Source organism: Papaver somniferum, unplaced genomic scaffold (assembly GCF_003573695.1).
Source record: "Papaver somniferum cultivar HN1 unplaced genomic scaffold, ASM357369v1 unplaced-scaffold_135, whole genome shotgun sequence".
NCBI classification, from domain to species: domain Eukaryota; kingdom Viridiplantae; phylum Streptophyta; class Magnoliopsida; order Ranunculales; family Papaveraceae; genus Papaver; species Papaver somniferum.
The window spans coordinates 7,197,569-7,269,657 of record NW_020622713.1 but is presented as its reverse complement, the minus strand read 5'-3'; the positions used below and the strand labels follow the sequence as shown (position 1 = coordinate 7,269,657).

General features: G+C 36.5%; 1 protein-coding gene and 1 long non-coding RNA gene across 3 annotated transcripts; one reads left to right on the top strand and one right to left on the bottom strand.

The window, feature by feature from the left end:
* The first annotated feature begins 36,081 nt into the window (after window positions 1–36,081).
* LOC113334107 (polypyrimidine tract-binding protein homolog 1-like) lies at window positions 36,082–40,803 on the top strand. 2 transcript variants are annotated; one of them, XM_026580449.1, is made up of 10 exons: window positions 36,082–36,514; window positions 36,630–36,839; window positions 37,231–37,293; window positions 37,383–37,456; window positions 37,562–37,657; window positions 39,205–39,262; window positions 39,338–39,442; window positions 39,535–39,616; window positions 39,866–39,931; window positions 40,160–40,303. In XM_026580449.1, exons 1-10 carry the CDS (start codon window positions 36,329–36,331, stop codon window positions 40,168–40,170), a joined length of 951 nt encoding a protein of 316 aa, XP_026436234.1. In that variant the 5' UTR covers window positions 36,082–36,328; the 3' UTR covers window positions 40,171–40,303. The 2 variants fall into 2 exon arrangements, with proteins under 2 accessions (XP_026436234.1, XP_026436233.1); XM_026580448.1 differs by having other exon boundaries at window positions 36,085–36,514; window positions 39,866–39,978; window positions 40,160–40,803.
* A 64-nt stretch (window positions 40,804–40,867) lies between these two features.
* On the bottom strand, window positions 40,868–43,849 carry LOC113334109. Its single transcript, XR_003352512.1, has 5 exons — window positions 42,864–43,849; window positions 41,884–42,053; window positions 41,735–41,761; window positions 41,346–41,633; window positions 40,868–41,212 (listed from the first exon to the last, which is right to left on the bottom strand). It is a non-coding gene; the product is annotated as an uncharacterized LOC113334109 (long non-coding RNA).
* Window positions 43,850–72,089: the final 28,240 nt, after the last annotated feature.

Below are 72,089 nucleotides of genomic sequence, written 5' to 3'. Positions count from 1 at the left end.
CGGGTGTTAGGCGGTTGTAGCAAATTGGATGAACAGCGAGGATGAGCCGTGGGATGTGGAGATGATGGATCGATCTAAAGACGAGATGGAAGGAAGCGAGGAGCGACCGTTGGATGCGAAAGTACAACGAAACTGACGGCTCAAGATGGAGTTAGGTGCTATAGTGTTTTTCAGGATCTTCAGATTTTGATGCACTATGATGAAGCGACCGTACGATGCTGAGATGATCCAATCTGACGGCTGAATATGAAGGCGGGTATGGATATTGGAAATGGGTTTGGGTGAGGGTTTTGGGCCTTCGGTATGCCAGGCCCATATCTTCTTTAAGAACAATTCTTCCTCTTCAAGCCCAGTTCTAGCCATTTGGTCTTGCGCACAACATTCTTCGCGGCTTCCTTGTGTGATTCCTCTTGGCTTCCACCACTTTTCTGCTCTTTTTGCTCCGTAATTCATCCAAACTTTATTTACAACCTAAAAATGCAAAATTAATTAATAAAAATATTAATTCTTGAAAACAGTGAAAATACAGAATATGGGATAAAATGTAGAATTAATGCACAAAAGATGAGTTAAATGCCAAGAAAAATATATAGAAATATGCACTTTTTAGCACTCATCAATAGCCATCACAATGAATATGATTATCCAACTGAACAATATGGACATTACTCTTACCATAGTGTGAATAGTGGTTGGGAACGCCAACCTTTGGAAGGATATGGGTCATACCCTGGTGAGCCCAATTACTATCCACACGTGCATCAGTCTTACGAGCAAGAAGATTATAGTACTAGTTCTTCGTTTCTAGAGGATACAATCAAACTATTGAAAAGTGTTCCTTTTTATGATCCCTCTGTTCCTATTCCTCCTTTAGAAGAGTCCCTCAGGAAGTTAGCTGAGTCGACGCGTAAGTTAGCTGAGATGAATAATAGTATAATTATAGACGAAAGAACTACAATAATAAGTGAACCTTCTTTAGAAGACCACCTCAAGCGGATAGCTGAGACGAACGAAAGAATTGCTCGAAATTACTTGAATTGCCAATATAGTGTATCCAATAATACCCTTGAGAATGAAGATAGTTATATACATAATCAAGATAACGAGGTTAGAATTGGTAGCACTACTTGTTTTGATGAGGTTCGATCTTTTTCATGTTATTATAATGAGGACAGTGTTGATGGAGAATCATACTTATGTAGGAATAGTGATCAGGAAATGGTTACTCCAATTGAGCTTTACAATGATAATATTATTTCTAGTTCAAATCCAAATAATTTTAATAATTATTCACCTATTCAAAAGGACGAGGATTTGACTAGAGATACCCTCGTTTTAGACGATGTAGTATTTCCTGTTTACAAAGCCGATAATGATTTAGAGGAACGAGTTTATTCTGAGAATAATGTTTTAGAGTCTAGCGATTTAGAAACAATAATCTTAGAAGAAGAAGATGAACTCGTAGAGCTGTTAAATATGAGTGAGGATGCATCACCTGAGTATAACCTAAAAGAAGCAATTGACCATTTTCAGGATTCCGATGATCTAGAAATTGTAGTTAGTCTATCTAGAGACACCCAAAACTCTAAGTTTGGGGGTGATTATCATTCTCCCTGTGCTTTACCTTTAACTCTTAGAAATTCCCCTCGTGTAGGACTTGACATTTACGCCTCAACCATCTTACAAGATTATCTCCATACACGTTTTCCCGAACCTAGTAATGTCCAAAAAGAAGATCAGTTGTTAGAAACCCATCCTCTAGTTGATGTGGTTAACCCAGGCTATGATACCAAGATTGACTTTGTTTTCCCACCAAAAACGTTTCTTCTAATTGTGGGAACATATGCTTTTCAGATGTGTCGGTTATTAAGTTTTGGGACTAAACCTAATTACTTTAGGATATTAGGGTCGACACATTTTCTTAAGAATGACCATTATTATGGTCAACTTTGTGAGTCAAATCTAATTGACTTAGAGGATCCCCAATTATTCAGGTTGTTGTTATGTGCTTCTAAGTTCTTAGTTGAGTTTTTCCAGACTATGATACCTGGACCGGATCTTAGCTTTGAGGAAATCCAACCGATGAAAACCTGTTATCTAGACCCATTTATAGAACCTGAACCTGAGCCACAACTAGATGTAGTTGTCTTAAACAAGGGTATGTTCGGTATCTTTTTGGTCTGTTGCATTTTCCTCTTCTTGTGGGTAATACTTTTTGATCCAGATGACCCACAGTTATTCCGGCTACTTCTATATGATTCTATGAGGTGACTAATTCTTCCAATGTCTGGCTGAAGACTTTAAACTGAGCACTTCTTGGGAGGTAACCCAATATTCTTGCGACACGGTAATATGTTTCCTTATCTCTTTTGCTTCAAGTGGTAACAGTTTCTCCTTTTTCATGCTTTTAATTTTATCTTTAGACTATTGAGGACACTGTTAGATTTAAGTTTGGGGGTATTTTAGTCGCATTTTTGAAACTTCTAGCGTCACATGGTATCCGATTATCTAAGTTTACATATTGTTTCTCACCGAAAAGATAGAAATTGGAATGCTAGAGATAACAATCTATTGAGACATTAGAGAAAAAGACATTGAGATACTTGAAATTCAGGAGAGGACTTGTTCCTTTTATAGGGTAACCGTGATGGACCTAACCATCCATGATGGAAAGGAAAGTAGGTCAGGAAATGCCAGAAAGACAAAGCAACCTCACAATGTAGTCTTAATTACTGGATTACGACTCTCTCTCAGTAGAAACTTATCATCATCAACAAGCGGAGCGAAATCAAAATCTATGAAGAAAGTTAAAGACGTTTAAGGTTTAGAAGCAACAATAGAAAAGAATAGTTCAAAAATCAAAGTTGAAGAACTTAGTTACAAGAAGTTATAAGAGCAAATGATATAAGTTGTTGAAGTTCATGATACCAAGTTGCGAAGATCCAAGTTCTAAAGTCCTTATCTCATGGACATTTAAATTTTTGTCTTATTATTTTTGTGTTGAAAAAAAAATGAAAGAAAAAAGAAATGAAAAAATCATCGTTACGTTTTGTTTAATAAGGCCATGGGGAAAGCAGAAATCTATAAGGAAGTTTCAAGCATGAAATTAAGGAGAAAAGTTAAATTGTCAAGGTTCTACGAGGTTCGAGAGTTTATCATCAACAGTTGAAGTCGAAGAAGACGTTGTTTCTACTGGGCACTATGAGAGAGTCGAAAAAAGATGCATTTTGGTTGCTTTGTTAGTCCACTTTCAATCTGGCACAAGATCTTTCTAGCACTAGTTTAACTCATCACACGTAATTAGTCCAGCTGTGTAGCAGATGTACCTCTCATCTTTATCTCTCTCCTAATCTTATCCAGCTGTAAAGCAGCGGACGCATCTTACAATGTTTATCTAGCTGTGTAGCGGATATCTCTTTATCTAGCATTGTTGCGGATGTGTCTCCCCTTTTCTTCAGTCAGCTTTAGAGCTGACACCTTTAATTTCTTTGGCATTCTAGTTACTTGGAGATAGGTTGAGATGTATGTCCTCACAGCTCTTTGGATACTTGTGGCCAATTAGAAGTAATGGTTTTGTGGGTACACCTCTGGTAAACCTTCCCGAGATTAACTCGGTTTTATTTTTTATTAGTTTTGCTCGAGGACTAGCAAATAATAAGTTTGGGGGTATTTGATAGACACATTTTTGTGTCTAATTTGTCCTCAATGTTCTGTATTGTTAGTACTCGATTTCGTACTTATTATGGTGTTTTATGTTTTTGTAGATGTTTTTGGAAAAATAAGCTCTTGCTGCAAAAATTGGCTCGAAAAGTGGTGTTTTACACCCCATGGTGAAGTACTAAAGGCACCCCCGAAATGTGTTAAAGGCACCCCAGAAATGCGCTGAAGGAATCCCAGAAAATTACTATTGACGCCCAAAAATACTAATTGCACCCCAGGGCAAGTGCTAAAGGGACACTCGTACAAGAATAGGGGGAGGACATTTTCTTCCCAAAATTCAAAAATGAAAAAAGGCGGGAAAAATGGCATCAACAATGGCAGAGTTTTCGATCGAATTTTGGAGGAGTTTTTGGGTGATTCAATCGCTGAAACTTCATGGGTAGTTGTGATATGTCCTAACAAAGATATTATGGGTGTTTGTTTCGATCGAATTTGGCTGAAAATCCGTGAGAAGAAAACAGGGAAACACGTACACGGAAGAAAATATTCACGGGATTACAACGAGTTAGACGTGTGCTGCTCGTGATTGGAAGACTTAATCAATATTCTGGAGCGTGAAGAAGTTATAAAAGGAAAGAAACACAGATGAGAACGCGTGAAAATCAATATCAGTGATAAAAATGAAAAGAAAATAACCCGAGTAAATGAAGATTATTTGGAGTTATTGGAGGAGATTCAATGTCGCAATCACGTATAAATATGTTCACAAGGTATCATGGAAGGATGGAGAGTTGGGAATGGAATAGGGAGCTCCGGATAAGAGATTGGACGGGTTGCAGAGAATATTTTTCTATTGCTGTAGAACACGAAGAACAGACTGCCAAAGACAGTCGTTTTCCAACAGTGACAACGACGCTTAACGTGGGTCTTAGAGCAACAGTATCAGTGACACATACTGTGGGTCGTAGTTCTCTGGTTTGTAACAAATATAATTGTTACAAACCAGGTTTTGAATTATTTCTCCATTTTCTCCTTGTAAGCACCTTTTTGAGCAATGAAAAATGCCTTTGAGTGTGTTTTCACCATGTGGAGCTAGACCCCATCACTGGGACAACGGAGGAAGCAACTTTTCATGATTGTGGTAAATGAATTAATTCTTTTATTGACATTTTGCATAGATTTAATTGCTTTATGATTTATATTAATTATTTGTTATTTTGTTAGATGTCGCATGCTTAGTTCTAAATACTTTAGATGCGTCATGCTTTTAACTTACAAATAATATTTTACGAAATCTATTTTTTGCAAAAAACTAGAGTCACAACTTCTTTTGTTTGAACTATATTGTCTAGAGTTAATGACTGAACCATAACAATATGAAAAGTAGTGGAATACCGCGTCTCAGCGTCTCTTCATCCTATGACATAATTTGTATATTTTTAGTGTTTTTTACTTTATTAATTCTAAAACAATTTCAACAAGTCTGAGTGAACGAATCATCTTACTACAACTCAATTGAAAAACCCATTATTTTGATGGAGCAGTAGAACAATGTTTGAATTGATTTGAAAAATTGGAATGTGAATTAGGGTTTTGTATATTTGGGTTCATTTAGGTTTAGCATAAATTGATTGACTGATTCATTCATTCATGGTTGTAGTTGAATGATTTAATTGTGTTTTTACAGGGTATAATATATTTGTAATTTGATAAGCATGTTAACAAATTTGTTTTGAGCATTTTGCAATGAGTTTGAGGATTAAATCATGTATTGTTTTAAGTTGATGTTGAGATGATTATATGGGTGAGATTGATGTTTTTAATATGATTTTGTTGGAGGTTTTCATATGAGCATTGTGCATAATTTAATGTGATGTGAATTTGATTGTGGGAATTCAGATGTTTATTGTGCATAGATTCATATATGTGGATGTTTGTTTGTAATTCACATGTTGATTGTGGTTCCCTTGATGTTTGCTTTATTAGATAATGGAGCACATCGATTTGTTTAGGTATGAGAAGTTATCAGAACTATCTCAAGGTGACGGACGGAAATAACATAAATGTGAGGACTTAGTTAATAAGAGAAGGTTTAAATTTAGGAATAGTTGGACTATGGTAAATAAATTTTACAAGATAGCGGTTCATAACAACCCTCGTGCACTGCTCTTTCTTCATATGTGTGGTTTTGAGTCCATATTCCAATTTAATGTTAAGTATGCGGATAATGGATTAGTTGAAGCTTTATGTGAGAGGTGGTGGAAGAAGACTAAAACCTTTCACCTTAGTGTGTTTGAGATAGGTTTGACCCCTCTAGATTTCTTCCGGTTGACTGGTATTCCAATCGGAGGAGGTAAGACAATCCCAGAATTACCTAAGGAAACACTAACGCCACAAGAAATTGAAGCTCTGGATGATAAGTATTTCCGGGGTGTGTTAGATAATTTGGGAAATAGAAAAGATTAGGATATGAAAAGTGGAGATTATGATTCAAAGGCATGTATGATATGTCTTTCTCACTTGGCTAATTACATTTTAAGTAGGAAACCTACGGCTAACAACACCGACATTGCCGATGAATTGACTAGAATGTTCTTGCTTTGGTGTATTGGTTCTTTTTTGTTTGCTGACTGTAGTCTCAGAGTAGATAAACGATGGTGTGTAATGTTGGATAATTTGGAGGATGTTGGGTATTATGATTGGGGTACTCCCGCATAGGGTAATTTGTATAAACATCTGGATGATTGGAGTTCCTGCAAACAGATTGATATGGGTGGGATGTGGATGATCTTAGAATTATGATATTATTTTTTTCCCCTTAATTGTCAGCCAGTTTTGAAGGATAACCTAAGGGATGACGAACTTGATCCACACCCTGCTATTTGTCTATTTCATGAGTCGAACCTTAAGGGTAGGGGACAAGTAGATATTCACAAACACTTTGTAACTAATTCGCGCGCTCAGATAGACATGAGGATGGGAGATGCAGTTATTTGGGACCCTTAGTTCAAGGATAGTTCACACCAACAGACTGAAGAATTTCAAACAACACTTGAGATGTCTAAGAAGATATTTCCTTTCAGGGATGTTAGTAAGGGAACAAGGATTTCTGCTTATCTGGCCGAGAGATGTATGAGGCAGATGGTTTGGGAGATAGTTATCCCATGCAACCCCCTAGTTTGGAGGACGTATATGATAGGACAATGCTTGAGATTAATGACCACTTTCTTCCTGTCCCGGAAGAAATGTATACCCGTTTTTGGATAACATAGCGTGGGAGCTCTTAGGACAACAACAACTCACATTATACACACGATGATATCAGAGTGGGTAACATAGGTGTACCCCGGAGTTTGATGCCCCAGTACCCACCTCCTACCATGTCATGCCAAACATACACATACGACCGAGCCGGACAGTCCATGACACAACTCCCAACCATACAACGGGACATGCCTTTCTATAGAGATTCGTTTGAAGATCTAGTTTCAGTCCCCAGGCAACCACCAAACCCATATAATTTTTCTGATATCAACACCTCGCCGGTTAGTCCTTTTATATTTCATTTTTCTTTTCATTTGGATATTATTTATTGTTAAATAATTTTGTTAAAAAATTTATTTTAATTCTTTAGGAAGAGGTACTCCAGTTTGCGGGGGAGGCTTACTGGTACATCCAATCTCCAGACAGGGAGTGTATGATGAGTCTCGTCGTTGAGCGCTATATAACACCCCCCACCACACATCGTAGTTCAGAAACATCAGATGGCTTGTTCGCTTCAAGTCAGGAAGAACAAACACTTTCTAGCACTTATAACGCTGGTGTATCGTTGCAGGAAACCCAACACCGTCATAAGTGTCAGGCCGGAGACCCAAGTACATCGAATGCATATTATGTCCCTGTTGGTGTTGATAGTAACGTTCCTGTAGAGCCCGACATGTCAATAGCGCATGCCTCGCCAATTTATAGTGATTTACCAAACTCTAGTGAATTTTTAGGCCTGATCTTAGGTGGGATTTGGCAGGGTAGTGTTCATGGTAGTGGTCAGAGAGGTGATGATGGTTCTGATATGGAAGTTGTGCCAGAGAGTCAGTTGTTCCATTAGTCTAGTAAAACTGGTTAATTAAAATGGTGTTGATTAGCGAGGTGTAGTACATGTTTGTTATTTTGTTCTTGTTTGATATATATTTTGTTTCTCCTAATATAAGTTGGACATCGTATTATCCATATTATGTTTTCTTCATTATTCATGTTTATGTGTCTTTTATAGTATACTTCAATGGAATTTATGAAAAGATGCACGGTTTAATCGTTATGGCGTCACTGATATAAATAAAAATGGCAATTTTTATCATAGCTGTAAAATGGAGTCAGCTATCGTTAGATATATGCGACGACTGAGAGAGGCGGTAGACCCTCTACGGTACCAAAATGATATTCATGGATATTACGCAATCATGTATCAAGAAGTGTTGCAGGAGGCGCATGATTTGCACCAACCCGAACCAATCCAGGTTTTGAGTCGAAGAAACATTAACAGATGCCGTGTTGATGCAGATGCGAGGATGATGCAGGACTACTTTAACCCTGGTTGCACATAAGGACCTCAACACTTTAAGGGACGTCACGGTTTTCCCCGAGAACTTTTTCTTAGAATATTGCCAGAAATTTATGCCTGAGATCCTGATTTTCTACGGCGAAGAGATGCTTGTAACATCCCGGGTCACTCTCCTCATATGAAATTCTCGCCGACATGAAACACCTAGCAAAGGGGGTAGCTCCAGATAGCCTAGATGATTACACTTCGATAGCTGCGGCAAAAATATACATGTACGTTAAAAAATTTATGGATGCACTACTTTGGGTTTTTGATGACCGTTACATGAGGCAACCAACAACCAAAGATACTAAGAGGATATTAACTGAGAACGCAGCTCGTAATTTTCCTAGAATGCTTGGAAGCCTCGATTGTACCCATTGGGAGTGGAGGTGTTGTCCTACTGATGAAGTCGGCCGACACGTGTGACAAATTAAGAAACCAAATCTTGTTTTACAGGTTGTGGCCTCATACGACAGATGGTTTTGGCACTGTTATTTTGGTGAGACCGGGTAACAACGACCTAAATGTTTTGGCGCAGTCGGGATTATTTGATAGAGAGATGAACACAGTAGCCCCTACTTGAAATTTTCGCATCAAAGGTCACGAGTACAAACATGGATACTATTTGGTGGAGGAAATCTATAATGAAATGTCGGGTGTGGTCTATGAATATAAGAGACGCCATACTATACCGGCGATCGATAAGAAATTTAATGAATACCATTCCGCAAAGAGGAAGGATGTGGAGCGTGATTTTGGTGGTCTAAATTCCAAATGGGGTATAATTAGGAATCCTTGTCGTTACTGGTTTCCTCGTGACGTACATATAATTATGAGAGCTTGTTTAATAATGCATAACATGTGTGTGGAGTATGAATATCGTGATATATAATGGTCGGGGTTTGATGAACGAGAAGCAACACCGATAGTAGAAGGTAACGTGGAAGAAGCGTGTGCGTATTATAAAAGCCATGCCCGGTGGAGACACTTACAAGCAGCTATAACCGAGCACATTTGCAGCGCCACGTGCAAGGATTGCGAGACGGTGATGTCGGAACCGCTGAGGTGCAGGATGCCCTACCCACTTCCGATGAGGGTACTACCGATGTGAATGAAAACGAAGATGTTTATGCAAATGATGGTGATAACTTTTATGAGAACGGACAGTAGAATGCACTTATGTTTAATCTACTAAGGATTTTTTTGCACTTATGTTCCAAAGACTTTTCCCGCACTTATGTTTTATTTCCTATGACTTGTTGTGCAATTTTATTTCTTATTTCATATAACATTTTTAATTTTTTATTTTAGAATTAAATTACACTTTAAAGACCAAGTACAATTCTTTTTTGGATTACATTTGCACTTCTATTATAAATTAAGCTTAGTCGTTCACATGTTTATGATTTTACCGGAAACGCCCCTGGGTCTTTCACCCTTTTCAATTGTGATGGTACATCCTATGTATAGATAGTAATTAACATACACGGTAACAGTAAACGACCTAACCTTTATGGAAAGAGTATTTTCACTATTAACAAATGACCCGTTATTGTCACCAATGTTATAAACTTTTTATGAACGGCCTTTGCTGTTCATAAGCGTCCCTTTTGCATTTGGATAACACTATAAAAACGTCAGTAAGATTACCCTTGAATATCACATCCACAAAGTATCTTACATACCTATAAAAATAACCTGGCTAGAAACACAATCCTCGGCAATGAGGTATAATCGCAAGTGAAAACAAATTGTTTGTGAGACAAACCAGTCCATAATTTAGGGTCAACCAAATAACCCAGTCCACTTATATAACCTGTGAGACAAACTAGTACATAATTAGAATTATATAAACCATGCGCTTCAATAGTGTAGAAGATTTAGCAGTAACAAATGAAGGTTCATCGGGTGGGGTAGAAGAAGACCAGAAAGTTTTCTGGAACCGTGTTTTTCAAAACTTTGAAGATCTTACCGGAAACGATAACTCCCGAACTAAGGCCTTAGTTAATTTGCTTTGATAACCACGGATGTTGATGCTTTTGTTATATGTCTGCTTCATGTAAACATAAGCCATCCCACAATATCATACGAAGCTCGGGTTAGTAAACATATCCTTCCATATATACTCAGTTCTAGCATTCTAATTATAAACATGTACCTCGTGTAACTTTATATATTTTTTTATTAACATTTACAGAAAACGAGAGCCAGGATCGATTTTCGTGATGATTCAAAGAGGCCTTTCATGTATGATGATCTGTACGAGCTCCTAAAGGATGTTGTGCCGGCATATAATATCGAATGATTAAATACTTGTAATGGAATCCTCATAAAAAAATCGTGTGTTTTCTAATTCAACCAGGTTCAAAGTGGTTTCATTCAAATTGAATGTTTAAAGAACATCAGGGGTACAACGACTCAAGTTACTGTAACATTGGAAATTTATTAAAAACGGGAAATTAAGTACTACAACGAGAAAAAGAAAACCAAATTACATAGTGTCACATGAATAATTAAATACTTAAATTAATAAGAATAGATAAATGCAACTAACTATTCGACATTAGATATAATGCCGACTAGACCCCTGACGAATCATAATCTCATTTTTCAGTCCCACGAAATATTCCCTTTCAATTTCGTCGGATATTTTTTCCACATCAATATTCATTATCTTCATGTATGTTTCACGCTGGTTGTTCATTGCTAACAACTCATTGCTGGCCGCTAAATTTCTAATAGATGGACCACCATCATTTGTTCGAAGAAAATTCATCCTTTCTTCAGCTTCATGTTGCTCCCATTGTAACATTCATTCATCCCTATGTTTAAAATATTCTAATGTCTGGTTCACTCCTTCAGTTGTTCTTCTCTCTTCCAGTCTATTTCGATTTTCCTTTCCCCTCTCAGGGCCACGTCTGGGACCCTCTTCCCGATAAAATGAATTTCTTCGAGCGTAGTCTGAGGATTCACCGATGGTGTTTTGTGAATCGTTAAACGTTCCATCACTATTTCCATCCCTCTCATCGGTTGGCTTGGTTGGGTGGCTTGGTTTGAAGTTTTAGGAACTAAGATCGACGGATCATATTCCCTGGTAAAATGCATCTTAAAAATTTCAAAAACTTGTTGATGTCTCCAACGTTTTGGGTTTTCCGGATCTTCCTCGTACGTTACCTCCCCATCCCGGTACTGCATTAAAATTTACAAAATGGTATTAGAGGTAAGTCGTTCTAAATTATTATACATAAAAAATAAATAATGTTATCAAACTAACCATAGTTTCCGGGTTGCCTCCACTTGAGTTATTCCTGAAAGCTTGTCTAACATGACCAACAAACCTTTTGACCTCTTTTCTCAAAGTGCCTACTCTTGTCTGGAGGGACTTGGTAGTTCTAGTGGAGTCGCCCCTCCATCGTGCGTTGTATTCAATTACAATATGGGACCAGAACTCTCTCGCTTCTTGATCCTTACCAATAACAGGGTCACTCGTTATCGCACACCAAGCACCTATTACCGCGACATCTTCGCTTCTAGTAAATTTAGCCATGTCTGATAATGAAGAAGGTATTTTTGAATGAGAGATATGAATTCAGAAGATTGAACGGGGTTTATAGATGTTTATTGTGTGTTTGGTTCTGCTGAAACCAATCTATATTTATAGGGTGTACAAAATACGAATGTTAAGGTTAATTAACGGTGTTTTGAAACACACCATCAGATTGATTGTTCCGTTGGTGATCTAAGGGTTTATAACAGATACGCCGTTAGGAATGGCGCGGCACGCCGTTAGAAATGGCGTATATGTTGTTGACCGTTAGATCACCAACGGTTAGCACAATCCGATGGTGCGTATCATAGACAATTTCAAATTTTTTTAGTGCGCCTTAAACGGTTAATTAGACAGACCAAGCCCTTTCACAGACTCTATAAATAGAGTATGATAGCTTACTAACTGAGACACAACAAAACAACATTAGTGTCTTAGTTTTATAATGACCTTTCCAGGTTCAAAATTTTTTGATAAAGCTCAAGATTTCTCTCTTATCAGTGTTTTTTGTTCGGTTATGATTGATCTTCTCATGGAAAGCTCTGAGGAGTCGGGGATATTTTGGGAGAGAATACATGCGGAACATACTGCGGCAATGAGAGGGTGTCCATTAAGAATTACGAGGTTGTTACGGACCAGGGTTACTTTTTTGAAAAAGGAGGTTCAAAATTACGTTTCACATGTTAGGGCTTACTGTAGGGGTATGGTCGAGGGAGGATACAGCTTGGAAACATCGGTTAGTATATTTAATAAAAAATTTTTGCCACTTTATTAACAAGAACCCACCGCTAACATTATTTTTGAATTTGAATGCAGTATCGAGAAGGTCAGGCTAAATATGAAAAGGACGGAGTTCGTAGGAAGGTATGGAGACATGACGAGGTATTCCAGGTTTTGAAGATGCATTTTCCATAGGAATTTGATCCGGAGTTCATGGAACCGGAATATGTTAATCCCCCTGGAAACGAGGCCGAAGATTAGCACAAGTTCAGCAGAATTTCTAATGGTTTTGTGGGTAAACCTCTATGTAAACCCTCACGAGACTAAACTCGTCCAGTAGGTCGCCTAATGGTTGAAAGGCTTGTTACACGGGCTAAGTGTAATCGCGGGTCAGGCGAGAATGACATAGATTTATAATGTTTCCGTCATCTTTTTGGTTTTTTTTTTAAATTTATGATTGTATGTGTTTTTTTGGTTCAATAAACATTGATGTGGTATTACTGTTAGACGTGATTAGGTTTAAATTAGACGCAAACACCTTCCAATTATTACCTTCGGACATAGTTTTAAATATTCAGATCAGAAAACCTCTATGAACCTAACTTCACAAAAGAGCACACGATATTATTTGTTACACTTTTATTTCAACCGAAGACTGTGGGCTAGGACAACGTCATGGAACCACTATACTTGTCAGTTACTTGTAAAATCTATCAGAATTGGGTATTCACTATTCCTCTCTCCTTTATTGATGTTTGGTGGCACCAACTAGTCTAATATTACATAAAAGGAAAATGGATGTGGTTGTCTACACCCTACGGGAAAAAAAAACCCATCTCTCTGCTTTATTGGAAAGCTCAACCATATTCAATGGATGTGGACTCACTGGCATCACATGTGATAGTGATAATACCAAGAATTTTAAATAAACATAAATAGATTTTTCTTATTTATAGGTAACCCCATACAGAAATACTCAATATATCTTCAACCATTGTTTACCTGAAAATTCGAGTTCTTAGTAGTGCTAGTGTCTCTGCATTATAAGTTTTTTTTTTTTGTAATATTGACTATGGAGGGTGACGATCCTTGGGGAGATTTTAACGAAGACGAGTTAGTTGTGGTGTTAGATAGTTCCTCGAATGTGATTATACGAAGTACCGTATCATCCACTTATCACACAACCTTCGTTGGCGACCAGCAAAACGCAAATGAGGAACGAAACAAATCATTTATTGTCGATCTCACACCATGTCCGATCGTCAAACAATCGAAGAGTGTTATGAGTAACACCTGTGGTGCATCAAGTAGCCGACGTATAATTCCAGGTCCTTCTGGAGAACTTCAGGATTTAAAAGATTATAAATGTAGGAGCATAGCTCGGGGAGAGGAAGTAGTACCCACACAAGTCATCCAACAGTTAGAGAGGGATGAAACCGAAGGTGTTAACGATATCCAATTCCATACTAGACCATGGTTTTTGGCACACCAATTTTACTCAGAGGGAAGAACCCCTCTGGGAGACTTGGTTTTGACAGTGAAGGTGATATTTTTAATTTTATTATGTAGTCCATATAATTAGTCAGTTGAATTAGGGATATTGTATTTAAAGGCAATACACATTGTTGCTCTGTATTATTTGTTACATGATCCCACTGAAAAATGCGTGCTGGTTGTCATTCGAAAGTGGTTAGTCATGAAGAGTATGGAAGGAAAATCATGGTTGGAGCAGTATTAGTATTGAAGAAAGTGGTATACTTTTCTTTCAGTAAAAAGAAACATTTTTTCATAAACATCACCTTAAATAACATAGAGAAGGTTTGTTTCACCTCTTGCATTCCATGTATCTATATACAATTAATTGTCATATTACTATAATTGAACGCTCTTTTAAAATTGACAGGTTATTCCGGTTGATGATGGTATTGTTGTTGGCGGCTGTAGACAACGTTAGAACTCCAGTAACATAAATAAAGGTTTTGTGGGTATAACTCTTTGTAAACTTTCACGATACTAAACTCGTCCTTTGGGGTCACCTTGGGGTTTAAAGGCTTGTTTCACATGCTAAGTGCAACCGTGATTTCTACGAAAGTGAGTTAGGTTTTTAATTTTCAATGTACCCTTCTTTCTTTTTGTCAATGGATTTGAGAATCCGAATAAACTTTTAATAAATTGGTGGTGTGTCCAACCCAACTAGTTGGTTGTTTTGTTAAGTAGTAGATATTGATATTTTTATTTTTCCTTTATGGGTGAAGGAGACTTGTGATACTTATTATAATTTGTTTTCTTTTTTGTACTTTATAAAGAGTGTACCTTTATGGACTACGATGGGTTGAAAATAATTGAATGCTTTAAACATCGAACATGCTTATGACACGGTGGGGCATAACATTAGGCGTCCCCTACGTAACCACATTAGGCGTTACCTACGATTATGACACAATACTCAATAATGTCGACATTCTATGTCACCTCCCATGGTACATCGTTGGTAATACCATTTGTCGTTTTTTCAACGAATCTTTACTTTACGGCTGTGAAGTAATACGTAATTCGCGGACCTCTTTAATTTGAAAATCTTGGTTTTGTCCCTACTTACTAAATAAATACCACTGCATGTTATATAAACCCAACCTCCGAATGCAAAGCTTTAATCCAAAAAATCTTGCAGTTTCATATTTTATTCCTATCACATTAACAACTAGCGATGCCTCGATTTTCAATGGAGGAAGATAACGCACTAGTAATGAGTTATTGTAGGGTTTTAGATTTGTGTCCCATTTCAGAAAACCCAACAACTGGGAGACAATTTTGGTCTCAAGTTTATGCAGATTTTAGTAATCAAATTGAGAGCGGTAGCCATGCGTATTCCCGACAACGTATCCATCACCACATTTGCACGCTCAAGAGGTATTGTAGTCTTTTTAGGCAGTACCTTCTTGTTGCAAACGATGATCGTTCAATGGAAATGGCGATGTATGAAAAGGAACAACCACGAGCTTTTACATATTTCGTTGTCAACGGATTATTTGGTACTCGCCTATAAAAGCAAGTTACGTTGTTGTCTAATTTAATTAATTTATAACTTTTTGCAATGTCTTAGTATAATCAAAGGTTTTGTTGGTGTACCTCTATGTAAGCCCTCACGAGACACAACTCGTCCTCTGGGGTCACCCAGGGGTTTAAAGGCTTGTTGCACATGCTAAGTATAACCGTGATTCCTACGAAAGTGAGTTAGGTTTTGAATTATTATTTATGATGTATAAAATTTTTATAATAAAACTCGTCATTAAAACGGTTGTTCGTTCCATGCAAATCATTACCTTTGCACCATTTATTGAACTAAATCATATGACCACACTTAACATCATCCAGATAAAAAAACGAACACATTTCAACATAATCATAAACGTACTAACACACTTAACATACTACCACACTTAACAACATAAACCACTCTTGTCCAAACTAAAACAGAGAATAAAACTTAAAACCACAAGTTACATCACCAAATTCACCTTCAACGATCCGTAGCATAACGAGATCTATTCGGTCCATTCCACAGTCTTACATGCTGAACATTTCCAGAAATGTTTTCCAAAGGTACTATTTTCTTTTGAGCGGTGGAGTTTAATAAAAAACCGGCAGTCCGGGGTCGAACAAGAAGCAATTTTTTCGTTTTCGATCTTAATTTTTCCCCTTTTCTTCAAGTTTTTGCAAAGTTCATATCTGTTCATCTTCCTTGGCTGTTATTGCATCTGACAACAATTGCGGTTCTTCACAACAGTTTTGATACATACACCTCAAATAAGGTATCTTATCCTTAGGCGACTCCATTACCATCTTAATGCCAGTATAATTTTTCTAGGGACACTTTGAGTACATCCACGGGTGTTGGAGAAAGCTATGGTTATCATTGAATCATAATGGACAAATCTCTCTGGCTTCCACACAAACTATTTGTTTGCCTTTGCGATTTCAACTCATTTTTGAATTATTATTTCGAACCAAACTATTTTTTTTAAAAAGATGTTAGTAAATATTTGGATATTCTCTTCTAACCTTACTGACCTTTTTATAGTGGGTGACAGAAATGAAAGGGACATTTATGAACAACGATGGCCTTTGATAAAAAGTTTCAAATGTTTGGGCCTAGTAGGGGTCATTTGTAAACAACAATTATACCCCCTCAAAAAAGTTATGGTCAATCGTATTTACCGTTTTTGTTGATTATTAGATATAAATTGGGTACATCAAAACGAGTGCGTACTCTGGACTATTGAAAACATTAAAATGCGTTTTTACTGTTAATGGATGTGTCGAATCTAGCCTATAAAGAGCCTCATCATAAACATTACAAACAATATAATATAAAAGTTATATATTTTCATTGGGATATAACATTTATCCTTATGCTAATTATTTTGTTCTAGTTTTATCATATTTGTATATACGAAGAAACGGTAACCAGGTACACTTCACAGGAAGACGAAGCTCTGACACGGACTTACTGCAACGTTTCGAATGATCCAGACATATTAACAGATGAGAAATCTAAGGAGTTTTGGATGTCTGTTGCGCAGGAGTTTACAAATATAATTGGAAATCACAACCTTCTCACTTGGAAATCATTACAGTCATGGGTCTTCACCATAAAGAAGGAGGTGAAATTTTTTGTTGCAATCCAGATACCCATATATCGCCAATGTTCCCGAAGGATGGTCCTAACACATGATTGTATGTGAAGCGATGTAAATGTATACATGCATTTAAATAGAATTATTCATGTACACGCTAATCCTAAATATTTGCTTGTTTACTGCAGGATACACATGCACGCCATTTATACCTACAAAGGAAGGGAAAGACATTTATGTATCACAATTGCTACCTCAGCATGATGCATCACTTTTCTTTTATGGACCCCCAATTGTTTGCCCGTCGTGCAGCCTAATGACATCAAACACTTTGGTTTTGCGGGTAAATCTCTTTGTAAACCTTCACGAGACAAAACTCGTCCAGTAGGTCGCCTAGTGGTTGAAAGGCTAGTTACACGAGCTAAGTGTAATTGTGGGTCAGGCGACAATGACATGGTTTTTGTCAATGGATATGAGAATCCGAATAAACTTATAATAAATTGGTGGTGTGTCCAAACCAACTAGTTGGTTAGTTTTTTAAGTGGTAGATATGTATTTTTATTTTTTCTTTATGGGTGATGGGGACTTGTGATAATTATTATCATCATTTTTTTTTGTACTTTGTACAAAGTGTACATTTGTGGACTACTATGAGTTTAAAATAAAAGAATATGGGCGTCTCCTACATGACCACCTAGGCATCTCATATGTGATCCTTATTTTCACCGAAGGCCAATTAATAGGAACTCTATAAATATGGTTTCAGTCTTCTATAATAAAACACACCAACACACAATCTGATTTATCTCTTGCAAAAATATAATCTTTTTTTATCCATTTGTTTAAAATTAAAAAAGAATGGTTATATTTTCTTGCAATGAGAATGTTGCACTTATTGGTGCCTGGTGTTTTGTTAGATTAGATCCACTAGTTGGAAACGACCAAGAAAGCGTTTCCTTTTGGGACCGGGTTAGAGTAGAATACAGAACCACATGGCAAGGTGAGATGGTTAGGAATAACAATTCATTGCAGGTGAGGATGAGGATGTTGGTTAGAGAAGTGAGAAGATATGTACGTTGTGTTCGGCGTTATTTTAGGAATTTACCCAATGGATGGGACAATGAACGCGCAGTGAGTATTTTTTATAATTATTAATTTTTTTTGGTTAATGAAAACCTCGTATTAACACCTGTTATAAATTTAAATCCATTACGACCAAGGTAGAAAAGATTATGAAGATGATCGAAAATTTACCTTTAGATACATGATGCGGTCTTCCATGTACTGAAATTACACTTTCCATTAGTGTATGATCCAGAGATCTTTGAACAACCAGCTAATATTCCTCCTCTGCAAAATGGAGGCGAGATATAAAAACATCACCGACTCCATCACAGGTTTTGTGGGTAAACCTCTTTGTTAACCCTCACGAGACTAAACTCGTCCAGTAGGGCGCCTAATGGTTTAAAGGATTGTTACACAGGCTAAGTGTAATCGTGGGTCAGTCAACAATGACATAGAATTATAGTGTTTCTTTATTTTTATTTTTTCGGCTTTTTGTTTTTAATTTATGAATGTGTGTGTTAATGCCCCAATGTAATATTTTTGATTAAATAAATGTTGGAGAGTGTCTGATAACAATAACCAACCTTTGAAAAATGTTTTGGGTGTTTTTTAGAAGTGGTTGTGTTTTGGATTAAGTAAGGGTTGCTTTGTCACTAATTGGGGAAAAAGGATTCTCATCAAAGCCATAATAGATCATCTATAAATAATGTTGGTATTTAGCCCAACTCAAACACGTCAAAACTACTCGTGGGAATTCGTTATCTCCTAAGATCTTTTATCATACCATAATATCTGCTTTTACTCACCATAATATGGCTAGATATTCACCTGCCGAGGATGTCGCTTTAATTCGTGCTTATTGTTCGGTTGCTAGTGATCATTTTATTGACAAAGATATGGAGGTCAGGGTGTTTTGGGCACGCATTCTAGAGGAATTCAGAGCACCAATTGACGAGACACTGCAAGAAATTTAAAGTCAATACAAAAAAGAACCTCTAGCTTGAAAAAAAAATGTAAAGAGATACGTGGGTCATGTGATAGCTCGTTGTCGGGGATTGGTTGCTGGGGGTTACGATGTTGCAACAGACGTAAGTTAATTAAACAGTAATTATTTACATTATTTTTGGAGACATAATCACTAAACTAACACACTAAATGAATTTCACCCAGTACCGCCAAGGACAAACTGCATATGAGGAGGAAAGACAAAGATGGACACATGCATGGGTTTTCGAGATTCTAAAGACGCAATTTGGTGGGGAGTATAATCCTGAGATATTTCATCATCCGGCAGAAAATAATCCACAAGATGGAGCCAAAGATTAACATGACAGCACCATCTTTAATGGTTTGTGGGTAAACCTCTTTGTGAACTCTCACGAGATTAAACTCGTCCAGTAGGGTCGCCTAATGGTTTAAAGGCTTTTTATACGGGCCAAGTGTAATCATGGGTCAGTCGACAATGACATCTATTTATAATATTTATGTTATTTTGTTTTTGTTGGTCCGTTAGCATGTATTTGTATCAGTGTGCGCATGTATCATGCTTGTTTAAAGGATATAGCTTTTAATCATCCCCGAACACATATATACACAAAATTTATTATTCCTATCTCTTGAATTTGAATCAACCTGTCACATCGACTACCTTATAAAATTTCATATGGACAAAAAAGTTAGTGCGCGTGCTAAAGTGTGGTCCACCTATTCAAAATAATAATTAAATTTCGTATGGACAAAAGAGTTCCTATTCCGAAAGACGGGTCGATGACACTCATCTAGTGGGGAGACATGTAACACCTTTTCACAATACTAACATTGAATGAGAGTGCACACCCGTGATGAGTGACCCGTAGGGACAACACATCTCTTTTTTTTTCCTATAAATAGACTGTCGTGAACCAAAATGGAATACACAATCTTGAACATCTTATGTACTATTTTCTTCTTTTATTTTACAAGAAATTTTCCAAATGGATGTTGAATTCACCGTTGAGGAAGATGTTGCAATTGTTTCTGCATGGGTTAGTGTATTGACAACTCCGGTTGTGGAAGGTGTTGATAGACCCGCCCAAAACATATGGAATCAGGTCCATAGAAATTTTGTATAAATATTTTCGAATCCAAACCGTAGATCGAAGCAAGCCATTAGAATCAGAGTTGGGAGTATAAAAGGAGACGTAAAATTGTATGTTAGCCTCCAAGGAAGACTAATTATATACGTTCCACCAGCACTCATTACAGCGGATATGTATATTGTAAGTAATTATAGTTATAAAATACTGGTTTTTAACAAACATACTATATCGTTTGATTATTTGTTAACTTGATGCAGGAAACAATGACCAAAGCATATTTCCTTGAAAAAACGGACGCCCTTTCAGATTTTACGAATGCTACGTCCTTATGAAGGACGCCTTCAACGAGAACAATTCGAGGAGGTTATATAGGCTTGCACCATAATAGGTCTCATTATGCTACAGTTAAATGAAGCTGAAGTTGGTGATGTCCCACTGGGTTTTTATGTTTTATTGTGTGTTTTAGTTTCGTTAACAAATGTTTATGATGTTAAGTGTGGTCATATGTATTGTGTTTTTATCCTTCTTGCAATGAGGTGATGAACACCTTTAATAATGACGAATTTTATTATAACATCTTAGTACATTAGGAATCATAATTCAAAACCTAACTCACTTTCGTAGGAATCACGGTTACACTTAGCATGCGCAACTAGCCTTTAAACCGTAATGTATCTCAAACGGACGAGTATTGTCTCGTGAGGGTTTTACATAAGATTTACCCACAAAATCTTATGTAAAACCTAATAAGTACCTTCCCATTCATCAGGAACTCCATTAAGATTACTTTTGAGTTCTGTTAGAAGGTCCACCCGATACTTGGTTTTCACAAATTCAAAAACTTCATTGTGAGGAAAATCCACCCTATTATCTCGACCCCTCTATTGCCAGTAACTCCTGCAACATTGAAATATAAACTATTAATCCATTTTTATCAAGTTTAAATCACTATAAATAAATGGTGAAAACATTTACCAGGGTCAATTAGGTAATCTCCTTGGGATTAGATGGTTATTGAATGCGCGTTCCTGTTGGAAACGAAGGCTAGAAAATTCATATTTGATTAATATGCACCTATCCTTTATGTGGTTTAATGTTCTTCCCCTTTCTGTTCCATACTCCTCCTTATAAAAGCGAAATACATGAAACCAAAAAAATTCTTCACACTTACGCTTCCTCGTCTGTAGGCTTCACTGTTAAATTGTTCCACCCATATTTTCATTATTACAAGATCTTCAGCGGAATCAAATTTAGACATTGTATCTTATGATCTCAGGGGTTAAAGGAAAATACTAAATTTGAAGTGTGAAATACCTTGGGGTAACCCTGCCATTTATAGGTTCCAGCTTACAAATTGGTGTGAAAATATTTTTAAACCCATCCCTTACTGTTCATAAACATCCTTTACTGTTTTAAACACCCCTTGGATGATGAGGATAGACCTATCACCGACATCCCCTACCATGTTGCATTATTAACATCCGGTCAGAAATTTTGAAACCTGTGTGTAGAACACTGTCATACTGTTCGGTTAACACGCATTAGTTTAGAGTGTGTCGAAAGGAGGACTCATACCTTAATATCCTATAAAAGGAGTCATTTGTATAGATAATTTCACACCACAAGTCTTAATATCTTATTTAATCTCTACATCTAATCTTTTATTTCTATTCTACAATATGGATCCTGCATCAACCCCTCAGGAGCAAAACGCATTTATAGCGTCATGGATCGCAGTAACTACAATCCCAGTTGTAGAATGGACAGATACATATAAAGATAACTTTTGGCAACTGGTACATAACCATTTTGTTGCAAACTTTTTGAATCCTGATCAAAGAACAACAGATGATATAAGACATCATGTTAAAAGAATACTGGGGCATGTTAGGATGTATGCTACCATCCAAGCTAAGTTGCTCAGAAACCTCACATCTGGTTCTAATACAAATAATATCGTAAGTATTTTTTGCTTTTGTTCCTTATTTGTAAAACATTAGTTTTGAGGACGTAATAAATGGTTTTATTGTTGAGTGCATGTAGGAATGGATGAGGAAAAGATGGTTCTGAAAAGAAAATGATATTAGATTTGAGTTTTATGAATGCTACCTTCTTTTGAAGGACGTCGTGGATGACTTCAACCCGTTTTCGCTAGCAAGGCGCATGAGGTAATATAACATCACCGTTCTTATTGGTTTTTCGGGTATACCTCTTGTAAACGCTCCCGAGAGACCACTCAGACGCTAGGGACACCTACCGGTTTAAAGGCTTGTTGGGCGTGTATTATTGATCTTTTGTATCAGATCGCCATACGTGTACTAATTTTAAATTAATAAAATAAATTAAATTATGTTTCAAAGCGCTTTAATTCTTACTAGAGGTTTTATCCTAAAATTATCTTTGGGGATAAAAAAACAATCATCATTAAAAAACTTCCTATTATTTTTTCCTGATTTACTTATTCCGACAAGGTTAACTGTGGATGATGAATCAAGGAAGTGATTTAAAGTGTCTGACATGTCGGTGTTTTTTATTGGGTTTCTCAACCAACTTTCAAATCAAGATAAGCCTTACACATCATCGCTACATGAAAGGATTGTTACAGAAGGTCCTTTATAAAAACAATTGTTCGTCCACCAAAATTATAGTGCAAACCATAAGATATTCAGATCCATCCAGTTACATCAACTCACATTAATATTGGTTCTTCTCATCACTTCTATCCGGCAAGCACAACACACTTATAATGGCTCGGTATACCGTCGAAGAGGATGTTGCAATCACAAATGCGTGGGCAAGTGTTTTCACCCTTCCCGAGGTTGATCATCATTTGGTTCCGGCTAATACGGTTTGGAACTACATATTCGAAAATTACACACGACAATTCACAAATATTCATCAAAGAACATCGGCAGCTATAAAGGGTAGGCTCGGAGTAATAAAAAAATGGGGTGAGGGTTTACGTACGTTACCAGAAAGAAATTTATATTGCACAGAACCGATCTCCTCTATGGACAGTTGAGAGGCTTGTAAGTATATAATCTATTGACTTCGACCACTTGGTCGTATTCTTCACCAAAAAAACTAACCAACTTATGCCTTTTTTTTGTAGGAGCAATATGCAAATAGGAAATACGCTCGGGATACAGGAAAAAAAATCATGTTTTACCAATGCTACTTAATCATGAAGGCTAACTTCCCGGAACTAAACACGATACAACCACCACCAAATCGTCCTCAAGATAGATATGAAGATTAAAAAAACCGCATCAACAACATGGTTTTGTGGGTATACCTCTATGTAAACCCCCACGAGACAAAACTCGTCCGTTATGGCCACATAACGTTTTAAAGGCTTGCCGCAGATTCTCTGTGTTGCCGCGCTTTTAAAGAAATTTATCTAAGTTTAGGATTAAATAATCGTCTAGAAATCTATAATCATTCCATCCACGAATCCCCAATCTCAATATCACTTTATTCGAAATGTTGTTTGTTTAACCAACGCTCACTGTGAGAAAATATACATGAAGAGAGAGTGATTTAACATAAGAGTGTAAACGGGGTGTCGTCCGAAAAAGGTCAAACAAATATAAAACTGGCATGCCATTTGTAATAACGTACATTAGATGCGATATTTTGAATACCGTGGCGCCATTTCTAATGGCGCCTCGGAGAATATTTCCATGGAATATTCGCTGGTACGCCTTTCCTAATGGCGTATTACGCTTTTTGGATACACCATTTCTAATGGCGTGCCTGGGTTGCTTCCATCTCGCATCCAAGCAAAACGAAGCACTCTTTGGGAATCAAGTAAACAGTAGACGAATTAACGACACCTCAATAGTGAGAAATTTGGATCTTGGATACCATTAGACTCAGTCTAAGCACATGTTGGTCCCAGATTAAAAAAAAAGGGAAAAAAACGGTTTAGTCCAAAAACACGTCAAAAGGTACAAATTAATCCATGCCGAGTTAACTAGGTACATTTTAGTCCAAAAGTTATTTACAATATGGAAAATACACATCTAACCTTCTTGATTTACAATTTAGTCCAAATATTTACAGTTTAGTCCAAGTGAGTCATGATGAAGTCAGCAATTTTAAATAATATAAAAATAATTTATTTTTTGAACCGTTTGTTCAAAATTCACAAACTTTATATATTCGGAAAGATCTTTCCGAGAGCTACAAAAAGAGTACCCATATGGCTATATAATTCTCACTTTTCAAAAATATTAGCTTACAGTGGTGTATAAACATGTACACATCCTTAAAAATCCATAAATACTAACCAAAGACTAGAAAATCTCAGACAAGGAAAGTCTATTACTATTACAAAATGTAGGGGCGAACCTGATCCGTAACTTTTATTAAGTCAAGAGGTACTGGCTGCTACTCCTGTCAAAACTTTAAATTTGTATATAGCCCATCCATATGTTGTAGGTGTGGCAATCCAGTGAAGCTTTTCTTCACATCTTGTTGATTCCATACTCAGGTGAGTTACACGAGCCAATCCAAAAATCTGGACATTTGGAGCTTAAACTCAGCATAAATAGTAGCTGGACCCATAAATCCTGCAAGCAAACCAAAAACAAAACAACCTGTACAGTAAAAATAATATGGAATTTTGAAACATCATCGATCAAGATAAAATAATACATTCATTCAAGTGAAGTACCATGGAAAGCTACAGAGAGCTGAAATGCAAATTCTGCATGTAGTCATGTTGACAGTAATGACTTGGTCCACATTACATATTGATATTTAGATATTTCATCCCTACATATATGTTGATGTAACTAATATCATGTACTTCTATCGAAATAAAATGGAAGCTGATGTTTATAACCCTACTTCTTATTTTAATGGATGGATAACACAATCCACATATATTTGCCGCATACCTAGCAGGAAAAATATTGCAACATAACAGATCTAAATGCCTTCATGTTTCATGGTAGTGCAGATGTTTTCCTCGGAATATCAATTTTGACCGACCATACTATCACCCTTCATCCATTTTCATAAGATTAACCTTCATGCTTGAGGCAATAGTTGTTTTAAACTAACACAAAATATAGTTGATACGAGCCTATGAATCTAAACATTTATTGTCGAAGCATTAAATCATTACTAAATTGAGTGAAAGTGGTACACAACTATTTACACACCTAAATTGCCAATCATTACAATGGTGTACAACTACGTACACACCTTTAAAAAATCCAACACCTATACACATTAGTGCTTTCCCTAATTTTTGGTTTGTGTACATACAATATAGTTAAGTGTACAACTACGTACACCTAAATAATCAACATGTGGACAACTATGTATGCCTAAATAACATAACATGTGTGTACAACTATGCACACATTAATGCTTTACCTAATTTCTTAGACTCCAAAATGAATAACATGTGCACAACTATGTACACCTAAATAATCAATATGTGTACAAATATGTACACAATAAAAATAGAATATTACACGTCAATAAATTGCGCTGAAGAAAAAAATATAAACAAAAAACAACTAAATCACAGAATTATACTCAGCTTAAAAGAGAATCAACAATGTGCAATTAAAATGTAAACAAAAACAACTAAATAAAAAGATAACATAATAGTGTACAAGTATGTACACATTAATAATCAACATGTGTACAAGTATGCACACATATTGTCCACATATGTGCGAGTATGTACACATGTTGTCCACATATGTGCCCGAAGTATATATATCAAAATGATCCTATCTTCCATGTCTACTAGATAAAAACAATTATTGCAAAAGGCCACAATTGCACTCACCAGTCGTCATGCAGCAAAGAATGTTCTTAGGATAAGATTTCTACTGTTTTGGATCACATCAAAAGACTTCTGCTTCCAATTATTCTTTGAACTACTGAGCTACTAGAAATTACCCGTTGACTACCATCCTGAGGTCTACTGGACTCAACCTACTGCCATAAGACCAAAAATGTAATCAGCTGCGTCATTGGTAAGACTCTCCTAACTTGTTTTGCGAACCTACTACAACATCATGAAAAAAAATCAGTTCAGGTCAGTCAGATTGTTGAGCTACCTGCCAAAGATAACAGGTGCCAGTCGTACACAAAAAAAATTGGTGGCTGATAATCGAGTAAGGAAATAATGACTAACCATTTCTAGCTCAAAATCCAACTTCCTTGAAGGTCCAAAATATGGTGGAGAGTTGGAAGCTGGATGACCTTGAGCTCTGACAAAAAGGAGAGCCAAGAAAATTACTTGCACGTGGATATAGTATCAGTCAAGAATACTTGTTGGCATTTTCACAATACTGGGTAACAAACATATCAAACTTAAAGAGAATTTTGCAATAACAATGAGCATGAAAAATAATGCTAAATTATTAGGAAAGACGATAAACAGGTGATGACAAAATCATGACCAACCACTGGGATGACAAAATCATGTTGAACATAGAACACCTAATGGAAAATTCAGTTCACAAAACTAAATATCCAATACAGAAATTAATATATTCACTCATTAGCAATCAATAGGTGTATAATTATGTACACATTAACAATCAACAAGTGCACAACTATGTGCACATTCACGATCAACAGGCGTACAATTATGTGCACATAAAAAGTCAACTTATATATAACAATGTACACACTAAGAATGAGCTTATATGCAATTATGTATCCCTTAAACAATCAAAGATAAATCATGACATATTCCTATAAAGACATCAAACAAATGATTCCTGACTAAGCTAACTATATAAAATATATACATGAGTTGAGCTTCAGAAAAACCCGTGTGGAGATTCAATTTATCGTTCCAAAGAGGGGCCTTGTTAAAGGTACATTGTGCTGCATAGACAGCAGATGCACCCAGCATCAATCGGAAGTACTTAATCACTGCATATTGCATCAGGTTCAACTCCGCCAACAAAAATGTCAATTTCTCCATCTGCAATTCAGCTCATTGAAGAGTCACATAAAATTTTCACTAATAACCCATAGATATAGTAAAACTCACTAATCTAGACATAAGGATGTAAATTCAAAAATGATGGTGATTCCCTTGTCAAGCTGAATCGGTGATAACTCAACAAAACCATGTATTACTGAAAAAGCATTCTTTTATCGCATTTGTCTGAACACATAAAATAGATATCAACCCTTGTTGGAAGCATACAAAAGAGAGGTGAGAGATGAGAGATCCAGAGAGAAAAAGTGAAGTGGTATGATGCCAGTAGCAGTGTCACATGAAGAATCTTTTAAACAGTACATATAAGAATGGATTTCAAATTAAATCTCAGGAAAAAGGTACTAGACTGCCTACTTACCTACATGTCATTTACATGTAAATGATGTCATTTTATTATTTTCTTAAAGTTATTTTCTTTTTCTTGGTTTGCTGATAAGGCTCTAGCTATCATACGGGAAATTTTCATGTTCCTTCTGACATGTAAGTAGTTCATGAAACTGGTGGTAATAGGAGAAAATTCACCATTGTTACTCAAGTAAAAAATAATAGGTAAATCAATGAAGAGAACAATGACGAGTACTAGTAGTGATTGCTTGCGAACCCTTTAAATAAACAAAAGAAAAATACCCGAACTTCATGAAATTTCAAGCAAAAACAGACACAAATAGTACCAAAGAGAGGTAGAATAAAAAAAGATTAAAACAATACACATGAGAAAGATTTACAGATGTATATATATATAGAGAGGTGCATGATAGGAGGTCTGAAAATGGCTTCCACTGTTCGGAGGTTTCTCTAATTAAAGTAATCAACGTTATGATAATAATAGAATAGATGGATAGTTCTAAGTTCTAACATTTGGAAGTAATTGTGGGGCCATAAAATCCAGAGCCATGTTCTCTTAATTACTCAATGAGAGACCGAATGTGTACCAAAGTTTTGAACGTTTTAACATTTTTCGAATCACCAGTAAGTATACTAAGACACCCTAACACTTTTCCATCACATGGATACGTGCAACTTAATTGTAAGAAGCACATGAAGTGGAAAACTACTTCACTTGGAAAGAAGTGTATAAAAATGCTTGGGAATAGAGTGAGTGGTTAGTGCTCACTCTCCAACGTACGAGAGCAATTCCTTCTGTTTAGGTGCAATTTTGTCTGTGTTCTTGTCCAAAATGACCTGTTCAAATTCATCCATCCTGTCTTCCAATTTATCAAGCATTTCCTTGCCATGCTCTTTTTTTGATTCCGCAATACATGCGAGAATCAAACTTTTCCTTGCCCGAGTGCCAGCGACGCCTGCTTCAAATTTTATGACGGTGCACAGACACAGAATCATAACCTTCCATACAACAATAATTTCACTAATTTTGCAATCCAAATCCATTCTATTTCAAAAAAGTTCATAAATCAATGACAAAAATTTCACATACCTTTGTCTATCAGAACCTTATTCTGTGCTTTCAATACTGGATCAAGCACAATAGTAATCCAATCGGGAATTTTCCATGATTTTACCTTAACTATAATAAAATCTTTCTTTTTAGAGCTCATGAACTCAATAAATCAAAAAAATTATCACAATGAAAAGAATACAGATCCATGAATTATACCCTAAAATTAATTTCTTGAAAAACAACATCTAATTAAGATTTCATATACCTAAATTGTGATTTTAATCCGCTTAATTACATCAAATCTTGTCAATTATTTGATTCGAGAATACGTCGTTCTCAGGTTCAGTTCAATTCAAATTGAGACGTCAAATCTTTCTAGTGATTCAATTAGAGATCATTACAATTAGCTAAACTTAACACTAAAATTAAATCAATGTTTAGGCAGTGATGTTAAAAAGAGAAGTCGATTCAATTATTACCTCTAGAATTGAGATCATTATGATGAGCTTCACAAACAATTTCAATAATGAAATTTCTGTCGAACTTAAAGGTGAAATCGTCCACATGTTGAACGTAATATTGTCTAAGATCTTCACCTGGTTTATGCCTAGAAGTAATGGCATATCACTTGTTTCTACCTACTTTCCTTCTGCTTCTACTGCCGTCATTGAAGGTTATGCGATTTTTGGTTTCGTTTCAGTGGATTTTGTTCTTCATTCTTCACTTTCCTCTCTGTAAATCGCTTTATCTCTATCTCTCAAAAAAATCTAAGAATGAAATGAACACAAAAACATGAAAAGGGCAGTTAGGTTATAAGAAAAGACCGTATTTGCTAGATCGGTTGAACTTTGGACTAAGTCGTCCATATATGGAATAAACATTACACAAGTTTGTAAATTATGATTAGCGAGTACTAGGCCTCATGTGCTAGGACTAGAGCGTCCAAAGCCCATCAACAACAGGACTAAACGTAAATTTCTACAAAAAAAATCGGTGCCCAAAAAATCGTTCTTTGTTGTATGATATTCAAATCGACCGACAAACACTTATAGCTCATCTTAAACGTAAGATGATGAGAAGATAGACGGAGACTTGACTATCTAGTTAGTTCACTAAATGGGTAATATACAAATAACATGAAAAGTTATATGGGAGGAATGGGACTTTCGTTTCCCTTTTCATTTCTTCTTTCTTAGTATACATTTCTTTCTCTGTGTTAGTTACATAAAGGGGTCGGATATTTATAGCCTAACAAAATATCCAACTAATGATACAATTAAAGCCACGTATGGGGACAAGTGTTTACATCAAATTATGACTAAACCTTGAGGACTAAGATTAGTCTGGCTAATCCTTTACAAGATAAACTTGTAGATACTTATCTGTAAGTAGGTCGGTAAATGAGTCTAGATTATTCTTTAACCGGCATATGGTGGGCCACCCCACAATGATGTTTTACGTAACACTCCCCCTTGGACCACCATTCAAAAAAAAAAAACAGTGCCTTGTTAAAGCTTTGCTGGTAAAATCCGATGGGACAAAATCCGAACAAATCCGTTGCCTAAGTTAAAACCTTGCCAGAAAAATCCACTGGAATAAAAACTGGCTGAAGGAAAAAGAGTACAATTCTTGGAGATTTAAAGTGATGATGGTAGTCATACGTTCTCCCCCGTTGCCGAAACTGTGTCAGGAAAACCATTGAGGAAAAACCTGAACTTGGAGTGAGATTTTTCATCGTTATTGACATCCGTCAAAATTGCATCAGGAAAAAACCACTTGGAACAAAAACCTGAGTGCCAGGAAATAATTCCTCCGACAAATTGCGTTAGGTAAACCTCTTGGGACAAAACCTACACGCCTGCGTCAGGAAAACCACTTGGGACAAAACCTGAGCGCCTAAAATTCAAAATAATGTCGACGTCGATGCAAATGTTGCCTCATTAAAAACCTCGTCTGAAAAACCCCGTGGGACAAAGCCATACCAAAGGAAAAGAGTACAACAGACGTCGCCTGATAATGTTGCTGGACACGCATATGTTACCTCGTTAAAACCTTGACAAGGAAAACCCACTGGGACAAAACCTTAGTGAAGGAAAAAGAGTACAATGCGTTTAAGTCCTGCCTATGATTCTACGAGTTTACTCCCCCTGAATCATGACTTCTTAAAGAGATTGGTGGTGCAAATATTGTATAGCCTTCCGAAAACTGCTTTACCATTTGCAGTTTATGGAGGATTGACTGCAGGTCTTGCGCCGAGTGCACCACTAGCAATGTACACCCCGCATTTAAATCCTCCATCATTGTACACCAAATTCAGGTTTCCGCTTTAACTTCAGGCATAACAATGAAAGTCCTTTTGTAAACTCATAAACACCGTAGAATCAATTTCAACCTCTAAAAGTGTAACCTGCAAAACAAAAGTTAAACACACAACAAGATAATGTATACATTATATTCGTATATGGCACTTCTAGACCATAAAGCATTATTTCTACGTACGTATCAGATGGATCAATTACTTCCCACTTTTGGGAATCACATAATAATGGTGCTAATGTTAGTAGCACAATAAGTATTACCAGTATCAAAAATTAGATACTTTAGTTTGTGCTAGCATACTCTCGAACTTCTGGCCGAGAAATATTTTAATTTCAACGAGATCTCAAAATTTAGTTCAAGCGTGGATTTTAGTGCTATTAAGTGCTCGTTAAGAGGCCAAGGATGATATCATCAACTTATCCGGAATTTAGTCATTCTTCAACAACTCAAAACACACAAAGGATTGTTCACAAAATTCTCCACTTCTAACTGGTGATTATGACTTGATTTCAAGCCTGACATAGTTCAAAAAGTCAGGTGGCTGCCTGAATTGGAAACTCGAATCTTTTTGGGATTCATTACATTCACTAGTCATAACAAGATGCAATATGAGTCATTCATGGACTACCACGCTAAGTTACATCTATATTAGGAGAATGTTTTTCATTTTACAGAGTCAATCCTGGGGGGTTCAGCAGGAAAAACCCTTAAATCGCACCTTCAACGATTATATTACTTTTTCTGCGCTTCATCTCAAACACCAACCTGTAATATTCAGGCCTCATGATTTTTACGGTGTGAGTCGGATCCGATCATTTGCGCTTTTTGGAGAGATTCCATCCTCTACCTTATTTTGAGGGGAATAGACTATATGCCTACCAATCACGATGTCGATGTTCCTCTGCAGAGGGGTACATAACCACCATTGTAAATAGATAATCGACAACTATATAGATCTACACATTTCTCTAATGCATGCACACTTAACAAAAGTTTCACAGACTGGTACCAGCGCCACTTCAAGGGCATTATCATCCCCTCATCTTTAATGAGGTATATACTTAGAGAGTGTGGATCATATTCCGATAGTATCCACGAGCACTATCTGTAGTATCTTCAAGAGTACTACATATTATAAGAGTGATTGGAATCTATTTTACTAGGCATATATGAGGCAGTCACCCGTGCCTCAAGCGTGTCTTAACACACGACTTGGTCACTGCGAGATGCATGATTTACCTGTTGTGAAAACTTCTTGTGTCTGTATTCTCAAGCAAGTGACGAACAATAATTTCCCAGAGCTACTGCAATTATTTGTTTTAATCATGAGTAATCTCCAGCACCTTAATTACATCCAATATCTTGGTGTGAGAAAACAAATGAGATGTTTCACGCCAATTCTAGTGGAAGCCGAACTTTCTTTGATCAGGATCAGATAACCTATTTAATTGTCGACATTTCTTACTGCAACCTTTAGGTGGTGTCTGTCATATCCATCACTTCAAGGAAAGCCTTAAATTTGTCGACATAATACATGTCATATTCAGACGGCAGTCTTTCTCCCCCTGGTTAAGACGGGAGAACCTTTTTAGGTTATCAACATAATTCTCACCATCCTCTTGTTGTGACTTTTCTCTCCCTGACTAAAGTGGGAGAAAATTATGGTTATCAACCTTACTCTTGCCATCTTCTGGTGGAAGGTTGTCATGCCAACTTATGGTGGCATCTTAGTTTTCTTGATCATGGCGGAAACATTACTACCTCATTTCTGGAAACTTCTGGTTCCATAATTTTGTCCAATTTTCAAAGACAACTCTACTCATGATAGTTTTTGGGTGTTAATTAAACCATAAAGAAGTATCCTAAAAACAGTTGCAGGATCGACAAAAGATGAGACATTTCACGTTGTTCATTTTAACGACTTACTTCCTCCCCCTAACGGCGGGAATACAGTCTCATCTGCAATAAGACATTACCATCTAGTGGATGTGTCTGTCAATACGATAAAGTATTGAAATAATTGTCCATACTGCAGGGTGAATAAGTCCTGCATATGCCACCTTGAATCCTTTCTAGGGATTAATGTTGGTGATTCATCAACTGGTTACCATAATGTTAATGTTGATGCAATTTAACAACTAATTGTCTCAGGGACCAACAACACAATTTACATCCCCATCTAATAGAAGCTTCAGGTTCTGTAAAAGATGCCTATGAGCATTTTAAATCGTCTACTCATCTTGGTAGAACTTTGGTGTCCATAACGACAATGCCTGAGCATGAAAAATCGAGGCCATTAAGCTTCTGGATAATGACACTGTGAGATTCTACGGATAGAATTTTCATATGGCACACCCCATAAAAGAGAGAGAATCAAGCTTCTCTAAACGTGCTTCTGGCACAAAAACAAACAAAGTAACAAAATACTCCATAAAAAGGCTCATTTATTATTTCAAGATGGTGATACCAAATATTCCTAAAACTCAACAGATTCTTCTGGAACTTGATAGAATATAAGGAAAACAATACACCACCAGATAAAATGATATACGCTCTTCCTCAGACGTCTATCATACTATTCGAACCTGAAATGATATTTTACATTTCGCAAAACTTCTACAAGGTTATAAAAGTGGTTCGAAAATTTGTGTTTGTTGTTCCGCTGTCTTTGAGACACATATCTCCATCATACATATCTTTACTGGATAGATTATTTCTGGAATCCATATCCTTTGGTAAAGATAGACGAGAGAAAAATAATAAAGTAATCAACAAAAACATTTGGTAACCATGGACTACTTCGGGAACCCAAAATTTTATGGTTTATTCCTGAAATCCATGGACCACTTCTGGAGCCTAATATGGATTACCACATAAACCACAGATTACACATTGGACTGCTTCTGGAGTCGACAACGTCTCATGGATTACTTCGAGAATCCATTATTTACAAAACAAGGAAATAAAATAAACATAATTTAAAAGTAAAAGGAAACATAAACATATATATGGTACTTAAAGGAAATAACAAATCTCAATTTTCGTCACCTTCAGGGTCGACGAAATATTAATTTCCAAGACTGCACATGGATATAGTCTTTGTGGAAAAATTGCCTAAATATCAGTTACATGTCACTTCAGGGACCACTGATAAAATCTGGCTAGTATTTGTACCGGGTCATTTCTGGGACCGATTAGCTAACCAGCACCATCCAATATCCATATCGTGTCGCGTAATATTCCAACTTCAGGTGGAATAATTTTCATTTCTGGAGATCATTTAGCGAAGAAAATTTGAATTTGTGCTACCCCTGTGGGACGCAAGGATTCTTCGCTCTCATAGTACTCTCATTACATTAAAACTCTGAGTACCAAAAATAGAGAAAGAAGCAACGAGACAAGTAATTATCCACTATGAGTATATGAACTCACCGTTGATATACAATTCCGCTAATTAATTAACTTGCCCACAAATATCAACTCTTGGCTGATATTTTAATTAGGAAAGAAACAAATTAGCCCTGGTTCGGTCGTTTATTGAACTCATGGTAGAAATATGATTTGGGGAGCAGCCTACCCACGCATGATTAAATGGTGTCCTGCAAGACCTACACTCACCAAAATAACAATCATGGAGTACAAAATTAGACAAGGCTATATATATAATGAAGAAAATAAATTAAGCAGAGAGAAGAAGTGTCTGTCTGTCTTCTTTATGCTATCATTTCTCCATTTTCTTCCTTTGGAGATTTGAGCGGATAGCACATCGTTCCATATGTATCTGAGCATCTGTCCGAGAGCGATTTCGTGCTTATAACGTGTTGTATGATATTCAAATCGACCGACAAACACTTATAGCTCATCTTAAACGTAAGATGATGAGAAGATAGACGGAGACTTGACTATCTAGTTAATTCACTAAATGGGTAATATACAAATAACATGAAAAGTTATATGGGATGAATGGGACTTTCGTTTCCCTTTTCATTTCTTCTTTCTTAATATACATTTCTTCCTGTGTGTTAGTTACATAAAGGTGTCGGCTATTTATAGCCTAACAAAATATCCAACTAATGATACAATTAAAGCCACATATGGGGACAAATGTTTACATCAAATTATGACTAAACCTTGAGGACTAAGATTAGTCTGGCTAATCCTTTACAATATAAACTTGTAGGTAGGGGTGTAAATTCGGGCAGGCCAGGCCGCCCGGCCCAAAAACTAAGACAGGCCGGGCAGGCCAGGCTTAACATTTGTGAGCCCGTAAACAAATTCAGGCCGGGCAGGCCGGGTAAAAGTAGATAATTTGCTACCCAAAGACCGCCCAAAGCCCGCTTTTTATACGAGCAGGCCAGATTGGGCCGGACAGGCCACTATTTTGAATTTTTTTTTTTTTTATTTTAAGTTTAAATTTTCAAATAAATGGTATTAAATGTATTTATTTTTATTACAATATCCTTTCCTTTCTAACATTGCATACCGTAAGTGATAGTATTATTTTATATTTAAATTACAATGACAAACTTTTAATTTTAGTCTATAATAAATAATTAATTAGAGTACAATAAACTTTCTAATAAGAAAATTTATTACCATTAATGTTTTTAAAAGGCTAATTATAAGTAAAAGCAACTATATATTTTATTTTTCTTGACACAAAATTGACAATTATAAAATGGTAAGTTTTAAGTCTTTTTAAGAGGATATTAAATGATTAATGGCACATAGAAGGTTTTCAGGCCGGGCACTAGGCTGGGTATCAGACCGGGCATCATAATTAATTGCAAAGCCCGAGACCGCCCAATAAATTAATCCAGGCCAGGCCGGGTGGCCCATGGCGGGCCATAACAGACTTTAAGCTACTTCGGGTACAGACGGGGTCAAGCGGGTACAGGCAGGCCGAGTATTTTCGGGTATTATTTACACCCCTACTTGTAGGTAAATGAGTCTAAATTATTCTTTAACCGGCATATGGTGGGCCACTCCACAGTGATGTTTTACGTAACATTCTTCTATTTCTCCCATATTATTCCACCGATTCAGCTCGTATGACTTCCAGTTTAAAACCAGAACTGATTTAATAATTCTGTTAAGTGTTAACATTATTTCTCCGAATTCTATCAACCTCGAATTATCGCCTCAAATTCTCTAGATAACGTGCGCGCGCGCGCATGTTCCGACTTGAGTGATGCCCTAAATCCCCAAAGCCAAAACAAAAAATATCCGAAAACCCTAGTTTCTCAGATCACAGATACGAAAAACCTAAGTTATTGTTCCTCGATTTTTTCCTCAAACCCTAAATCTAACCATAGAAGATGTCATCATCATCAGGGCAATCTCAATTTCGTTACACTCAAACACCATCAAAGGTTCTTCACCTTCGTAATCTACCATGGGAGTGCACAGAAGAAGAACTTGTTGAACTTTGTAAACCCTTTGGAAGGATCGTTAATACTAAATGCAACGTCGGTGCTAATCGTAATCAAGCTTTTGTTGAATTCGTAAGTATCATTAGCATTTTACTACAGAATCAATAGAATATTTGGGATTTTTGAATAATTTTGATGAATTTCAATAGTTTTAGTGGTAATTTTTTTTTGTTTTTCTTTCTTGTAGGTGGATTTGAATCAAGCTATTTCAATGGTTTCATATTTTGCGTCGTCATCAGAGCCGGCACAAGTTCGTGGTAAAAGTGTATATATTCAGTATTCAAATAGACATGAAATTGTAAACAATAAGAGTTCTGGTGATATTGCTGGGAATGTCTTGTTGGTGACAATCGAAGGTGTTGAAGCTGGTGATGTTAGTATTGATGTTATTCACTTGGTAAGTTTGTCTTCGCTGGAGGGGTTTAAAAAATTCACATGTTTGTTTGTGTTTGCGTAGTTTCATAAAAATTTGACTGAAATTGGCTCTAGGGCGTGCATATGCTACTGATTTATGTTTGTTTGAGTTTATGCTAGGAGGTGGTATTTCGGTGTTTTTATCAAATCGTATTATTTGGTTGCATCATCATGACTTTTCTTCTCAATATTACATCCAAGACAGTTTGGAACTTACTTCATGATCATGTTATCCTTTAGGCATTACATGAAAGTTCATTCTGAAGATGTTCGTTTAGCAATTGATTGAGATTTCGTTTTTAACTCCCATGTATTTGGTTATGAATGGCTAATATGGTTTGGAAATTTTGACTAATCAGAATTTTGATCTTTAGGTGTTCTCTGCTTTTGGTTATGTGCACAAAATCGCTACTTTTGAGAAGGCTGCTGGCTTTCAGGTCAGATTTCTACATTTTGAGGTCTCCGTTGGCATTTTGTATGTACTTTGTTATCATTGTATACTAATGAGGCTGTGCATTTCCTACAGGCACTAATCCAATTCACCGATGCTGAAACTGCAGCTTCAGCACGTAATGCATTGGATGGACGAAGTATACCAAGGCAAGCAAGTTTTCTTAGAAGGATTTCCTGTAATTATAAACCTGTAAATTTATCTTTTCGATTTTTATTTTTTTCAGAATTGTAATCATGTGTTCATCTTGTCAGGTACTTGCTTCCCGAACATGTTGATTCCTGCCACTTGCGTATCTCCTATTCAGCCCATACTGACTTGAACATCAAGTTTCAATCCCATCGCAGCAGGTATTCAACTGTTAAGATTGTAGTGTTGCAATTTTTTATCGTGTCTGACTTTTTGCTTTGAGCTCTTATTTCTCTATCATCCATATTCCTCCTATATTTTCTAGTCATAGGTTGCTAATTGCTGTGTCTGCTTTGTTATCTAGGGGTACTAGGGGTAGTGAGGCCAGCAGGCGAGAATACAGATGTTTCTTATATAATTCCTTAGTAATTTCCTTCATCTCACTGGTTTAATATTATTAATGACAGTCTTCAATTTGTCATTTTTTTGTTACTATTTACCTTCTTCAATGTTTTTGAAGTTCTGCTGATATTGCTTTGTTCGAGGAAAATTTTATTTGTCAACGTTGAGCTTCAACCATGAAGTTTCTTGCCAATTCACATTTCTTTCTTTTCATTCATATATTCTATATACTTTAGGATAGATTCTCACTGCGTTTATTAGGATACATGAACTGTAATTTCCGCAATTTCCGCGTCCCTCTAATGTCTAATCACAACTGGGAAGATCCGTGAACTCCTATTGAGAACCCAACTCTTGAATTTTAACTGTAGTTGCTATTGGCTATTTCATTGCTTTTTCAGTGTCAATTCGACTTTCTTTGTCCCCCTTTTTTTTGGGTATCTTTAATCAGGCCTTGTCTTATTAAGTGGCTGCTGTGGTTCAATGATCTGCAGCGAATTAACTCTACCAGATAATGTGATTCCTTTTAGTTTAAATGTTATTAGGAAAATACTTGATTCCTTGAGAAATTAAGAAAGGTAAGATAACATTCTTTTATTTTGTTAGGATGTTGAGAAATTATTGAAGCCATGGTTCATCTTAAAGAGTGACACATGAATTACTTGTTATTGTAGCTAACTTTGCATCTGCTGATCATTGTGTGAGTTAGAGTTAGAATGAAAGTTGTTCACTGAAAAATATTTCTAACAAATCACAGCTCGATAATGTAATTGATTGTCAAATTAACAAAACAACTATTTGACTGGGTCATATGTAGAAGCAACTAGTCTCTGAACTCTTATCTTAATGGGAGTCAACAGTTCTTGGCTGGCTGATATATTACAGTTTTTAATACAGAGGGATGTCGTCTGACTGGATCATTACGAACTTCTCAAATTAACAACATTTGGTGGGGGTGAACATTTTTCCCCCCTTCTTCATTTTTCAATTCTGTAATCGATGTCAAAATAGCTGGATTCCTCTGTTTATTGTTATAAAAATCAGCCTTATGTTGTTTAATGGCTGTTGAAAATAGTATTTTGCCAGTTACCAGTTTCTCCTGATTCCGTAGTATCGTTAAGTGTTGTGTTATGTCCTTTGAATTAATTATCAGATCTTAATTCGATATCTTTTCCTGTGGTGCACACTATCTAATATTGCTAACATAAAAATCTGTTGTATGAATACAACACTGTAACCTACTGTGATCCGTCATTCAATATCTGCTAGCTTTGTCTGGCCATTTTCCTTTTAGTGTTCATACTGAATTTTCCTTGTGCAACTTCATGAGTATGCAGTTACAGTTCTTTTTTTAATGGTTTTGCAGAGACTACACAAATCCTTACCTTCCTGTTAATCCTTCTGCAATTGAAGGAACTACGCAGGTAAAAGTAATATATATATTAAGAAATTTAGAAGCTCTAGGGAAGTTTATGAAATCTAATGACATGTTATTCCAGTCTGTGTTAGGTCCCGACGGGAAGAAAGTAGAACCAGAGAGTAATGTGCTTCTTGCTTCAATAGAGAATATGCAATATGCGGTCACGGTAGATGTGCTTCACACGGTATGGAAATTTCTCCATGACATCTTTGGCTGTTCCTTTTTCTATAGCGATCTGATGTTTTTTGTTTCTTGACATGGATTTAATCGATTCAGGTATTCTCGGCATTTGGGACTGTTCAAAAAATTGCTATATTTGAGAAGAATGGTGGAATGCAGGCGCTAATTCAATATCCAGGTAGGAAACATTGAATTGACACTACTCTTTTCCAGCATATTAGAAGTTACTGCAGCATTAAAGTTAACACTGGTGCTGAAGTTAACTCTCATTGTTCATGTTGATTCTGCTGCTAGTGTTTGTCATTTCCTGGCAATCATATAGATGTTCCCTATGTATATATTGATCAAATAGTCAATATAGGAGTCGTCTAGTGTCCTCATTATATAGTCATTTCTGAACAGACAAATCATTGTACCTTGATTTCAGATGTTGCAACCGCATCAGTTGCCAAAGAATCTTTGGAAGGACACTGCATCTATGATGGCGGCTATTGTAAGCTTCATATGTCATACTCTCGTCATACTGATCTTACTGTTAAGGTATGGATATATATATATATATATATATATATATATATTGATCCGTTGAAAGAAACAGAAATGAGTTGGGTGTCATAATAAAACAATGGTTCCTCATGTTGAACAAGAAAAACGTAACTGCCTGTTTGCTTTCTAGACTTGTTGATATTTATGTATCTGGTTGGTGTTTCTGTTTTTGCAGGCACACAATGATAGAAGCAGAGACTACACAATCCCATTTTCAGCTTTGCCCCCCATGCAACAACCTATGCCTTTACCACCTGCTCCTGGTGGCTGGCAAAATCCCCAATATACTTCAGTGCATGTAGGAAATGAATACTCTGCTGGAGCACACATGCAACCTCCTGGTGGACAAGCATCATCATGGGATCCTAGGATGCAGGCGAGCAGCCCAAATTATGTCTCAGGACCAGGCACTATTCCTGGTCAAGCATATGGTCCACCCCCCAACCCGCCCAATGGCTCTGCCCCCTGCTAATCCTAGATGGGCCGGGTTGGGGTCCCACCCCTTTGTTTCACCTGGTATAAATCATGGGATTCAGCCCACGGTGTACCTAGAATGTCCTTTCAATTGGTCTGCATCTAGTGTTTTCATTGTTCGAGGTTGATAGAAGTGTGAATCGAAATTTGTTTGAATAGAATCAGTTTTGGTCTAAACTAGAACTGATCTGAGCTAAATTTGGGTACTTAAGTCGAGAAGAAGAGCTTTGAAATGTTAATTTCTTTTTCATTGCATCATAGGTTTAAAGATGCAAGAATTTTTAGTATCGACTTTGCAGTGGTTTGGTTGGTTTGTCAATATCATGAGCTATGTTATTTGTTCCACTGACCACTGATGCTTTGACATAAGACAATACATCCCCAAGCATTATTTTGGGTACCCATCCCTTTATAACTCTGGAATTCATTAGAGTCGGACGAAAGAATGAGGTTCCTGTACAAAATTTCCTCACCGGTTACCCCTCTGATCATACAAGAAATTTATGCAGACGGGCATTATTAAATAGCCACTGTATGTGCGGGTGAGTTCTATATATATAAGAGTTAAGTTTGCGCATACAGGGAAATGACAACCTTGCCAATCATGTACTGGATTTTGATAAATATCATTGCAACTTGTAAGAGATTTCCGCATCTACACTCAAAGAAATTGCAAAACAGCTCTCTTAGCTCATCCGGGTTTGAAGAGATCCGATTCCATGATTGTGCAAATCCGCAGACCATTGAAAAGCACCTGAAAGGAGTGATTTGATATCTGAAGTCATCAATAAAAAAAAGGATTGAAGGTCTATCTATCCTCGATATTTAGATTACAGATGCGCAAAAAAGAAACTGAAATTGAAATTGAAAAGACGAAGTCAACTTACTTAGAATTTTAACAAGATAAAGATTTTCTTAGATGCTGTAGGAAATGTTAACAGCATCTCACTAAATTTCGCCATCCGTTTCTCCCTTTCTGAGTCTTGTTTAGTTGAACTGGTGAGTACCACTTTCTCCAAGACCATGGCATGTTTCAACAGAAGCTCCAAAAATTTCAGTTCATTAGCATTCCCATGAAGACCTTTAATCTCGGCAATCTTTAGATGACATATCCTACACGGCAAAGACAACCCTGCATCCCAGTCGTCTCCTATGTTATCCGGATCAAATTCCACCTAGACAATTACCAAATATGATATTAGAACTAACCAAACTTCACAGCACACAGATTAGGTTTGATACTTATGAAAATTCATATGAAGTGCTTGATGAATACCTCGTTATAAAATGGACACGCTGGGGCCTTGTCGTTATGGAGATTGATATTGAGCATTACCGAGCGTTAAAGAAAGAAACTTATTTAGACTTAATAAGTTACTTCGAGTGACATAATATAAAAGTAATGACAATGAATTTAGTTAAAACCTTTGATATCCGCAGGGAAATGAATTCTGCGTTGGGAGAATTGTTTAGTACGAAGAATATTGAACGCAGGCAGTCCCTCGACAGGTAGGTCTGGAGCGCTTCAAATGTTGAATATTAAAATCTTCAGTCGGTTGAGTGTGCAGTATATCATCAGGAGCTCTACCTAAAGCCTTGGGTGAACGAAATAAGAGAAATGTTATTCAGATTATAGTTACACTGCAAGAAACATAAAACAAAAATATACCAAATACATAATATGAAAATATGCATCCTATGGTGGAACCGCCTAGCCTTAGCATATGCAGCTAGAAAATCTCATTCATTAATCATCAATGCCTAATTTAGTTATCAAGCAAAGGCCTAATTTTTGTTGGTCAAGAGCAAGATAGTAGCTCATTTCTTACGATTTTGAGGTTTGCAACATAGTTTAGCGAAGGCCTATAATTATTTATGTTTTTTGCAGAGCTACTACACCAGCAGAAGTAGCGGATATATAAATTCACATCAAGCATCCTCGTCCACAAAGCAGGCAACAGGCGTTGTGCTTTACAAAACTGTGCCAAGGCAACACCAATGCATCTAGTTTAAGGGTTACCGCAAGGTGCAGTTAGGAGCTCAACTAGGGGTACCCCAAAAATATTACGATGCACTTAGGAGCTCGTGTAGGGTTATATTATTCTTGTTTGTGTTTTCTTGTTTCATTTATTGCTCGATCCCTTGTTTTTCCTTTTCTAAATATTGGTGGATTGGATGCATTGAAAAATTTTGCGTGCAGACAAAATCAAACACCTATGTCCGACACAAGCATAATGCGTAACCTAAAGCACTGATGCATGGAGTGCCTAGCCGCGCACCTCGCTTCCGAGACAACATAGAGAGCAGACATAAAAACAAAATGGTTTTCTAAGAAAAATTACTATTAAAAGGTACAGAACAGCACTTCAAAAAAATTGAACTCAGAAGAAGGTTAGAGGCCATACCTCGAGGAAATTATGATCTAAGGTCAAGACTTCCACGTTATGAATCTCTCTTAAAAGTCCCATCACACGTCGGGCCCAAATTTCTGTCACTTGACTACTAATGCGTATCTTAATATCAGCAGTGGCTAGAGATGAAAGATTCATTAAAGTGAGATTTGTCGACATGTAATTATTGAAAATGAAGGATGACAGACTTGGAGCATGCAGTTTAACCTCTCCACTGCTTTCAGAATCCCAACTATCAAATTCAAAATGCTTAAGTCTAGGCAAGGAAATGTTGAGATTCATTTCAGGAAATGGATCTTCCTGTACTTTCATTATCAACGATTCTAGAGAAGGAAAACTCGAAAGAACCTATTCGTTAGTTCTTCATTATTACCAAATGATATATCCCAAAATATCAGACGCAATGATTTCAGCAGAGGTAAACTCATTTCATGATCAGGTAGAATAATCTCGGAGTCATAACCATCATCTTCATAACCATGCAATTCAAGCTCAAGCTTTGTCAGCGATTTACAAGTACATAGACAAAGAGGGATCCAAAATCTCTGTCAGGGGTTAGGCAAATACACATCTCTTGAACATTATGGCTGACAGCAGTGGCAATCCATCTATGTATGCAGCTAGGGATCCAAAATCTCTGTCCGTCCTAACATTATGGCTGACGCATTAGTAGTCAAGTGACAGAAATTTGGGCCCGACGTGTGATGGGACTTTTAAGAGAGATTCATAACGTGGAAGTCTGAACAGCAGATTTCGTATCAGTAAAAGATAGGATGTGCTCAACCAAGGAATCTGGTAATTTGAGTTTCCTATTTCCATTTTTCAAACAGTGTGAAATAATGAAAATCGGATTCAACAAATTTCACTCAAAAATTGAAGATATAAACCTCGTTCCTAACTCTCTGGGAAATCGTTAATGGCGGAGAAGAATAGGGATGGCGATTGAATTTAAAGAGATGCAAGTTATTTTTGGGGAAAAGGGTAATACTCGAGCGATTAAAGAGATGCAAGTTGTTTTGTGTTTACTGCTAGTGTTGATTAATACTCGAGCGAGCGAATGTTGTCCATCTATATCAGATCATCAAGTGAACGGTTGAGATGAAACGACGCTTGCTGCTTCTTTTTTCCCTGAAAGCAAAAAGCAAATATGGCCAAAGGGGTCCAAGTTGGACTACCGATAAAATGAGTCAACTTCGTTTATCCCGTCTTTTAAGTCACCATTATTTCAATTATTTATTAAACCTATAAAAAGAATTTATTTAAATTATTTTACTGTATACTTCTTTGTTCCTTTTGCCGGACACATTACTTAATTCTGAAAACTACTTCCGTGATTCTTAACGGACAACAAAATAAACAACCTTGGTATAGGAGCGGCATGGTTTAGTAGAGGTGCGGCATTCTAATAAAATAGAAAGGGTCATTACATGATCATTTAAGGTATCTTTTATCAAAAAAATTGGAAATAATAAACTAACCCTCATAATTGATAATCAAGTTTAATGATGATAATTAAGTTTACTGTTAATGATTAATTCACTTATATTAACTCAAAATCAAAACAAAATCAGATTTTAGAGTTTAAAAAAAAAGTTTGGAGATGGTAGAGAAGTTTTAACCCAAAGTGAAGGTCAATTTCAATCAATTGAAGAAATTAACCAACAAAGTGAAAACTCAATGCCTGAAAATGACCAGGTATACTTCTAAATTAGTCCCAACTAGCTTTTTGTTGCTCAAATACGTAAAAAAATTCAATTTCTTACATTTTCAGAACTAATTACGGTCGGCATTTCGCTCGTAACCAACCGTAATTCATAGTTACGGTTCGTAAAAGATGAACTACCAACCGTAACTGGTTAAATTTGGGGAAAAACCCAATTGTAAAACCAATTACGGTTGGTAACTAAATGCTCGATACTAACCATAACTCAATTACGGTTGGTAACCAAATGCTCGATACCAACCGTAACTGAGTTACGGTTGGTAAATAAAAATGGTTACCAACCGTAACTGAGTTATGGTTGGTAAATAAAAATGGTTACCAACCGTAACTAAAGAAAATTTTCAGATATAAGAACATACGGTTGGTAATTGAACTATTACCAACTGTAACAACATCAAATTCTCCAGTTACGGTTCGTAATAGAGTTAAAATCAACCGTAGCTCACATAAACCCAGAAATTTGAATTTCAATTTTCACCTAAAACCCTAATTTCTGATAGAAATTAAACTTAAATCGAACAAAATAAGCTAAACCCTAACTGGGTTTTTCATAATATACCTCATATAAGTCATTACACTTGATTAATTTTCGAATCGCTGATTAATCGAAGACGATGAAATTTCCTGTTTTAATGGAGGTTACAACTGATGGAGGAGAAGAGAAGATGAAAAAAAATTGATTTGATTTTTTCTGATTCATTAGGTTTAAAAAAAAATGATTTGATTCTGGTTGATTTAAGGTGAAAAGGGTAATCTAGTCAATTTACATCCCTTTAGAAAATACTATCACATTGCCACCCCTCTACTAAATCATGTTGCCCTTATACCAAGGTTGGAAATAAACAATACAAAAACGGAATGCCAAAAAGCTCTCACATTTTTTTTTTGTGTATTCCGTGGGCCCCGCGAAGGACAGCAGGGATCGGGTATATGTGAGAGCTTTATTGCTGTTTTTTTTTTGCACGGTTTATTTCATCGTCTTTCACCAGTTGCCAAAGAATATTTTTAAGAACACTGCATCTATGATGGTGGCTTTTGTAAGCTTCATATGTCATACTCTCGTCATACTCAGCAGGATTATCATCAACCTGATGAGTAAAACCGGCTGCTGTACTTCCTGGGTGCAAGAAACGAATATGTCGCTTATGGACCTGGATTAAGATCCTCAAAAAATTATTTTCTGTTACGCATTTTCTTGCATAGACCCATTGTTGCACCGCATCTCTTGGGATGAGTTTAGAAGGTTGCCTTGTTATGCTGATGATTAAAATGTTCAGTCCACTTCCTAGTGTTTTAAGCTTAGGAGAAGAGTTTTAAAATGTTAAGCTTTTTTTCCTTTCAGTAACATCAATGAGGTTTAAAGATGGGAGGATTTTAAAATATCGACTTTGCAGTGGTTTGGTTGGTTTGTCAATATCATGAGCTCTTTTGATTTTATTTTATTTGTTCCACTGACCACCATGATGTTCTGCCATAAGACAATACTCCCCAAGCATTACATGGTTACTCCTTATAACTCTAGAAGCTCATTGGACTTGGGGTATATTAAAAATATTACAGGAATTTCAAGAAGCCCTCTCCGGAAACATTTACTGTACCTTACAAGTTCGGTATCAAAGACACAGGATGTTAGCTCATTATCTGGTACGTGTGACATATGACACACGATACCCTGTTGGTTCACGGTTTTTGTATTTTAGGCAATAGTGTTTAGTTAGGAAACACTCCTTCCTTGCAGTTCAAGAAAGTCTCTGTATATATACATATGTATCTCGTGTAACTTTGATGTATGTGAAATAATATTAAAAGAAGATTAAACTTCTGTTAAACCCTTCTCTTCTTCTATCTACTTCTTCTTCAGTTAACCTAAACCCTAAATAGTTCTAACTTGGTATCAGCTAGGTTTAGGTCCTTTTAACCCTATTTTCGATTATTCTTCTTCCAAAAAAAAAAACATGTCTACTGGAACTTCTACAACCTCTGCAATCATTGATTCATCTTCTCCTTCTCTACTTTCAACAATGGCCCCTGTCCAATTCTCTCAACCTCATCATATCATCACTGTTAAATTAGATGAAAACAACTATTCTTTGTGGCGAGTTCAGTTTTTTCCGTATCTTTAAGGTTACGATCTCGATGGTTATGTTACTGGTACGAAACCCCTCCCAGCACCTCCCGCTGATAATGCAGCCCCTACCCCGACTTTTCTTTCATAGACAAAACAGGATAAAATCCTGGTAAGTTGGTTGTTCTCCTCTTTTACACCTGCTATTTTTCGGCACGTTCATCGTCTTACAACTTCCAAAGCTATCTGGGACTCTCTTGAAGCTCAATATGCTTCCAAATCTGATGCACAAATTCATCATCTTCACTGTGAGCTCCGTGCTCTTAAAAAAAGGTCAAAAACCCTGCGAGAATATATCAATCATGCTCGTGACTTAGTGGATAGTCTTGCTGCTGCCAATACAATGGTTACAGACAAAGAATTTCGTCACTGTCTTCTCACCGGTCTTGACAGTTCGTATGATGCTATTGTTACATCCTAGACTACCACGATGAGTTCTCTAACTGTGGAAGATTTTATCACTTTTTTTCTAACTTTTGAGTTATGTATGGAGCATCAGGAGAAAGCGCTGCATACTCAGCCTGTAGCAAACATAGCTGCTCAATCCAATGGAGCTTCGTCGACTTCATCTCATTTCTACAATCCCGGCCCAACTCAATCTGTCTCGGCATCAACTAGGCCCAATTCTGCAGCGACCACAGCTCGACCCAACTATGGAGTGACCTCGTCCATGCTCAACTATGGAGCGAACAACATATTTTCGAACAACAGCTCTCGTTTTTCAGCTCCTTCATCACAACGCAACCGGTCTGAGCTTCCTTTTCAGCTTTGTGGTCGTCCCAATCATGAAGCACCGGACTGTTGGAACCGGTTTGATCGTGGCTTTCGTCCTCCGCGTCGTCAACCACTAGCTTCCGCACCACGTGCATATACTGCTCAAACTGGTTTATTGCCAACTCCTCCATGAACTCCTGACAGTGGTGCTACCGATCATATAACGAATGATCTCTCTCGTCTTCAGTTTCCAACTGAGTATACTGGTCCTGATCAAATACAGATGGGTAATGGTTCTTCTATACCAATTTCTAATGTTGGTTCCTCTATTTTGGGAACTCCCAATCGTAAGTTGCAGCTTCTTAATGTTCTTTTTGCACCAAAAATATCTCATATGTTTCTCGTCTTACACCGATAATAATGTCTTATTTGAATTTTATCCAAATTTTTGTCTTGTGAAGGATCGATGTACCGGGAAGGTCCTTTTTCGCGGCAGTAGAAAGGGTGGTCTTTATCAACTTGATGACTCGTCTCGATCTCCTAAAGCTTGCATAGCATAATATGCTAGTTTACAAGACTGGCATGCTAGAATGGGACATCCAATGATGCGCACAGTTCGCAAAGTTATTTCTCAGTTTTCTCTTCCGGTTTCAAACCAAACAATTAGTTTTTGCTCATATTGTCATGAGCATAGAAGTCATAAGTGACCTTTTGAATCCAGTACAACTATTTATTTGAATCCATTAGATTTAATTGTCTCAGATGTATGGGGACCCTCTCATATTTTATCTAATGAAGGTTACAAATATTATGTCATATTTATTGATGCGTATAGTCGTTTTACTTGGATGTTTCCTACGTCTCAGAAATCTGATGTTTTCTCTATATTCTTTTTGTTTCAAAAGCATGTTGAAAATCTTTTTAATCGAAAGATAAAAATATTTCAGTCTGACAATACTGCTGAGTATCGCAAACTTACTCTGCATCTCCAGAAACTTGGAATTTTTCATCGTTTTTCATACCCACATACTTCTGAGCAAAATGGTTTGGTTGAACGTCGTCACCGTCATATTCGTGAAACTAGTCTTACAATCCTAAATATGGCTTCTGTGCCGTCTTCATATTGGTATGATTCATTTTACACTGCTTGTTATTTAATGAATCGTGTCCCTTCGACTTCCATTAATAATTTTTCTCAATATGAAGTTCTTTTTGGTATCCCACCTGATTACACTTCGCTTCGTGTATTTGGTTGTTTGTGTTTTCCTTATCTACGTTCGTTTAGGTCTCACAAAATGGAACCTCTTTCTTCTCCTTGTGTTTTTATTGGTTATAGTCCATCTCATAAGGGTTATAAGTGTCTTCATATTCCTACGGGTCGAATATACGTCATTCGTCATGTTGTTTTTGATGAGACCACCTTTCCCTTTGCGTCCGCATCATCACCTTCCCTGGCATCGACTCCTTCACAGTTAACTCCATGTTGTCCTTTCTCTATTTCTTTACCTCCAATTTCGTCTACTCGATCTTCTGTGAATCCGGCCCTATCAACTTGCACGACTCCAACAAGGAGGTCTTCACCTGCTCAGCTACTGTCCCCTCCGTCTCCAACGAGGCAGTCGTCATTTTCTCAATAGCTGACAACATTCCAGTCTCCAACAGCTCATCGGTCTCCATCCAGTTCACACACAGATGCTGAAACTGTTGTCACTATCTCCGATACTAGTTTGTCTTCACCTGCTTTCCATGTGGATTTATCTTCCACCAATGATTGGTCTCAAACACCTGTCGCTGTTCAGTCTCCAGAACCTGCCAATCCTCTGTCTCCAGCACTTGCCAATACTCGGTCTTCAAAACCTGTTAATACTCGGGCTCCAGTTCCTGCCAATGATAAGCCTTCTGCGTCTTTTGATGTGCTCAGCTCTCCACATACGGTAGTAGACTCCAGTACTCAGGCTTCTGCTATACTACCAATTGTTGCAACACATCCAATGGTGACAAGGGCTAAGGATGGTATCTTTAAACCCAACTCCAAATACGCACTGGTATGTGATTCACTTTTTGAACCTACTTGCATTTCCCAGGCTCATAAAGATCCATACTGGCGTGTCTCATCTGATGATGAGATAAATGCATTAATTCGCAATATTACATGGTCACTAGTACCATATGATCCTTCTATGAATGTTATTGGATGTAAATGTTTTTTTCGTATCAAACGAAATCCTGATGGTACAATTTCACGTCGTAAACCTCCCTTAGTTGCAAAAGGCTACAATCAACAAGAAGGGATTGATTACTCTGAAACGTTTAGTCCAGCCGTTAAACCATGTACTATACGTATTATTCTTACATTGGCTTTATCTTCCAATTGGCCTATTCATCAACTTGATGTGCAGAATGATTTCTTACATGGAGAACTTCAAGAAGAGGTGTACATGAAACAGCCTCCAGGTTATGTGGATTCTCGTTTCCCTACACATGTCTGCAAATTACATCGTTCTCTCTATGGACTTAAACAGGCTCCTCGTGCGTGGTACCACAGACTCAGTACTTTTTTGCTGCAAATTGGGTTTATTACTTCGAAGTGTGACTCGTCATTGTTTATTTACAATGGAACTTATGGTGCTATTTACTTGTTAGTCTACGTGGATGATATTATCGTTACTGGCTCCAATCCTACAGGTATTGCCTCTATTCTCACTCGTTTACAACAAGAATTTGCAATTAAAGATCTTGGTTCCCTGTCTTATTTTCTTGGCATTGAGGCGACTCGTACTTCTTCGGGTTTATTTCTTTCTCAATAACGTTTTGCTCATGATCTTCTTATTCGGGCGAAAATGGATGGCGTCAAACCAATTAGTACTCCACTCAGTACTTCTGGTGATATTTCTTCTGATCGTAGCACTTTGTTAACTGATGCTACTGAATATCGTAGTATTGTTGGAACATTGCAATATTTAACGTTTACTCGTCCAGATCTTGCATATGCTGTCAATAAAGTTTGCCAGTTATGCATGCTCCTACTGAGTTTCACTGGAGTTTAGTTAAGCGTATTCTTCGTTATCTCAAGAGTACAAGTACTTTTGGTATACTTCTTGGGCCATCACCTTCTCTGCAATTGTCTTTCGGTGCATATACTGATTCTGATTGGGCTGGTTCTCTTGATGATCGTCGTTCTACTAGTGGATATTGTGTTTACATAGGTGGAAATATTGTCTCTTGGAGTGCTCCGAAACAGAAAACAGTATCTCGTTCTAGTACTGAAGCTGAATATCGGGGTCTTGCTATTGCTACTGCTGAAATTATGTGGATTCAGTCACTCATTTCGGAGCTTCGTATCTCTACACGTTCTCCTCCTATATTGTGGTGTGACAACCTTGGTGCAACTTATCTCACAGTTAATCCTATATTTCATGCACGGACAAAACATATAGAAATCAACTACCCTTTTGTTCGTGATCAAGTTGCTTCCAAACTTCTTGATATTCGTTTTATATCATCTAAAGATCAAGTTGCGGATATATTCACAAAACCACTCTCTAAAGATCGGTTTTCTCTTTTAAGGTTCAAGCTAACGGTTCAAGATCACTCGTTACGCTTGCGGGAGGGTGTTAGCTCATCATCTGGTACGTGTGACATATGACACACGATACCCTGTTGGTTCACGGTTTTTGTATTTTAGGCAATAGTGTTTAGTTAGGAAACACTCCTTCCTTGCAGTTCAAGAAAGTCTTTGTATATATACATATGTATCTCGTGTAACTTTGATGTATGTGAAATAATATTAAAAGAAGATTAAACTTCTGTTAAACCCTTCTCTTCTTCTATCTACTTCTTCTTCCTAAACCCTAAATAGTTCTAGCTCAGGACAATATGTCACCAGCAACAACTAAAATTATGGATTTTGATAAATATTATTGCAAATGAGAAAGAGATTTCAGCATCTACCACAAATATTAGGAGCTTGTATCATACTTCTGAATCAAAGAAATTGAAAAACAGTTCTCTTGGCTCATCCGAGTTTGAAGAGATCCGATTCTACCTGTAAGCCATCAATAAAATTTCTTGGGGCAAACAATTACAGTCTAACAGGAAAAGGAGTGAAGGTCTTTCCTGGATATTTAGATTAGAGAACGCGCAAAAAAGAAACTGAGATTGATAAGACAAAGTCAACTTACTTAGAATTTTAACAAGATAAGGATTTTCTTAGACGCTGTAGGAAATGTTAACAGCGTCTCACTAAATTTCGTCATCCGTTTCTCCCTCTCAGAGTCTTGTTTCGTTGAATAACTGGTGAGTACCACTTTCTCCAAGACCTTGGCATGTTTCAACAGAAGCTCCAAAAATTTCAGTTCAATAGCATGCCCACGAAGACCTTTAATCTCGGCAATCTTTAGATGACATATCCTACACGGCAAAGACAACCATGCATCCCAGTCGTCTCCTATGTTATCCGGATGAAATTCTACCTAGACAATATGATAATTAGAACTAACCAAACTTCACTGGAGGCTTGCCATTATGGAACTGGATATTGAGCATTACTGAGCGTTAAAAAGAAAGAAACTTATTTCGACTTAAATGGGTTACTTTGAGTGACATAAAATAAAAGTAATGACAATGAATTTAGTTAAAACCTGTGATACCTGCAGGGAAACGGATTCTATATTGGGAGAATTTTTTAGTACGAAGAATATTGAACGGAGGCAGTCCGGTCTGGAGCTTCAAATGTTGAATATTGAAATGTTCAGGCGGTTGAGTGTCCAGTATATCAGGAACTCTACCTAAAGCCTTGGGTGCATAAAAAAACAAAATAAGAGAAATAGCATTCAGATTATAGTTACACTGCAAGAAACACAAACAAAAATCTGTCAAATACATAATAAGGATGGTGGTGGAACCGCCTAGCCTTAAGCATATGCAGCTACAAAATCTCATCCACTAATCACCAATGCTATCAAGCATAAGGCCTTCCAGTTAAAAACAAATGCAGCACAGGCCTAAAATTTTCTGGTTAACAGCAAGATAGTAGCTTATTTCTTTCCAATTTGGAGGTCTGCAACATAGATTAGCGGAGGCCTATAATTTTTATTTCTTTTGCCAGAGCTATTACACCAGCAGAAGTAGTGGACATAGAGATTCGCATCAAGCATCCTCGTCTATAAAGCAGGCGCTATGCTTTACAAAACTGTACCAAGGCAACACCAATGCATCCAGTTAAGTGTCAATGCAAATTAGGAGCTCACCTAGGGATATCCCAAAAATATTAGGGTGCTCTTAGGAGCTCATGTAAGGTTGTGATTTTTTGTTTCAGATATTGCTTGAGCCCTTATTTTTCCTTCTCTTATGGTGGATTGCATGCATTGGAATGTTTCGTATTTGTTTCAAACACATGCAGACAAAATATCCACAACATCTATGTCCTACACCGATGCACGGCATGCCTGGCAGTGCACCACGCTTCCCTGACACACAATGTGTAACCTAAAGCACCGATGCATGGAGTGCCTGGCCGTGCACCATGCTTCCGTGACAACATAGAGAATGCACATAAAGAAATGGTTTTCTTAAATAAAAAAATCTGCCAGAAAATATAAAACAACACCTGATGACCACCTAAACAACATCTCAACTACTTAAACTGGGAATGGGGAGGCCATACCTTGAGAAAATTATGATCTAAGGTTAAGACTTCCACGTTATGAATCCCTCTCAAAAGTCCCACAGCACGTCAGGCACAAATTTATGGCACTTCACTTTGAATGCACAGTGTCACTTGTCTATCAATGCGTCTCTGAAGGATGACAGACTTGGAGCATGCAGTTTAACCTCTCCACTGCTTTCATAATTCCAAGCATCAAACTCAAATGCTTAAGTTTAAGCAAGGAAATGTTGAGATTCATTTCAGGAAATGGATTTTCATTTAAATTCATAACCAACGATTCTAGAGAAGGAAAACTCGAAAATAACCTATTCGTTAGTTCTTAATCATCAAATGACATATCTCGAAGTATAAGAATCGAGGATTTGAGCAAAGGTGTGAAAACTAAGAAAGTTGTAGAGAAGAAAAGTTTTGTATAAAGTTTTGTTTTTCTCAATACAGACATCCTCTTTTCAGACACAATAAAGACTATTTATTACAAACTTAAGTCATCTAGACTATGACTTGATTTGACCATTAATCTTGATAAAGACTAAGACTGACTTTGACTGATATTCCTAATAGCCCCCCTCAAGTTGATACTGGCAGGCACAATAATGAACTTGATAAAAAAACAAGAAAAACTAAAACAAGTATTTAAGATACAGCAGAAGACTGAGAAGCAAAGCCTGTAAAGTGAACACCATCTTCAGTAACTGGTGAAATAATCTCTGCAGCAGCAGCATCATCAGCAGTAGAAAATTGTGAAAGTGAAATACCCAAAAATTGTTGTAGCAAAGTAGAGAATGCAGGAAAACATAGCCCCTTTGTGAATAAATTTGCAAGCTGACTTTCTGAAGCAACATGCTGAAGTTTCAAGAATCCAGATAACACCAAATCCCTTACCACATGATATTGGACTTCTATTTATTTTGCCCTGGCATGAAACACTGGATTAGATGCTAGGCAAATAGCAGAAGTATTGTTACAATTTACAGTTACCGGATAAGCAACTGAAATATGCAATTCTTTAAACAGATTTGATAACCATTCTAACTCAGAAGCCACAACTGACAAAGACTTATATTCAGCTTCTGCAGATGATCTTGACACTGTAGGTTGCTTCTTGCTTGACCATGATATTAATGAATTTCCCATAAAAACTTCATAACCTGAAGTAGACCTTCTTGTATCAGGGCATCCATCCCAATCAGAGTCAGTAAAAGCTGTAATTACACTTGTATCCCCTTTTCTTAAAACAAGTCCTAAACCAATTGAGCCTTTTAAATACCTCAGAATCCTTTTAACTAAAAGCAGATGAATATCTGTAGGAGCATGCATGAACTGAGATACATAATTGACACCATAAGCTGTATCAGGTCTTGTAATAGTTAGATATTATAAACTACCAACAATAGTTCTGTATTCTGCTGGATTATCCAACAAGATTCCATCATGAATAGAGGCTATGGATTCTTTTACTACAGGTGTATTCCAAGGCTTAAAATGAAGCATATTAGCTTTAGTTAATAACTCTAGAGTATACTTTTTATGTGTTAGAATTATAGAATCATCAGTTCTAGCAGCCTCTATTCCCAAAAAATAATTCAAGTCACCCAATTGCTTAATTGCAAATTTAGCACTTAATTTTTGAACCAAAGTACTCATAAGATCATCTGAACTACCAGTGAGTATAATATCATCCACATAAAGTAAGAGAATCGTCACAGCAATTGAAGAAGTATAAAGAAACATGGAGTAATCACACATTGATCTTTTAAAACCAAATTGAGCCAAAAAAAGTACTAAATCTCTCAAACCAGGCTCCGGGTGCCTGTTTTAAACCATATAAACTCTTTTTCAGTTTGCAAGCATAATCTGGGAAGTTTGGATCAACAAAACCTTGAGGCTGAACCATATAAACATCCTCATTCAAATAATCATGCAAAAATGCATTTGACACATCTAATTGTTTAATGCTCCAATTATGTGTAACTTTTAATACCAAAACTACTCTTACAGTGGTAGATTTCACTACTGGACTAAAAGTTTCGGTGTAATCAACTCCATCTTGTTGATTGTAGCCCAAAGAAACTAACTTGACTTAAATCTATCAATAGTACCATCTGCTTTCAACTTAATCCTATATACCCACTTGCAACCAAGTATGTTCATATGTGGTTCTGGTTTGACTAAATCCCATGTGTCATTATCTTTTAGAGCTTGATTTTCTTCTTTCATGGAGACTTGCCACTTAGGATGTTGTATAGCAGTTCTAAAAGATTTTGGCTCAGATGGAATATGCAATAAAGAAGAGAAAGCAACTGGAATTGGATGTGTAACTGAAACAGAATGCATAACATGATCATGATAAATTTTTGGTTTTGAAATTCCTTTCATGGATCTAGTCACAATAGTACTGGAAGGTACTTTTTCTAAAGAAACAGATGGAATAGTAGGAGAAGAAGCAGGAATGTTATTACTATTAGTGTCAAAAGACAAAGACTGAGAAGATGATGATGATAAGGGAGCTGAAAAATAAATTTTTGTTTCTAAAAAAGTAACATTCCTTGAAACATGAAGATTTCTAAGAACATGATCATAACATTTGTAGCCCTTATGCATAGAGTTATAACCAATGAAAACACACCTAACTGATTTAGGTGATAGTTTATCTTGTCTAGACTGTCCTAAGAAGGGATAACAAACAATACCAAACACTTTAAGAAAACTGTAATCAGGGGAAGTGTTAAACAAAACCTCAAAAGGAGACTTATTTTTAAAAATAGGAGTAGGAGTCCTATTTATGAGATATGTAGCTGTTAAAATGGCATCAAACCAATAAGATTTTGGACAGAAAGAATTGAAAAGTAAGGTATTTCCCATCTCAGTTATATTCCTATGTTTTCTTTCAGCAAGTCCATTTTTCTCTGGGAGTTTTTGGACAAGAAACTCTAACAACCATCCCATTTTCAGTAAGATAATTGCCTAATGGACCTTTGATAAGTTCACTAGCACATCAATTTGAAAAGATTTAATTTTGGTAGAAAACAGATTTTCAGTTAAAGTTTTAAAATGAACAAAGCATTTCAAGACATCAGATTTTAGTTCCATTGGATATATCCAATGAAACCTGCTAAAATCATCTATAAAGAGAATATAATATCTATAACCTTGCAAAGAGCAAACTGGAGAAGGTCCCCATTCATCACAGTGTATTAAAGATAAAGGACTAAGGGCATGAGATAAAGAGGTTTGAAAAGGCAATCTCTTACTTTTAGAAATTTGACAAGGATGACATAAAGAGTTTGACTTTGAATAAGTAAGAACAATATTTTTGGTAGAATTAAGATGATGAATAATTTTAGTATATGGATGTCCTACTCTGGAATGCCACAACTCTGGGGATGCATTCAAAGAAGAAAAGGCATGATGAAAAGATATAGAAGATATAGGATAAAGATTATTCACTTTCTACCTTTTGCTAAGACAACATCAGTGGACAAGTCTCTAATCTCGTATCCTTTAGGATCAAGTCTAAAATAGCAATCATTATCTGTAGTGAACTGTCCTATAGATAATAAATTTTGTTTCATATCTGGTACATGAAGCACATTATGAAGCACATTATAAAGTAGAAGTTCCAGTTAAAGAAATAGGTAAGGACTTACCATTTACAATGACAACATTGTTCTTTCCCTTGTAAGAAGAAGTATTGTGAAGTAATGAAGATCACCAGTCATATGTGCAGATGCACCAGAATCAGAAAGCCATTGAGTTGAGCTGGAAGGATCATCATTTGCTGCCATCACACTCATATTAAAACCATAGAAATCATGTGAAGCACTAGCACTGCCATTTCCACTATTATTTCCATTTTTCTGTTGAAGAGAAGAATCAGAAACTCCCACAAAACCAGTAGCTGGTGGTGGATAATACCTAAAGTGACATCTACTGGCATAATGTCCTTTCTTTCTATAAATTTGACATTCTAATTGAGAGAAGTCCCATTGCCCTCTTCTAGAATCACCATTAGTATTATGTGGAAATTGCACATTTTGCTTAAGACCATTAACATTCTTGTAATTTCCATAATTTGAAGCAGGCCCATTTTTCTTCTTGTTCCCATTACTTTGATTATACCATGAACCATTTGTTTTTCTACCATAAAAAGCAGCAGGATTCTGAGAATCAATTATAACAGTACTATCTCTATTTTGATCAGTAATCCATTGTTCATGAGCAATAAGTCTCGCCTTCAATTCACCAAAAGAATAAGGAGTATCCCTATTTTGAGCAGAAATTACAAAATTGTCATATTCCCTTCCTAATCCATTTAGAGCATGCATCAACAAATCAGAATCACTTACTTTTTCTCCAATAGCAGCCAGAGAGTCCGCAATCTCTTTTATCTTTTGTAAATAAACCATGATAGTCAGATTTCCTTTCTTGAGTCCAAATAATTGAGCTCTCAATATATTTTTCCTAGCAAGATATTGAGATGTGAAACTTGATTTAAGGTAATCCCAAATTTCCCTAGCCGAAGTTAATCCAAACACATCACCAGAAATAGTTGTAGTAAAAGTTGCTTTCAAACAGCTAACAACAAATCTATCCATTTTCCTCCAATGAACCCATCTTGGATTCAGAGTACGAACTCCATCAACTAAAATTATTTCTTGAGGTTCTTGAATTTCCCCAGTAACATGTCCATACAAATCCGTGGTAATCAAGATGGACTCAAACTGATCTCGCCAGAGGAGAAAATTTGAACCATCCAATTTTAATGAAACCAAATTTGTGATATTTGTAAACGGGAGTTGAAAATTCAGAGAATTACCAGATGTATCAGCGGAAGACATTGTTTCTGTTTTGGTGTTGTTGTTATTGTTATTAACTCTCTTATGACGCCTCTCGTAAACAAGCATATTAATCTAAAGACCCAGATCAAAGATATTGCAAGAACACAGATGTTCTTGATAAAAACAAAAATCTTGAAAAATTTGTTGTAATTGATGGGTAATCAGCTAAAAAAGGTATTTGAAAAGATGTTAAGCTTGATTGAGGAAAGAAATTTTGTTGAAAAAATAGGGTTTGGATCAGAACCTATCTGATACCATGTGAAAACTAAGAAAGTTGTAGAGAAGAAAGGTTTTGTATAAAGTTTTGTTTTTCTCAATACACAGACATCCTCTTTTCAGACACAATAAAGAGTATTTATTACAAACTTACTATGACTTGACTTGACCATTAATCTTGATAAAGACTAAGATTGACTTTGACTGATATTCCTAATAGGTAAACTCATTTCAGAATCAGGTAGAATAATCTCGGAGTCATAATCATTCTCTTGATAACCAGACAATTGCAGCTCAAGCTTTTTCAATGATTTATAAGTACATAGACAAAGAGGGATCTCAAAATCTTCGTCAGGGGTGAGGTAAATACACATGTCTTGAACATTATGGCTGACAACAGTGGCAATCCATCTATCTATGTAGATATATATTTCATCACCAGTGTTATAATAGAGACCATAGGATATATCAAACTTTTGTATATCAGAGTTGTTGTCATGAAGACTGAGCACCTTATCCACAAATTTTATAAAGCGCTCTTTGAGTGATAACCATCCCAGAGATTTAGGACGGGCTGAGAAGTCCAAATATACCACCATCTTTTAGACAAAACACAAGTCTGAACTGCAAATTTCATATTACTAAAAGACAGGATATGGTGAATTAAGGAATCTGGTAAGTTGCTAACCCTATCTGAAGAAGAAGAAGAACTTGAGTTTCCTTTTCCCATTTTCAAATAGTGTGAAATAATGAAAATCAGATTCAACAATTTTCACTCGAAATTGAAGATGAAAACCTTACATTCATTCCAAACTCTCTGGGAAATCGTTAATGGTGAGGGAGAATGGAGATGGAGATTGAATTTAAGGTATTCAAGTTATTTTTGGGGAAAAGGGTAAAGCTTCTTAATATTTTTGTTTTGTATTTACTGGGGAATGAATGTAAGGTTGGTAACCAAATGCTCGATACCAACCGTAACTGAAGAAAATTCTCAGATATAAGAACATACGGTTGGTAATTGAACTATTACCAACTGTAACAACATCAAAATCTCTAGTTACAGTTCATAATTAAGTTAAAATCAACCGTAACTCATATAAACCCAGAAATTTCAATTTTCACCTAAAACCCTAATTTTTGATAGAAATTAAACTTAAATCGAACCCGTAACTGGGTTTTCAAAACATACCTCATATAAGTCATTACACTACACTTGATTAATTTTTGAATTGTCGATTAATCGAAGATGATGAAATTTTGAGTTTTAATGGAGGTTACGGTTGATGGGAGGAGGAGAAGAGAAGAAGAAAGAAAACAAATTTTCAATTTAGCTTTGATTTAGGTTAAAAAATTAGAAAGGTAATCTAGTCAATTTACACTCCCTATAGAACATTCCCTAACCAACTAGAGGGACATTACTATCACACTGCGGCCCCTCTAATAAACCATGTCGCCCCTATAAAAGGCTTGTTTTTCCGCTTTACAGTAAATGAATCTCTACTAGGCTAGTGGAGGACGGGGTATGAAAAACCGTCCCAAATTCAATTTTGCTCTTCTTAGCGCAAACATTGGACTACTACACATTTATGGTGTTGGGAGGATGGACAAACTGAGTTTTGTGTAGTAGGGGAAAGGTTTTCGAGACAGGTTGAGTCGAAGGTACCACTTAGGGCCGGTTGTCCCAACTTGGGACGTAAAATGGCTCAATGTAAGTCGAGGCTCGTGCCAGCATGGGACGACCGACTCTAGATGGTACGATAACGGCTACATCTTTACCACCCCCAACGACTGCATTTTGTTCCACCTATATAAATATACTTAATCCAACGATTCTAAATACACTCTACTACTTTCCATTTTCAATTTTTACAAAAAAAAATCTTCTAATTATTATTAAATATATCTCTTGTTTTCATTCGTTTCATTCATTATGAATCCTGATATGGTAAATGAAGAAGCACAATTATTGGCAGAAATATTCTTCCAACAACAAGAAACGTTTGTGCAACGACTAGATTAAATGGATGAAGATTCTGACGATGGGAGATACAGATCCAACACCATGCTACAATTATACACGGGGCAAGTTCCCTGAGATCCAAAACCAGGAGCTGTATTGAGAGTAAGATATACGTGGAGAATTCGAGAGGAAGGTCACGAACAAATGATACGTGATTATTTTCTTAATAGAAGTGCGTATTCCGATCAAGATTTTCAACGTCGCTACAACACTTGGTCATACTGATTATTGAAGAGCTTTGCCGGGTCTACCCTAAATTCAACTATCAATTTGGTGAACGAAACATAAGAGGGCATAGTCCTGAACAAAAGGTCACTACAACCCTCAGGATTTTAGGTTATGGTTTGCATGTGAACGTGTATGATGAATACATTCGTATGCCACAACTACGACATACGATAATCTCAAAATATTTTGCGAAACTGTAGTCAACCATTTTGGTCCACGCTTTTTATGGCAAGCCACGCAAGATGATGTCGATCGACTACTAGATGAGAATAGAGAGAGAGGCATTCCCGGAATACCAGGTAGCATTGATTGCATGAATTGGGTGCGACAAGGATGACTGTATTCTTGGCAAGGTCAGCATAAGGGCCACTACACAAAACCAATTGTGGTTCTGAAGAGGAAAGCTTCTTATGATTATTGGATATGGCATGCTTTTTTCGGCCTTCTGAGTTGTAACAACGACATCAAGATCTTGTACAAATCACCATTGTTCGAAAAATTGAAGTATGGAATCCAACTGCTAATTTCACCATTTAAGAAAAGAATTCCAACTCGCCTGGGGTGTGCCTGCAAGAGAGTATAGAATGGTAGAAGAGAGAATTCAAAACAGAGGTTTACATTTAAAACTAAGGGAGGACCTCTATTAGAGCATTCCTCGGTCGAACGAGCATGCGTTGCTGCATTGCTCGTTCGAACTCACATGTGTTGCTATCTCAAGCATGTTTGTCAATGTTAGTGATTAAAACTATAGGTCTTGATTTCTAGTTTATTATAGCTAAGTCTCGTACTAGGATAGAAAGTGTAGTTGAGCTCAAGGACTTCATGGAGATTCATCATACAAGTAGAAGAACTACTCAAGGAACCGGTGGAACTTCTCGAAAAAAAGGTATGTGAAGACTGGAACTTATCTGTCACTCAAAAATCTATCTACTCTATCTCCTACTTCTTGAGACAAAAAGTCGTATGCTATATATATATAGACTTAGATTATACACATTTGGTATTTCGAGCCGAGTATACCTCGCCTATCTATATCTCGAAAGATGTGTTGGTAAGCTTTTCGCTTCGACCAAGTTCATCTTTACCTAGTGAAGAAAGTCATGATATATTTCAATCGTCTTGAAAATTTCTTTGACGAGAAATGGTGTAACAACTACATAACGTCCTCTAAGAATGTTTCATTGATTGAAATGACAGTTTAGATTATATAACCAATGATAGACATAAGCATTGTTGTGGAAACACATTTATGTATAAGTCATACTCCTTGAACCAAAGTTTGCGAACTTTGTTGATCAAGAGAAACCGGAAGAATGGCTTGTTGCCAAGTCCGCGAACTACCGAGCTTCTCATACCGAGAAATTCTGCCGGAGTTGACAAACTAGTTGCGTGAGTACCAGTCTGCGAACCCAGTCCGTGAACCGGCGGAAGGTCTCTTGCCGAGATTTTCTGCTGGAGTTTGTAAACTCTGCCGGTTGCTTAAGTCCACGAACCTAGTGTGCGAACTTAAGAAGGTTATATATCTGAAGATAATTTTTGAACTTAAACTTTAAAAATACTAAGGAATGCAGTTTGCAAACCGTGGCTATAAAAGTTCATGAACCGATTCAAGTGAATCAAATCATCTTTGCTTCAATTGTGTCTTGTGTGGTTACATAAGATTTCCTTGCAATTGAACAACTCTCTAACTAGTTCATTTGAGTCATTTGAACTAGTTATTGTGAAGAAGAACATGGTTGATATGAAATGCTCATATGGCTAACCTTTTGGTTAACTATTGTCGAACCAACAATGTACATGTTTGGGTACGGTTAACAAACCTAGAAGCGTGCATTTCATTTGTGTATAACAAGCTAAGTTTTCGATCTAACGGTTGAGAAATATTAGCTTGAATATAAATCAAGTTTTCATCTAACGGTGAATATTAATTGCTTTGTTACCAAGGCAAAACCTGATTTGAAAGACTATATAAAGGAGACATCTAGTGTTGTGCAAAACTAATCCCCACACCTTACATGTGATACTAATTTGCGTACTAGAGTCGGTTCTCCTTTAACCTTTGGTTTTCTTCTTCTAAAACCAGGTTAACGACTTAAAGACTTCGTTAGGATTGTGAAGCCAGACCGATACTACTTTTATCGTAGTTGTGTGATATGATCTTGCATCTTCTATCGTACGAGTACAATCAGATTGATTGGCTTGAGATTTGATATCTCCGATGGGCAAGATATAAAAAGTAATCACAAACATCTTCGTCTCATTGTTTGTGATTCCATAACATCTTATTTCGCTACCATACGATTAAGATTGTTATGAGGTGATTGATTAATCTAGGATGTTCTTCGGAAATATAAGATCGGATTATCAATTGGTTCCTGTTCACCTTGATTATTATCAAAAGACGGAACAAAAACTTTAGGGTTTTTCTGTGGGAGACAGATTGATCCTTTGATAGACTTGTCTGTGTGAGACAGATTTGTTTATTGTCAAAGCCTGCGATTTTGGGTCGTAGAAACTCTTAGTTGTGGGTGAGATCATCTAAGGGAATCAAGTGCGCAGTATCCTGCTGGTATCAGAGGCGTAGGGAGTACAACTGTACCTTGGATCAGTGGGAGACTGATTGGGGTTCAACTACAGTCCAGTCCGAAGTTAGCTTGGAGTAGGCTAGTGTCTGTAGCGGCTTAATACAGTGTGTGTTCAATCTGCACTAGGTCCCGGGGGTTTTCAGCATTTGCGGTTTCCTCGTTAACAAAATTCTGGTGTATGTATTATTTTTATTTCCGCATTATATTTGTTTATATAATTGAAATAATACAGGTTGTGCGTTTGAATCAATCAATTAGAAATCCGACCTTTGGTTGTTGATTGATATTGATTGATCCTTGGAACCATCCAAGTTATTCGTTGTATTTGATTAGTACTCACAGTTTCTGTTTGAGGAAATCAAATCAAGAGAGAGATATAAACTCATTGATATAATTTTAATTGATTGAGTCTTGTTGGTGTAGATGGTGGATTTTCGACAAAGGCTAAATTCGTAAACTCATAATTATACGAAGCTCTGATTCAGCAATCATACGTGAGTATCGAGACATGGGTCTCTCATCGAATTCTCAACGGAGAGTACTTTCTCTCAGAGTACATGTAGATATGTAGTCTCACGACTGGACAATGGCATATCTCATGAATACTGAATACTTCAGTGATTATTTCTATATAGTATCACGAGATGGACGGCTCCTAGACAACTTGCTCTTCTAGTATAGAGCGATGACGTCTTCAGGAACAAACAACGAGTTTACCCTGACTATATAAAGGTTATGAATTACCGACAATCTCGTATCGGGATAATTAATGCTCCTAGACAGCTTGTTCTGCTAGTATAGAGCCACAAAGTTAATTATTTCTAATTACAACTGCTCCTATTCCATGGTAGAATCCACGACTGGTCCCATGTAATGACAATAACAATTGTTCTGATTCTATGATTGAATCCACGGCTTGATCTCATAGAATAGCAATAACTATATTATCTCATTACTCCGATTTCATGATCGAATCCACAAATGGTAATAGATAAATCTTAATTACTCTGATTCTATGGTCGAATCTACGATCCCATGGAATGGTAATGCTCACTTTATTATTCCGAATCCGTAGTCGAATCCTCAGCCGATCCTATGAATTAATAATAAAAATATTATTACTCAGTTTTGTGAATTATTCTCCACTGAATTCCACAATTAGTAATAAATAATCAACAACCGGGCGTCTGAGCTACCACTAAGTAAGCCCCGATTCAAATGGTGAAGGTGTATTCAACGACGATCACTAACAGGCACCGCACGAACGAGTATTTCAAAAATACAACGAAACGATGAACATATGCAAAATAGAGAAGAAAATAATAAATAATTAAAAATATTGACCAGGGTTCTGGGAGCACGGACACACGACCAACCGACCGTGTCGTGGTCAATCCCACGTCAGTTTTATATTTTTAATGTGTTTTTATTATTTTCCATGATTTGATGAAAATTCTCTCATTTTATCAAATCTCCTTCGTCTCGAGGAAACTCCTCGGTTTCATGGTACTTCCATAAATCCATAAAAAATAATATAACATTAAAGAAAGGAATGTAGGGTGTGACCATTGGCCAACTGGCCATGCCCTAGTCCCAACCGGCCCCACACCCCACGGTTCCTTATTATTTTATTATTATTATTATTATTTCTCTAATTTCATGAAAAAACTCCTTGATTTCATGGTATTTTTGCACAAATCATCAAAAAATAATAAAATAAAATAAATTATGAAAACTTGTGGGACCGGGCCTTGGCCGGACGGCCATGCCCTAGCCGGTCCCACACGCCCCTTTGTTTTATTATTTTATTATTAGTTTTCCTTGAAGTCATCAAATTCCTTGATTTCATGGTATTTCTCTCAAATTAGGAAAAATTCCCTCAATTCATCAAAAATACATAAAAAATACACAAAAATTAGGGAAACTCGTGGGACCGAGTCCAAGCCGGCCGACCATGCCTTCCACGGTCCCACACACCCTTGTTTTTATTATTTTAATATTTTTTCTTCCTTGAACTCATGAAAACTCCTTCAATTCATGGAAACTCCCTAAATTCATCAAATTTCTCAAAATTCATGAGTTTTTTTATAAAATCATCAAAATATTATAAAATTAAGAAAAAGGCACCACGGGACCGTGGTCATGAACGGCCGACCATGTCTTGACCACGACGGTCCCACGCCTCCTCATTCCTTATTTTATAATTATTTTTCATCATCTCATGGTGTTTTCCTCAGTTTCGTCGAAACCCTAATTTTGGCATATTTTCTCGAATGGATGCTCAATTGCACGCCAGAAAATATCAAAATTCTCAGGACTGAGATGCGGACACCTTAGGGACAAGAGCGCGCTATCTTGACCGACCAAGATTGGCTCTTTAGCTTACAGAAGCCGGTCCCATCAAGTTTCACAGTTTTGACCTAATTTGCACAATTGCACGTATTAGGTCCAAGACTCTTCCAAACACTTTGGATTTTCATGAAGTGATCATCAGGCGGTCACATGACTACCAGGGCCGGTTTCAAGACCCCATGGTCGGTACCTCACTCCGTCATAATTAATTAGGTTTTCTCACCTAAGGCTCAGACGAGCATTTTCGACTAAATGATTAAACCATCATTTAATCATTCTTTCACCAACAAATCGTCAACTCTTCAGGAGTTCTTTGTATTTGGTCACGTGAGTATATGGACGCTACATGGTTGATCCATGGTCCCATGTAGTCGCTCCCTCCTTCGTCCCATGGTTAAACTTCTGACGAACCATGAATTGATCATCAATTGATCAAATTAGGGTTTCTGAATCCAAGGATCATCATTCCAGATTCCAACCTTAATAATTTTACGACGACCTCATGGTCATTAATTTTATTAATTATGATCGGTTCAACGACCAGTATTCTAATTAATATTTTTGGTACGCTGCCAATAATCCATCAGATGAGCAACACATGCTCAGACGATCAAATATTAAACAATTCATCACATGAGCAACACTTGCTCAGATGATAAATATTTTCTCAAACCAAGGAATTATTACCAAGCTCTCACCTTTAGGGATAGTATAAGATTTCGTTATTAAAATGTCAACATCGACATTTAATGATTGAATATATGCAGGTTATTGTGTTGTTGAAACTTGGAATCAAGCGTATGTAAAATGAATTCTCATGTAATTTGTTTATCCATATGTAATAAGAGTTTTGTCACTAAAATTGACAAAGAGGGAGATTGTTAGAGCATAGATCGGTTGAACTCACCAAGCGTTGGTATGTCAAGTTTGGTTGCCATATTCTAGTGTGTCAAAACTCATCTAAAGTCGCTTGATTATATACTAGAGTCAACTTCGTTTAGGTTAAACTAGAAAGTATAGGAATGTTGATATATAAAAGTATTACTCCGAAGACCTGAAGAATGTGAAGAAGAAGAGAACTAAAACGACAACATCATCCTTCCTCTTGAGGTTAGTAATATTGACTTGAACTGTTTCATTCCTAACGTATCTTTCAAGTCGTGCTATATTGAAAACATAACTGCTAAGATGTATATACTGTACATATTGTATAATACTCTAGTGATGTGACATGGTCATATTTGTATCATCATAGTATTGGGGAATTAGACTACGAAGTATAACGCTTATCTTTTGAACTTTATAGATATGACATCGACATAATCTTGTATATACTGTTATGATTATGTGAATGAGTTATGGTGAAGCTTTCATCCTAGGAAATAATGTTTTACATTTGCTTAAAAGAAGTACATTCATGACTTGTTTTATGAATCGAAAGGTAAATCGTTAGGCTTATTGGTACGACTATTCATTGCAAATCTTTGAATTACCAATATGTGTGAGATGGAAGAACCGATGTAACTTTGTTTTGTATTTGGTATGACTAGTTTTTATTAATTAGTGTAACCGATCATAAGTAATCGCCATGAGATGGTATGATCGATATTTGTAATTGGTTTGACCGATCCTAGTAATTGGTGTGAGCGATCATAAAGTTTTGTGTAATCGATCCTTGTAATTGGTAATCGGTCCTGGTAATTGGCGTAATCGATCCTGGTAATTGGTGAGACCGATCACAAGCAATACCATGAGAATATGGTAACTGATCCTGGTAATTGATGTAAATGATCCTTGTAACTGTTTTGGACTTGTCCTGGTAACTTGTATGAATGATCACAAGTATTTCCATATTGAGATATAACCAATCTTAATGATTAGCAGAGCCGATTGAACCCATGTATGTGATTTGATATTTGATCAATCATATAGTAATCTTGGAATACACATGAACCAATTCTAACTTGTTTGGAAGTGTAGTATTACCGATTCCAAGATTGTAAATCCATGTAAATATGAATAAGGATTTACAGTGAAAAGATGTCAACATACTTTGAACACGTACAATAAATATTATCATTTATTGTTCAAAGATATTCCTTAGTACTCAAGGAGATCATGTGCCGAAATAGATTGAGAATCTTTTAATTAAGGTTTTTTGTTTTATATGCTTTAATTACCGACAATTAAATGCATATCTATAGAGAATAAAAATTAGTAATGTGCATTTACTAATTGGAGATATTCTAGAAATTTTGGACAAGCATTTATTGGAATTAGTAAAACTGAATTTTGCTATTCATTGCATATCTTGAGAATATTTTCGGTTCCTTGGTGTCCAAACATCCTTGGTCTATAAATACCTAAGTTTGCATTCCTAGTAAACTATCCTAAGATCCAGGAAAACTTCATTCTTGTTGTTTCTGGTGGAGCCGCCTATTCGGAGAGGAAAGTATCATAATTAGGTGAAATCTCTTACGACCGCTCGTTTAAAGACTTCCGTGGGATCAAGAAGCTCTACGAGTACCGTTGGTGGGAAACTAGATAATTGCGGTGTTATTAGTTTTTGATTGATTTGATTGACTAACGGTTGTTGAAACTTTTATTGCACCTAGTTTCTTTATTCTTGAGAATCTTCTCTTATAATATAAGATTCACTCTAACTATATCGAAGTATCGACGAGATCTTTAGAACTGTTTGTAGATCCAAAGACATCTTGTGATAATCCATTGTTAACAGACTCCGTTCTGCGAGCGATTGATCACAAGAGATTTAAGTGGTGTTGTGCAGGTTTTTATTGAAGATTAAAGAAGATTTGAAGACAAAGAAGATTTCCTATTTAGTTCTCATATCTTTGTTTGTGCACAAACCTTGATCGGCTGGGACCCAACTAGAATCGGATTTATTCGATTGATTAGTTGCGTTAGATCGACATTCTCAATATATCTCTTTGAGATTTATTTTAATTTAGTGTGAATCTAAACTTGACTACTTTGGTAGTTATTTGATAGATTGATCTAACCAGGCAAAGGAGTTTATTGGATTAAACTGAAGAGTCTTTGCATATGAATTGAGATATCTTTATCTTGAAAAAATCGAAAGAGTTGTTACCAAACAGATTTGTTGTTCCTTTACTGTTTGGAATATGATCCAAAGGAATTGTTAAGACGTGCACTCATTGAAGTCGGAAGCGCATGGATACTGAGGAAACTAAGTGAACTAGGGGTAGTTGCTTGGTCTCAACTATACGAAGTTGGTGTAGATTTTGTATAGCGTCTTAATTCTGGGAGTATTCAATTCTGGACTAGGTCCCAAGGTTTTTCTGTATTTGCAGTTTTCCTCGTTAATAAAATCTTGCCGCGTCTTTTACTTTTTTATTTCCGCAATTCTAATTGTTATTATAATTAAAAGTAAAATACACAAACGTTAACTCCGATATACTTGATAGTGATCCTATATAGTTTGGTTAAGTCCAAACCTATTATCAAGTATCACACAAAGTGCGAATACCGATTTGTTGCACTGTCTCGACTCTGTCCATAGATGATCACTTTCGGTAAGAGGACTTATAGGTGGATAAATAAAAGATTGTGGTGTATTTGGGTACCATCGCCTTTTCAAATAGTTGTAGTTTTGCAGGTGTCAGAGTAATCATCCTAAAGGTAGATGGATCCTTTATGGATTGCTTTGGAATACACATTTACAAGAACAAAAACAATATGACAGAGATGGGCTTAATTAGGCTTGCTGCTAAGATGGGCTTACACCATGTGGAAGTGGAGAGTGATTCAGTTTATCATATCTGAATATGGAATGAAGAAGTGCAACCAAAATGGAACACTTATGGACTTATCCGAGACATCTTCAGACTCTAAGATAATTTTGATGAAGTAAGATTCATGCAGAGGTTCAGAGAAGCTAACCATGTTGCTGACCAACTTGCAAAGGACGATGCTTATAGAAAGAATGAAGCAGTTTGGGTTGGAAATTTACCGATTTTTATTAGTTCTCATTTTCATAATGATTTTGTAGGTATTGCTACACCGAGACTTATCAATAATTTTTTGGCTTCTTAGTCTCTGTTAAGAGGCCATAGTATCAACCAAAAAAAAAATCAATAAAAAAAATGAATGACTAGGGCTAGCAACGTTTTTGGGCCTTCGTTGATAGTTTCAAATATATTATCATGTGAAAATTATTCACTAGACCCTAATTAAAAGAATTTTACTCGCAAGCTCTGATTATAGAAATATAGTAAAATGAATCTCAAGGGATAATTTAATGATACCCGTTACTAGAGTTGCATATGGTCCGTTATTTTTATCTTGGTAAATAGATTTTATATTGATATCAAGTACAAGTACAAACCCCAAATGAATAATTTTCATAGAAATATAAGAAGCACAAATAATAGAACTACAAAGCCCAAGGAATGCAAATGGAAAGCCTAGCCTTAAAAGAGCTAAAATTAAAAGAGAATTTTTCATCACATGAACCCTAACTCCTCCACCCCTTTCGACCGAAACCCCCACCTATCAAAATACGTAGCAGTAAGACTAAGTGTTATGGGCTAGATTAGCAGTTAAGTGTTGCAGTTCAAAAAAAAGTGTTATCTATTTGTTAACACTAGTTTTCTCTCCTAGCATGTGCTCGCAGTCGATCTAGCAGCGAGATCGAAGCACTGAATGGTTCCGCGCCCAAGAAATCACCTTTTCATTGAATGGTTCAGCGCGAAAAGAGTACTCCAGGGAATGAGCGCTGAACCATTCAGCTCTAATGGCTGGCGCCGTTTTGTTTAGCGCTTCACTTTGGAGCTGAACTATACATCGCTTGACCTTTTTTCCCTATTTTTTTCCTTCACCTCCTTTACATCAGCAACGACTATTTTATTTTTTAAGAATTTGAGTTTTTAATGTTTCGTTTCTTTCATACACCTATTTTACACCACCAACGGTTGTGTTTTCAATTTCTGAATTGTGAAACGTTTGAAATTCTTCCATTACATTGCAAAACAAGGTTACAATGTTTTTTTAAGAAATTAAAAAAATACATTAAAATTAAAATTCTACTTCTGAAAAATAGAATTCATCTATCATCGCATCGGTAAATTCATTGCTTTGTTGTTTTTGTTGATCTTGTGATGTAGTAGATCCATCATCACGCATAGGATGGTAACAATCTTGGTTTGAGGGCGGTCATTGAAATGTACCACCCAATGTAAGATCTTCTGGGTTAATTTGTTGTTGTGAATAAACAGATGGTAATGAAGAAGAAGAAGATCTGCCAGATGAGGAACATGAAGTTGTAGCTCTTCGGTATGACAAATCCATACGGCTTGACGAACTCCAAACTCAAATGAATGTTGTCGTGACATATACTTGTAGCAATCCTCCTACAAGTACAAAGTAGAGAGATTTAGTTAAATATTCAAGAAACTTATACAAACAAATGTAAATGTACTTATCAACGTCCAACCCAACTGGGAAAAGTTATACGTGTTAGGTATTTTGGAACTGGTATTCGCTGTTCTACGCCGGCTTCATTGCAAAAATGGTATATGGAAATCAATCTCCGGCTGTTGTGGCAGGGGATCATTCTGTGTGCCATAAGTATATGTCTGCGACATCATGTGAGGAGGCGGATGACTAGGAAACAAACGACAAGGAACAACTAAGCTACCCAATGCTATCTGATCGATGTTCTGGGAATGGTATGACTGAGTGAGATAAGTTCCAACACTCTTCTTATTCCACCAAGTGTTATATGTCGAAGTATACAACTACATCTCTCTGTCCACAACTTATTCAAAATTTGGAGATTTGCTATAACTAAAATCTCACATGCTATCTGCCTATGGAATCTCCCATCCAAGTAACAACTAACTCTTGTATTTTTATCCGGATTAAAAAACACAACTCTCACTCTGGATACTTGTAGTGCGTACTCATATTGGTATCCCACAACATACTCACTATCTAACCATGGTTTCCAAATACATGATGCACTTGTTCTGGTGTTTCCCTTGTGACTGAGTGTTTCCAAGTATCCTTTTTGCCTCTTTTATGTCTCCTCTTCCTTGAGATAATTTTAGGCCTCTTGAAGAGACTAATCTTAGGGAAAACATCATAATGATCTCCCTTTATCTGACAAAGCAAGGGTTGCATGTTGCAGAAGTAATAATAATACCAATACTCAACTACCATAACTATGCCAGATATATCCTTACCATTGGTTGACCAACCGTCAAGAAATTTATAGGTATTATCTAACAAAGTTATACCCTAATCATATTCCCCAACGCTTATCTACTCTTCCACTGGAATCCGCAAGAAGAAAATGACCAATACACCACATAAAGAATGCTCGTGTCAATGTTTCTTCACATGCTAGATTTTCCTGGTCTTTTCTGCTTAACATGTAGTTTCTCAAGATATCTAAGGATAATGAATTTTTCTTAGGGTCCCATGAAACCGAATTATTTTTTTAGAGCATTGCTCGGTTGAACCCACTAGCGTCAGCATGTCAAGTTAGTTGTCAATTTTAGTTGCCAAAATGCATTTTTGATTTAGTATACTATAGATAGTTTCGGACTAGATTAAGTCTAAGAAGTAGAATCGAAGCTATCCTTGGCGGATGAAGTTTGAAGACTACAAGAAGACATCAACAAGGACTTCATCAACAAAGGTATGTGGTATTTGATTTCAGTTGGATTTTTGTTCAATTCTACCTTTCTAATCTATCGAAACAAAT

Excerpts from the sequence above, each read along its gene's own strand:
- LOC113334107 (XM_026580448.1), top strand. The coding sequence starts at position 36,329 with ATGTCATCATCATCAGGGCAATCTCAATTTCGTTACACTCAAACACCA. Across the intron at positions 36,515-36,629 it reads ATCAAGCTTTTGTTGAATTC|GTGGATTTGAATCAAGCTAT; the intron begins GTAAGTATCATT and ends TCTTTCTTGTAG. Across the intron at positions 39,443-39,534 it reads CGGTAGATGTGCTTCACACG|GTATTCTCGGCATTTGGGAC; the intron begins GTATGGAAATTT and ends TAATCGATTCAG.